Genomic DNA, 72,089 nt, shown 5'->3' on the forward strand with positions numbered 1-72,089 from the left:
GGATACACACACACACACAGGGAGACACAGACACACACACACAGGGACACACGCACACACACAGGGACACACAAACACACACACAGGGAGACACAGACACACACACACACACACACCCAGGGAGACACATACACAAAGGAAGACACACACACAGGGACTAAGGGGGTCAGAGGGTATGGAGAGAAGGCAGGTACGGGATACTGAGTTGGATGATCAGCCATGATCATATTGAATGGCGGTGCAGGCTCGAAGGGCCGAATGGCCTACTCCTGCACCTAATTTCTATGTTTCTATGTTTCTATGAGACACATGCACACAGGGAGACACACACACAGGGAGACACACATACAGGGAGACACACACACACACAGGGAGACACACACAGGGAGACACACAGACATGCACACACACACAGGGAGACACACACACACAGGGAGACATACACACACACACACACACAGGGAGACACACACACACACACACACACACACAGGGAGACACACACACACACACACACATACAGGGAGACACACACACACACAAGGAGACACACACACACACAGGGAGACACACACACACACAGGGAGACACACACACACACACACACACAGGGAGACACACACACACACACACACACACACACACACACACACAGGGAGACACACACACACACAGGGAGATACACAGACATGTACACACACACAGGGAGATACACACACACACAGGGAGACACACACACACACACACACCCAGGGAGACACATACACAAAGGAAGACACACACACAGGGAGACACATGCACACAGGGAGACACACACACAGGGAGACACACACACAGGGAGACACACACACACACACAGGGAGACACACAAGGGAGACACACAGACACGCACACACACACAGGGAGACACACACACACAGGGAGACATACACACACACACACACAGGGAGACACACACACACAGGGAGACACACACACACACACACACGCAGGGAGACACACACACACACACACACACACATACAGGGAGACACACACACACACAAGGAGACACACACACACACAGGGAGACACACACACACACAGGGAGACACACACACACACACACAGGGAGACACACACAGGGAGACACACACACACACACACACACACAGGGAGATACACAGACATGCACACACACACAGGGAGATACACACACACACAGGGAGACACACACACACACAGGGAGATACACACACACACAGGGAGACACACACACACACACACACACACAGGGAGACACACACACACACACAGGGAGACACATACACAAAGGAAGACACACACACGGAGACACACAGACACGCACACAGGGAGACACTCACACAGGGAGACACACACACAGGGAGATACACACACACACAGGGATACACACACACACCTTTCCTTCCCCCCCTCCATCCTCCCCCTCCCTCCCTCTCTTTCCTCCCCTCCCTCTTTCCTCCCTCCTCCCTCTTTCCTCCCCCTCCCTCTTTTTCCTCACGCTTCCTCTTTCTCCGCTTTCTCCTTCCCTTCCTTCATCCCCTTTCTACATTCCCTCCCCCTGTCTCTCTTTGCCGCCATCCCTCCCTTTTTCTCTCTCTCTCTCTCTCTCTTTCTCCCCTCCCTCTCTTTCCCCGGCCGCCCAATGGGGAGTCTGGCGGGCACGGTGCAGCGTGGATTGGCGACGCTGGCGCTGCCGTGTGAGTTGAAGGGCAGGAGGGAGGGAGGGAGCGTGGTTGCCGCGGTAGCCGGAAGCGCAGCGCTCGCAGACGGCTCATAAAAGAGCTGGCACCCGCTGCCCGGGACCGACGCGCTTCCCCAATCTGTGCAGATCGCTGTCATGCGGCGCAAACTTGAGACAAACTGTGCAGCAAAGATCTTTGCTGTGCAGGGACTGAAGACAGCCTGTCAGCATGAGAATTCTGTCTTCAGCGTGAGGGCGTGAGAATAGGCTGAAATGCGTGAGTGTCACGCTCAAAGCGTGAGAGTTGGCAGCCCTGCCTTCCTTAACATAAATCTATCCATAACCTTTGTAGGTTAGAACTTTATATTTACATTAGTGTTCAGAAGTGCTCCGTGATGGAACTACTAATGGCCAAACTCAAGATTTGTTAGAGTCATTGTCATACAGTGTGGAAACGGGCCCTTCAGCTCAACTTGCCCACACCGACCAACATGCTCTGTCTACACCGGCCTGTATTTGGCCCATATCCCTCTAAACCTATCCTATCCATGTACCTGTCTAAACCACCTTCTCTGGAAGCTCGTTCCATACCCCCACCACTTTTTGTGTAAAAATGTTACCCCTCAGGTTCCTATTAAATCTTTCCCTCCGTACCTTAAACCTATGTCATCTACTTCTTGATTGCACTGGACAAGAGGCTGAGTCATGATTTTGTACACCTATATAAGATCATCCCTCATCCTCCTGAGCTCCAAGGAATAGAGTCCTAACCTGCTCAACTTCTCCCTATAGCTCAGACCCTCGAGTCATGGCACTATCCTCATAAATCTCTGCATCCTTTCCAGCTTAACAACATCTTTCCTACAACATGGTGACCAAAACTGAACACAATAGTCTAAATGTGGCCTGACCTATGTCACCTATTTCTCCACCAGGATTCCACCACTGGCCACATCTTCCCATTCCTCCCCTTTCTGCTTTCCGCAGAAACTGCTCCCTCCGTAACTCCCTAATCAATTTGTCCCTTCCCACCCAAACCACCCCCTCCCCTGGTACTTTCCCTTGCAACCACAAGAAATGCTACACTTGTCGCTTTACCTCCCCTCTCGACTCCATCCAAAGACCCAAGCAGTTTATCCAGGTGAAGCAGAGGTTCACCTGCACCTCCTCCAACCTCATCTACTGCATCTGCTGTTCCATGTGTCAACTTCTTTACATCGGTGAGACCAAGAGCAGGCTTGGTGATCGCTTCGTCCAACACCTCCGCTCAGTTCTCAATAACCAACCTGATCTCCCGGTGGCTCAGCACTTCAACTCCCCCTCCCATTCCAAATCCGACCTTTCTGTCCTGGGCCTCCTCCATGGCCAGAGTGAGGCCCAGCGCAAATTGGAGGAACAGCATCTCATATTTCGCTTGGGTAGTTTACACCCCAGCGGTATGAACATTGACTTAATAAACAATAGATTCAGGAGTAGGCCATTCGGCCCTTCGAGCCAGCACCGCCATTCAATGTGATCATGGCTGGTCTGCTCCAATTTCAGGTAGTCCTTGCTTTCTCCCTCCATCCCCTCCCCTTCCCAGCTCTCCCACAGCCTACTGTCTCTGCCTCTTCCTTTCTTTCCCCCTCCAATCAGTCTGAAGAAGGGTCTCGACAGGAAACATCGCCTATTCCTTCTCTCCATAGATGCTGCCTCACCCGCTGAGTTTCTCCAGCATTTTTGTCTACCTTCACCTATGTCTTATATAATTGCAACACACATAGTCATGTAATGTATAACATAATCTCCCAACTTCTATACTCAATATGTACAGGAAGGAACTGCAGATGCTGGTTTAAACTGAAGATAGACACATAAAGCTGGAGTAACTCAGCGGGTCATGCAGCAACTATTCGGTTGGGTCCGAAGAAGGGTCTTGACAGAGAGTGGTGAGTCTGTTGAATTCTCTGCCTCAGAGGGCGGTGGAGGCCGGTTCTCTGGATGCTTTCAAGAGAGAGCTGGATAGGGCTCTTAAAAATAGCGGAGTCAGGGGATATGGGGAGAAAGCTGGAAAGGGGAACTGCTTGGGGATGATCAGCCATGATCACATTGAATGGCCGAATTGCCTCCTTCTGCACCTATTGTCTATTGTCTATTGACCCGAAACGTCACCTGTTCCCTCTTTCCAGAGATGCTGCCTGACCGGCTGAGTTACTCAAGCTTTTTGTGTCTATCTTCTATACTTAACAGAACTCTGACTGATGAAGGCCAATGTATGTGTTCTTTATATTCTTCTTAAGATGAACATTTCTCGACCTGCTAAACACCCAGATCAGAGTCAACCTTATAGGTGACTTTGAATGTAGACAAAAATGCTGGAGAAACTCAGCGGGTGCAGCAGCATCTATGGAGCGAAGGAAATTTCCTTCGCTCCATAGATGCTGCTGCACCCGCTGAGTTTCTCCAACTCCAACCCGCTGAGTTTCTCCAACCCTTAAGGGTTTCGGGCCGAAACGTTGCCTATTTCCTTCGCTCCATAGATGCTGCTGCACCCGCTGAGTTTCTCCAACTCCAACCCGCTGAGTTTCTCCAACCCTTAACGTTGCCTATTTCCTTCGCTCCATAGATGCTGCTGCACCTGCTGAGCTTCTCCAGCATTTTTGTATACCTTCGATTTTCCAGCATCTGCAGTTCCTCCTTAAACAGGTGATTTTGAATCCCGTGTCTCTCCGAGTTCGGTCCAACCTTGGAGGCAGCCGTTGCTAGGGCCGTTGCTAAGGTGCTGAGGGATCTGCACCTCCCCAAGTTAAGCCCCCGGAACTAAAGTGCGAGCCGAACGTGTCAGGGGGGTTCGGAGAGGCGGGGACACGGAGCGCGTTGGCGGGGTCCGCGGAATATTCGGTCCGCGCCGGGGGGGGCAAGGCTGGGCGGGGATTTCCGCTGGGTCTTGTTTTTTCCTGACCGGAAGCAGACGCCGCGCCGTGGCCGAGGGGGAGGGAGGTGAGCGTTTGTTGACGTCCAGGGGCCGGCGGTGGGAGGGAGGGGGAGGGGGAGGGGAGGAGTGGCCGCGGTCCGAGCGACGGAGGGAGGATGGATGGATGTCCCCGAGGCCCAGCGTGTCGCCGCCTTGAGGGCCGGGGCCTGCTTGAGGGAGAGGCCGGTGTCCTGATCCCTGATCCCGGGGCCTGGGGGTGGGGGTTGGGGACCCGCCCGGACCCCGGCGCCGCCTCTTGCCCGCCTCGGGTGGGGGGATCCCCGGCACTTCCACACACACACCCGGGGGAGGGAGAGCGGGAAAGGCGGCCTCAGGATCGGCTTCACTCGGGGCCCAGGCCTCGCTCCATGAAGCTCCTGTGCGGTTCCGACGTTTCATAGAAACATAGAAAATAGATGCATTCAGCCCTTCGAGCCAGCACCGCCATTCATTGTGATCATGGCTGATCGTCCTCTATCAATACCCCGTGCCTGCCTTCTTCCCATATCTCTTGAATCCAGGTTTCTTGGTCCTCCAAAATATTCCAGATTGGAATTTAAACTGGAGGTGATTCTCTAGCCCCTAGAGCTCTATCTAACTCTCTCATAAATCCATTGACCTGTTGTTTCTTGATCTGTTGTAACATAAGACAACTTTCGCATTAATTCAGCAAAACGAGCACAGCGGATTGGGCAGCATCTGTACTGGGAATGGTCAGACAGATTCAGATTCAGATTCAATTTGGCGGCGGCGTTTCGGTTCCAGGCCCTTCTTCAGGCGGCTGTAGAAACAGAAAATAGGTGGAGGGATATGGGCCAAATGTGGCTAGCGTAGATGGGGCATCTTGGTCAGCATGGGCAAGTTGAGTAGAAGGGCCTGTTTCCATGATGTGTGACTCTACCTCCAGCCCACATTTTCCCATTTTGTTCACTCAATCTCTGATCTACTGTCATAGAAACAGAGAAAATAGTTGCAGGAGTAGGCCATTCGGCCCTTCGAGCCTGCACCGCCATTCAATATAATCATGGCTGATCATCCAACTCAGTATCCTGTACCTGCCTTCTCTCCATACCCCACCCCCCCCCCCCCCCCCCCCCCCCCCCCCCCGATCCCTCTAGCCACAAGGGCCACATCTAACTCCCTCTTAAATATAGCCAATGAACTGGCCTCAACTACTTTCTGTGGCAGAGAATTCCACAGATTCACCACTTTCTGTATGAAAAAAAAATTCTCATCTCGATCCTAAAAGACTTATCCTTAAACTGTGACCCCATGTTCTGGACTTCCCCAACATCGGGAACAATCTTCCTGCATCTCCTCCATAGATGCTGCCCAGTCCGCTGAGCTCCTCCAGCACTTTGTGTCTTGCACAAGATTCCAACAACTGCAATTCCTTGCATCTCCATTTGTACCGTATTTATTGTCTCGACTTTAAGACTGGAGGTAAGAGACGTGAACAAGGGTGAATATCCGTTTTTTCTGATACCACAGACAAAGCAATAAAATGGGATATTCTAAATTGACCAAGATTGTTGACACACAAGGAACCGTAGATGCTGGAATATTGAGTAAAACATAAAGTGGTGGAGGAACTCAGCGGGACAGGCATTCCTAGTTTAGATTATGGAGATCTCATTCAGAACGTGGGTGGAATCAAGGTGGATACAAGGAACTGCAGATGCTGGTCTATTTAAAAATAAATACACAAATTGCTGGAACAATTTGGGGTAGCGCAGTGGTATAGTTGCTGCCTTAAAGCGCCAGGGATCCGGGTTCGATCCTGACTACAGCTGCTTTCTATGGAGTTTGTACGTTCTCCCTGTGACCACATGGGTTTTCTCCAGGTGCTCCAGTTTCCTCCCACATTCCAAAGACGTTCAGGGTTGTGGGTTAATTTGCTTCTGTAAAATTGTAAATTGTTCCTAGTGTGTAGGATGGTGTTAGTGTGCGGGGAATGCTTGTCAGTACAGACTCGGCGGGCCGATGGGCCTGTTTCCGCATTTTCTGCTAAATTATGCTCAGTGGGTCAGGTAGTAAGTCTGGAGAGCATGGATGGGTGACATTTCAGGTCAAGATCCTTCCTCAGACTGAAGAAGGATCCTGACCCGTAATATCACCCATCCTTGCTCTCCAGAGATGCTGCCTGACCCGCTGAGCTGCTCCAGCACGTTATTATTTTATAGGTGTAATCGAACAAGGTCCAAAGACCAAAATGATGAAACAGCAAATTATTTTATTTGCTGAGAGATTTTCTTAATATCACATCTTGTTAATTTTCATCTGATGATACAATCATTTATTGTTTCATCAATTTCTCCCTTATCATGAGGCCATTTTAAATAAAAATGCTAGTACATGAAAATTCAACATTTTGTTTGTTCTAAAATTTGTGCTGATTTCAATAAATAAAGATGATTACTGTTCAAATAATAATATATTTAAAATGAGTCGTACAGCACAGAAACAGTCCCTTTGGCCCAAATTCTTGCTGACCAAGATGCCCCATCTAAGCTGGTCTGATTTGCCTGCATTTGGCCCATATCCCTCAAAACTACTTATCCCATTATCTTCATCAGAAGATAGCAAATCTTTGCCAAAACAAGCAGTGAAACATTTGTTAAATCTATTCACGCTGAAGTTTACAGATATTAATGATTTAAAATGGATTTGGGATGAGTGCAGGAAAGTAATGTTAAGGTAAAATATGTCGTAATCTTACCGAATGGCAGAACAGGAATGATGTGCCGAAAGGCCTATTAGAGTTAGAGTCGTACAGCGCAGAAATGGACCCTTCAGCCCAATTTGCCCATTCCGACCAAGATGCCCATCTACGCTAGACCCACCTGCTCGTGTTAGGCCCATATCACTAAACCTTTCTTCTGCATATATGTGACAAAATGCATTAAAATGTTACAGTAGCTGCCTCAACTACTTCCTCTGGCAGATAGACACAAGATGCTGGAGTAACTCACTGGTCACAGTTGTGAGTCTGTGGAATTCTCTGCCTCAAAGGACGGTGGAAGCCGGTTCTCTGGATACTTTCAAGAGAGAGCTAGATAGGGCTCGATAGGGATGATCAGCCATGATCACATTGAATGGCGGTGCTGGCTCAAAGGGCCGAATGGCCTACTCCTGCACCTATTGTCTATTGTTTAAAGATAGTGGAGTCAGAGGATACCTGTATGTGGAGAAGGCAGAAACGAGGTACTGATTGGGGATGATCAGCCATGATTACTTCAATGGCGGTGCTGGTTCGAAGGGCCGAATGGCCTACTCCTGCACCTATGGTCTATTGGTCAGGCAGTATCTCTGGAGAAAATAAATGGGTGACCTTTTGGGTCAAGACCTTTCTTCAGACTTATGTAAACCATACCATATAACAGCATCTGCAGTTCCTTCCTACACTCTTTGTCTACTTCCTCTGGCAGCTTGTTCCATATACCCACCACCCTCTCTGAACATGTTGCTATTAAATCTTCCCCATCTGACATTAAACCTACGTCCCGTGGTTCTTGATTTCCACTACACTGAGTCAAAGATTCTGTGCATTTACTCTATTCCCATATGATCTTATACACCGCTGTAAGTTCCCCCTCCTGTGCTCCAAGGAATAAAGTCCTAGACTGCCCAGCTTCTCTCTATGGCTCAGACCCTCAAGTCCTGGCAATTTTTCCATAAATCATTTCCGCACTCTTTGGTTTAATGGCACCCTTCATATGGCAGTATGACCAGAACTGAACACAATACTCTAAATGTGGCCTTACCAATGTTTTGTACAATAGCAACATAACACTTCTATATTCAACAATATTATTATTAATAGGGGGCATGAACATTGAATTCTCCCAATTTTGTTAGTCCTTGCTGCCTCCTCCCCTTCCTATCTCTCCTTCAACCTCCGTTCGGTCCGCATTAACCAACTTGACCTCCCGGTGGCTCAGCACTTCAACTCCCCCTCCCATTCCGAATCCGACCTCTCTGTCCTGGGTCTCCTCCATGGCCAGAGTGCGCACCATCGGAAACTGGAGGAACAGCACCTCATATGGGCAGTCTGCACCCTAGTGGCATAAACATTGAATTCTCCAATTTCTGGTAGCCCTTGCTGTCTCCTCCCCTTCTCAGCTCTCCCTCAGCCCTCGGGCTCCTCCTCTTCCTTTTTCCTTTCTTCTCCCCGCTCCCCCCCACCCTCCATCTGTCTGAAGAAGGGTTTCGGCTCGAAACGTTGCCTATTTCCTTCGCTCCATAGATGCTGCTGCAACCACTGAGTTTATCCAGCACTTTTGGCTACCTTCGATTTTCCAGCATCTGCAGTTCCTTCTTAAACACTTCCACCATCTCCCTCTACTTCCTTTCATGAAGCCAATTGTTCTATCCAGTTTTCTTCTGTTAGTAGAATTTGAGAATTAGGAGAATATTCTATTCTACCCGTTGTATTTCTTCCTCTAATGTAGACTCCAAAAAATGTCCATTTTGCAGGGACATTGATCTGATAAGTTGAGATATGCGTATGATATCAATAGACAATAGGTGCAGGAGTAGACCATTCGGCCCTTCGAGCCAGCACAGCCATTCAATGTGATCATGGCTGATCATCCACAATCAGTACCCCGTTCCTGTCTTCTCCCCATATCCCATGACTCCGCTATTTTTAAGAGCCCTATCTAGCTCTCTCTTGAAAGCATCCAGAGAACCTGCCTCCACTGCCCTCTGAGGCAAAGAATTCCACAGACTCTCCACTCTCTGTGAGAAAATGTGTTTCCTCGTCTCCATTCTAAATTGCTTACTCCTTATTCTTAAACTGTGGTCCCTGGTTTTGGACTCCCCCAACATCGGGAACATGTTTCCTGCCTTTAGCGTGTCCAAACCCTTAACAATCTTGTATGTTTCAATGAGATATCCTCTCATCCTTCTAAACTCCAGAGTTTAAGCCCAGCTGCTCCATTCTCTCAGCATATGACAGTCCCGCCATCGCTGGAATTAACCTTGTAAACCTACGCTGCACTCCCTCAATAGCAAGAATGTCCTTCCTCAAATTAGGGGACCAAAACTGTACACAATACTCCAGGTGTGGTCTCACTAGGGCTCTGTACAACTGCAGAAGGACCTCTTTGCTCCTATATTCGATTCCTCTTGTTATTAAGGCCAACATGCCATTCACTTTCTTCACTGCCTGCTGTTCCTGTATCCTTGTACACTTTCCTTCCCTCCTGCTTGTTACACTGTTTCGGGGCACAACAACAAAAATAATGCTTTCTTTTTCCCAGGTTAAATATGAATTACTGATTGCAAGTGAAAGGAAAGACACCATGGAAGATCCTTCACAAATCATCCAGAAACTGCAGCTTGCAGGCCAAGGCAGGGTTGAGCGAGAGGAACATTATCAGAGTATGAAAGTCCCCATAGTTGAGGAGGTTCTTAAAAATCTTCTGGAGGACTTGTCGACCGAAAACCTAAGGAGAGACAGAGGATCAGTTGTGGATGATGTAAAGGATTTGCTTTTACATGCTGACCCTCTCTGGCTTCTCAACCACTACCGTCAAGGTGAAACTCTGAACATTGTGCACTTGTACATTGACCTGACCGTTTCTTTGACCCTGTACGCGGCACTGCCGAGGTGTGAGACTGACATTGGGGAGCTGCCCAACAGTGCTTATTCCACCATACCCAGCAGGGCGCAGAGCGTGGCCGAAACATTTCAGCTGCTCCTCACTAAACTGTCGGTAAGGCCGCTGCAAGCCTCGTCTTCCAGCCCCGCTGAACTCTCGCCCGACTCGGTTTTGAATGCCATCTCGCCGCACCTGGTCATCTTCTGTGCCACGCACTGCCAGGAGAGGCCGTGGACCAACGCGGCGTCCCGGCTGGCTGCCGACGAGCTGCTGGCTGCCACCGTGCAAGCGACCGGCTGCAAGACCGTTGTGGAGCTCCTGTGTGGATCACAGGAGGAAGGACACGGGGCTCTGGTAATCGTGCTGCATCTGATGAAACCTCAGATGAACAAGTAAGTCAATGGTAGATATTCAGGGTTAGATTTATTACTGTCACTCGCACCGAGGTACAGCGGAAAGCTTTGTTTTGTATTGCTATCCAGTCGGATCAGATATACCAAACTTATAAAAACATAAAATTATAAAAGGACTAGACAAGCTCGATGCAGGAAAAATGTTCTCAATGTTGGGTGAGTCCAGAATTAGGGGCCACAATTTTAGAATAAAGTGGAGGCCATTTAAGACTGAGGTGAGAAAAATCGTTTTCACCCAGAGAGTTGTGAATTTATGGAATTCCCTGCCACAGAGAGCAGTGGAGGCCAAGTCACTGGATGGATTTAAGAGAGAGTTAGATAGAGCTCGAGGGGCTAGTGGAGTCAAGGGATATGGGGAGAAGGCAGGCACGGGTTATTGATAGGGGACGATCAGCCATGATCACAATGAATGGCGGTGCTGGCTCGAAGGGCCGAATGGCCTCCTCCTGCACCTATTTTCTATAAATCTATAAATGTTTCTATAAATACAATCAAGTCAAACTCAAGCACAATGGGTAGAGCAAAGGGTGCAGAATATATTTCTCAGTTATAGGTCAGTATAGTTCACTATAGTTAGATATATTTCCCAGTGTTATAGCGCATCCAGAGACAAAGTCCAATTTCTGCAATGGGGTCGAGGTCAATCAGTTTATGAAGTTTATGAAGATTATGAAGTACCTTAGTTTATGAAGGACTATTTGGAGACCTGATAACAGAGGGGAAGAAGCTGTTCCTTTGGCCAACAATGCCTGTGCCAATCATGATGGCAAGCAAAATTAATCTCAACTGCCTGCACATCATCCATATTCCTCCACACTCTATTGAAAAGCTCATTAAACATCACTTCCTGTAAACACCAGTATTGTATCTGACTGCCCCAGGCAGCACGTTTCAGGCACTCGTCAATTTTTGTGTTAAAAACAAAAATTGCCCCACATATAAATTTCCTCCTCTGACCTTAAAGCTACGCCCTCTAATCTTTGACATGTCCACCCTATGGAAAAAAATTCTAACCATCTACTTATCTATGCCTCTCAATATTTGACGTACTAGGTTCAACATCAACTTCCGAAGCTCCAGAGAAAACAATCCAAGTTTGTCCAAGCTCTCCTGATAGTTAAAACCTTCCAATCTAGGCAAACTACTTGTGCACCCTTTCCAAAGCCCCCACATCCTTCCTGTAATGGAGTAACCAAAACAGCACACAATCCTCCAAATGTTGCCGAACCAAGATGTAGCATGACTTCCTGACTCGTATGCCCAGTGCCACAACCGATGAGGGCAAGCATACCACTCTATCTACTTGTGTTGCCACTTTCAGGGTGTTATGGGCTTGGACTGGAGCTAAGTCGCCTACAGATAATGAACTTAAAACTTGTGGCAATGTACGACGCTGCTGACAGGAACCGTGCACGCCCATCTTCCACAGCTCTTGGATCTCACACAAGGGCCTGCTACGTCTGCCACTCTTCCCTGCTTGTTTTCATTTACTGACCAGAGTGCTGGTAACTTCATTGTGTGTGCAAACCTCCACAGAAACACGTGGAAGTTGAACCCAGCCACGAAGCACGTGTTCCGGTGGCTGCTGCAGAGGGTGAGGAGACCCTGGCTGAGCGAGCACCTGGACACAGTGCTGCCACCATCCCTCCTCTTCTCCGACGACTACAGGACAGAGAATAAGATTCTGGGCGTGAGGTGTCTGCAGCACGTCATTGACAATGTGGTAGGTGGAGGCCAGAGAGTGGCAATTACGCCAAAGGGGGATGGGAGGGGGAATTACACCGGGACCAGTGCGGAGGGGTCTGATGTGGGTAAGGTGGCAGCATTGAGTGTGTTGCCCTGTCCTGTTGATATTCAACTGAAACTCCTGTCGGCCTGGTTTCTGGTGGATGAGAAAGAGGCCTGAAGTACAATGAATGTGAACGGGGTGATTGATGGTCAGTGTGGACAGTGGGCTGAAGGGCCTGTTTCAATGCTGTATCTCCAAACTAAGCTGAACTAATATGCAGGGTCAGGGATATGAATCACATCCAGGCAGACGTGATTAGTTTAACTTGGTTCCGGTACAGTATGAACAGCAGAGTTCCACTGAGGTTCACTCTTGCTGTTTGTGGGACCTCTGCAGATTTTCACCTGCTCTTGTCTGCAGAGCAGTAACTGTACTTGTAAACAAATTTGAAGCAGAGCATTTAGCTTGTATTAAAATGCTGTATTTATGTTTTCTTTTAATATAAACTGAAGGGTAATCTACCTTCAATAATGTGGCACAAATAGTTCAGTACAACCCAGGAACAGACCTTCAGTTTGGCTCGGCCACCAAGCATGACACCTGGAGGCTGCAGCGAATCGTCCGATCAGCAGAGAAGGTTATTGGCTGCAACCTTCCCTCCATTGATGAACTGTACACTGCAAGGGCCAGGAAGTGAGCGGGCAAGATCATCTCTGACCTCGCTCACCCTGGCCACAAACTCTTTGAATCACTTCCCTCTGGAAGGCGACTCCGGACTGTCAAAGCTGCCACAGCCAGACATAAAAACAGTTTTTATCCACGAGTAGTTGCTCTACTCAACAGCCAATAATCTGTAGCCTCCCTTTGATCTGGTATTTTGTTGGTTCACATGCTTGATCAATGGTGTTTTATCATTAATGTTTTATTATTATTAATGTTTAGTGTTTTCTAAGTCATTCGTAACTCACTGTATGTCATGTTGTTACTTGTGGGCGAGCACCAAGGCAAATTCCTTGTATGTGAATACTTGGTAATAAACTTACTTACTTACTTCAGTCCACAATTTCCAAACATGATGTCTTTAAACTAATCATATTCCTGCATAGTTTAGAGATACAGCATGGAAACAGGCCCTTCGGCCCGCTGAGTCCGCTCTGAACATCGATCGCCCATTCACGTCAATCCTATAGCATCCCACTTTCCCATACTCTAGGGACGATTTGCAGAGGGCCAATTAGCCTACAAACACAAATGTCTTTGGGATGTGGGAGGAAACCGGAGCTCCCAGAGGAAACCCATGGGGGTCACAGGGAGAACGTGCAAACTCCACACAGACAGCACCCAAAGTCAGGATCGAACCCGGGTCTCTGGTGCAGTGAGGCAGCGGTTCGCCATATTCATGTGACTATTTGAAAGCCTTTTAAATACCACTATCGTATCTGCCTCCTCCGCCACCCCTTGCAGCCCATTCTAGGCTCTCACCACTCTGTGTAAAACAAAAACGTCCCCCACATCACCTTTCATCCCCTCTCACCGTAACGCTGCCCCCTCTTTTTGCTATCTATTTACTGTAAGAAATGAGAAATATATTGTTTATACTTGGTTGGATGTTGGTGGCAATAGGCAGTAAAGATGACTACAGGGAACTGAACAGAGGGGTACTGTGGATTAAAATGTAATTGTGGATGAATTATGAGAGACCTTGTTGTGCCCAACAGTGTGGACTTTATTATATGTTGGTGTACAAGGCAGCGTGGATGTGTTTCTGTGCATCTAACAGCTCTGTGTTCTATTCCAGCCGGCTGCTGAACTCTTGCAGTTTAACCGGGCACAGGTGGTCTACCACGCTCTCTTCAATCACCTGTACACTCCTGAAGCCTCACTCGTTCAGGTGAACAATATCCTTTTGCCTCCTCTTGCAGCCGCTCGAATGTTATCCACGTTGCACTTCATCGTAATGGCATGAATAGGTCTATTCGGTCCATCCCAAGTGGCAAGTTCCTTCTTCCATTCCTGCAGCTTAATTCTTACTTCCTTCTAACCCCACCCATTCGCCCTCATATGTCCATCAATTCCCCTTAAATTATTTTCCCACGTTCCCGCACTATGGGGTCATTTACAGTGGTCAATGATCCTACCAGCATGTCTTTGATGTGGGAGGAAATGGGAGCATCTATTGACAATACACAATAGACAATAGGTGCAGGAGTAGGCCCTTTGGCCCTTCGAGCCAGCACTGCCATTCAATGAGATCATGGCTGATCATCCCCAATCAGTACCCCGTTCCTGCCTTCTCCCCATATCCCCTGACTCCGCTATTTTTAAGAGCCTTATCTAGCTCTCTCTTGAAAGCATCCAGAGAACCTGCCTCCACTGCCCTCTGAGGCAGAGAATTCCACAGACTCACCACTCTCTGTGAGAAAAAGTGTTTCCTCGTCTCCCATCTCCTTATTCTTAAACTGGCCCCTGGTTCTGGACTCCCCCAACATTGGGAACATGTTTCCTGCCTCTAGTGTGTCCAAGCCCTTAACAATCTTATATGTTTCAATGAGATTTCCTCTCATCCTTCTAAACTCCAGAGTGCACAAGCCCTTTGACACCCAGCAAGGTCACAGGAACAATGTGGAACCACCACCTAGACGGTGAACCCAGGCCCTGGAGCTGAGGCAGCACTAACGGTGGTATCGCCTTTACCTTTGCACACTTCATGATCTGCAAACTCTTCCAGCGTCCATTCATTTCTCTTTACAGACCAGAACCAAAAGTGATACATTTCTCACGACATATGTGGAGGCCCTTTGGCCCATCGAGTCTATGCTGGCTCTCAGAGCAATCCGATCCATCACATTCTCTCATATTTTACAGTCATCAACAGTGCACCATCTACAGCAGTGGGAATTTATTGCAGGCACCCTACCAACCAGCACGTCTTCGGGATGTGGGAGGAAATCCTGGGAATACTGGAATGTGCCCGCGGATCGGGGTTGAACACGTCACTGAAGCTGTGAGGCAGCAGCATTACCAGCTGTGTCACTGCCTGCTTGTCATTGTTTCTCACTGCTTTCAGCAGAGAAACACATTACAGAGTCCTATCTGCTTTCACACTCCATCACATTCATAGAAACATAGATAGAAAACATAGAAACATAGAAAATAGGTGCAGGAGGAGGCCATTCGGCCCTTCGAGCCAACACCGCCATTCATTGCGATTATGGCTGATCGTCCCCAATCAATAACCCGTGCCTGCCTTCTCCCCATATCCCTAGACTCCACTAGCCCCTAGAGCTCTATCTAACTCTCTCTTAAATCCATCCAGTGATTTGGCCTCCACTGCCCTCTGTGGCAGGGAATTCCATAAATTCACAACTTTGCGTGAAAAAGTTTTTTCTCACCTCAGTCTTAAATGACCTCTCCTTTATTCTAAGACTGTGGCCCCTGGTTCTGGAGACTGTTTTCTCAATGCAAGGAGCTTGTTTAAAGTAGTCGGTAAGCAAGCAGGTGAGGGTGATTCTGCCCCCGATTTCTCCTGCCATTGATTGTCATCGTCGACCTTGTCTTGAGCTTGGTGAAAATGCACGTGGAACATTTTCTATGGTTTTGGTCTCCTTGCTTTCAAAGGGATCTACTCTCCATTGAGGAAATGCAACAAAAAAAAGCAGCCTGGCTCCTTTGAAGACAGGCTTGACTGACAGAACTGATAACCTAGATTAGGCCTGTAGAAAATAAGTGGGGAATCTCATTGAAACCTGGGAAACTCTTGCCTTGCAAGCTGAGGAGTCTAGAACCACGGGTCACGTTCCCAGAATAAGATGTTTTTCCTTAGAGCGTGGTTAGAAAAAAATGAGGTGGAGATGAACAGGGTGACCAGACACACAGGACCACTCTTTTTGAACTAACAACGTAATCATTTATTGTGTAGGCTATGGGCTGTTAGACAACCCCTAAACTGAATCCAAAGCAGATTAGTTTCAGATCCACGTTTCAACAATGTATTCCTCGCCCCTTCACCAAGATGAGTCCTCGTAGATAAACACGCAATAACTTGGAGCCCTCATTCTATTACTCTCTCCACAGATAGGGCAGCACAGTAATGTAGCAGGTAGAGCTGCTGCCTCACAGCGCCAGAGATCCGGGTTCAATCCAGGCCTCGGGTGCTGTCTGTGTGTGGAGTTTGCACGTTATCCATGTGACCATGGGTTTCCTCCGGGTGCTTCGGTTTACTCCCACATCCCAAGGACGTGCGGGTTTGTAGGTTAGTTGGCCCTCTGTATATTGCCCCCTGGTGTGTAGGGAACAGAAGAACAAGTGGGATAACGTAGAACTGGTGTGAATGGGTGGTTGATGGTGGACGTGGACTCGGTGGGCCAGTGCTGTATTTGTAAAGTATAAGAGAAGGAATGGCCTGAGTTGCTGAGCATCAGAGGCTCAGGTTATTCTTAGAGACTATCTTTGCATCAGTTTCATAGAAACATAGAAAATAGGTGCAGGAGGAGGCCATTCGGCCCATCGAGCCAACACCACCATTCATTCTGATCGTGGCTGATTGTCCCCAATCAATAACCCCTTCTGCCTTCTCCCCATATCCCTTGATTCCACTAGCCCCTAGAGCGCTGTCTAACTCTCTCTTAAATCCATCCAGTGACTTGGCCTCCACTGCCCTCTGTGGCAGGGAATTCCATACATTCACAACTCTCTGGGTGGAAAAGTTTTTTCTCACCTCAGTCCCCTTTATTCTAAGACTGTGGCCCCTGGTTCTGGACTCGCCCAACATTGGGAACATTTTTCCTGCATCTAGCTTGTCCAGTCCTTTTATAATTTTATATATTTCTATAAGAGTCCCCCTCATCCTTCTAAACTCCAGTGAATACAAGCCTAGTCTTTTCAATCTTTCCTCATATGACAGTCCCGCCATCCCAGGGATCAATCTCGTGAACCTATGCTGCACTGCCCCAATGCCCCATTATTACTTCGACAGCTCTTGATCTACAGTGAATGGGAAAGGAACAGGTACAACAGTGAGGTGAACCGTAACTAATGCTTCTTAAAACCTTCCCCTCACCTGTATCCACCTATCACTTACCAGGCTTTGTCCCACCTCTACATCTCTTCCAGCTTCCTTCCCCCTACTCCTATCAGTGTGAAGTAGGGTCCCAACCCATAACATCGTCTGTCCATTTCATCCACAGATGCTGCCTACCCTGTCGAATTCCTCCAGCACTTTGTGCTTTGCTCATAACTAAAGCCTTCTTCGTTTCAGGTCGTGTTGTCCTGTTTACTCGACCTTCTCCCACTCATAGAGAAGCCACTCGTCACCCGAGGACAACAGAGAGCAAATCGCTACGACAAAGTATTCTGCCTAATACTTACCCACATGGAGGTTGAAGACAAGATCCCCCTTCGAAGAGTGTATGCCAAGCACCTGCCTGTCTTCATCGAAAGGTCAGAGTGCGATATTGTCAGGAGCGGGTTTTGGGTTGTGTCGACCCTGCTAACGGGAAGCAGTGCACTCCCGCCACATCTCGGTTCCATCCACATGGATCTGCAATTCCAGTCCTATTCTCACCCCGCTAGTCTGGTTCAGTAAAACACTGAGTCAAGCACTGGATCAACTCACTTTATTTTCCGAACACAAACACACGATACCAAACAAACACCGCGCGTCCGATCCTTGTCTCTACTCGTCCAAGCCCTTCAGCCTCGTGCCAATAGACACCTCCAGATAGTCAGCACCGTCCCAAGTGCTATCCCAGAAAATCGACTCATGTGCTCTCCCCTCTTTTATACTATATTGGACCCTTGGTGCAAAATACATGGAGGGGGAGAGAGGGGGGCAACCTCTACAAGCCAATCATAAATAAAGATCATGCAATACATTATTTGACAGTTCCCTAACCCAATCACAGAATATCCCATTACATTGTTTCTACAGAAAGTTCTTAATGGAAAACAGTTCCCTTAAGTAAGGAAACATTTTAGCAGGTAATGTAAACAATTTGGGCAAGGCCCCTCTCCTTGACCAATCACAAAAAGTAGTGCAAAGACCATGCAACATAGTTAACAATAGTATTATAACCCATCATTTCCAAACCAATCCTGATCATGCATTTGAAGCAGGACCCAGCTCCTTCTGCAAAACCCTCATACATATTATCAGTTAATGGACATCTGGACATCACCCTGTACTCAACTTCCTCCCAGGTCACCGACATTCTGGAGCCATGATCCTCGTGGTCTTTTATGTCAAGCAGGTTTTGCAAAGGCAGAAATCCTCCATTTTGTCACATGCCCAATATTATCAGATCTACTCCCCAACTCCTGATTCCAAGAAGCTTTATGGATGTGGACGTCAAACAGAAGTTGAATATTAAAAAAAAGACACAAAGTGCTGGAGTAACTCAACGGGTCAGGCAGCATGTCTGGGGAACATGAATAGGAGACGGTTTGGGTTACCGATCCGAAATGTCACCTATCTATGCTCTCCAGAGATGCTGCCTGACCCACTGAGTTACTCCAGCAATTTGTGTCCTTTTGTGTTGAAGCTTACAAGCAGTGATCCACTTTGAAATCAGCAGCTGTGTAAAAACAGGGTAGTGAACAGCTGGAAGCCACTTAGCACGTGGTCTGGAAACTGATCATATTTGTGCGCTGATTATTTTTTCAATGTATACTTATATGGAGGTATTTGTTGGAAAGATTTTGGGGCATCGTGGAGCCAAGCCTGTGAATACACGGATGGAGAGAGGAAATCTGTGGGCATTGAGTGTATACATGGAATGCAGACACCTCTCACTAATGCCAGGACCCATCAGATTCTGCAACACTCTGACATAATGTTTGGGACAAAGACTCATCATTTATTTATTTGCCTCTGTACTCCACAATTTGAGATTTGTAATAGAAAAAAATCACGTGTGGTTAAAGTGCACATTGTCAGATATTATTAAAGGCTATTTTTATACATTTTGGTTTCCCCATGTAGAATGTACAGCTGTGTTTATACATAGTGTCCCCCCTATTTCAGGGGACTACACCAACAGCACCAGAGGTCAGGATTGAACCTGGGTCATAGAGTCATCCAACATTCGGTCCAGCTTGCTTATGCTGACCAGTGTCCCAACCACACCACACTAGCCCCATTTGGCCCATAGCTCTTGAAACCTTTCCTATCCATGTCCAAATGTCTTTCAAATGTTATTATAGTTTCTGCCTCAACTGCCTTTTCCAGCAGCTCGTTCCATAGACCCACCATCGTCTGTTTGAAAATGTTGCCCCACAGATTCCTATTAAATCTTTTCCCTCTCACCATAAATCTATGTCCTCTGATTCTTAATTTCCCTACTCTGGGTAAAAGACTCTGTACATCTACCCTATCTAACACCCTTATGATTACCTCTGTAAGATCACCTCTCGTCCTCTTACACTCCACGTAATACACTCTGAGCCTGCCCAACATCTCCCTATAACTCATGTCCTCAAGTCCTGGCATCATTCTTGAAAAATTTCCAGCTATGTCCAGCTTAAAAACATCTTTCCCATAACAGGGTGACCAAAACTAAGCACGATACTCCAACTGTGGCCTCATCAGCACCTTGTGTAGCTGTAACATAGCATTCCAATTTCTATATCCTACCCTGAGTGATGAAGGCCAAAGTGTCGAAAGCCTTCTTGACCATCCTACCTATCTATGACGCCCCTTTCAAGGAACAATGAACCTGCACCTCTAGATCCCTCTGCTCTACAACGCTCCCGAGCCCTTTCATTTTTTCTATAAAGGAATTGTTCTGCATAGACTTCACATTTACCTGTATTAAACTCCATTAATCATTCCTCTGCCCACTTGCCCAACTGATCAAGATCCTTTGATAACCATCTTCGCCATCTACAATCCCACCCACTTTAGTGTCATCTGCAAACTTACTAATTATGCTTTGTGCGTTCTCATCCAAATCGTTGATATAAACTACGAACAGCAATGGGCCCAGGTATCTGACAACACGAGGCAATAGCTCTATCAAGCTCTGTCAATTTTTCCTCGAGGGATAAACAGCCAATGAATCACTGAACCTTCATTTGCTTCTGTTGCCAGGCTTGGTATTCTGGTTGTTCGACACTTGAAGCGGCTGCAGAGGGTGATTCTTGGATATCTGGAGGTGTACGATGGACCTGAAGAAACAGCCAGGCTCTGTGTTCTGCAGGCGTTCCAGAGCATGATCCAACAGGCCTGGCCCAGGTACCAAGTCATCAAATGTTACGGGGAGAAGGCAGGAGAATGGGGTTAATGGGAAAATGGATCAGCCGTGATCGAATGGCAGAACAGACTCGATGGGCCGAACAGCCTAATTCTGCTCCTATGTATTACGACCTTATGACCATGAAACTAAAGAGTCAGAGTACATTCTGCATCACCAACCTTTCTCTTTGTTTCTCATTATTGAACAGAATGTCCATGAGGCTGGAGATTTTGCTTAAATCCTTGCTCAGATTCATCTATGATGTGGCAACTGACCAAAGCCCAACACCACCCCGGGTGAGGGAGGAACTGTTACAGGATGCCACCCAGTGCTTGATCCTGCTCAATCGCTGTTGTGAGCGCAAAGTGACGGTGAGTTGTGTACAGTGACTACCAGCACGTTGGCATTTGTTAGTTTGTGGGAGGGGTCGGCAACCTGGTTCTCCATAGGTGCCAGGACGCATGTCTGTGAGCGGATGGCAGCCACATCTATCACGTGTACACATGGATCCCGCCCCGGATGGCAGGCAACAAATCACGTGTTCACAGAAGGTAAACAAAAATGTTGGAGAAACTCAACGGGTGAGGCAGCCTCATGCAATCCTTGCATGTCTCACCCGCTGAGTTTCTCCAGCATTTTTGTCCACCTTCGATTTATCCAGCATCTGCAGTTCTTTCTTAAACGTGTTCACAGAAGGTGCGCGGCTGTGTCAGCGGCTTTGCGCAGGATGCAGTACAGCCAGAGCTCGGCGGGCCGGATGATATCGAGTTTCGGGCCGCATTCGGCCCGGGGGCCGTAGGTTGCCGACCTCTGGTTTACAGCATGGACAAAGGCCCTTTGATCCACCGAGTCCACACCGACCATAGATCACCCGTTCACGCTAGTTTTATGTATGCCCACTCTCATTCACGCTCTACAACACATCAGAGGCAATTGTAAGAGGCCAATTAACCCACAAACCCACACATCATTTTGGGATGTGGAAAGAAACCGGAGCACCCGGATGCAACCCACAAGGTCAGAGGGAGAACGTGCAAACTCCGTACAGACAGCACCCAAGGTCAGGATTGAACCTGGGTCTCTGGCACTGTACGGTAGTAGCTCTACCAGCTGATCCACTGGGCCGCTCATTTGTCTTGATTCAGGTTTTCCACATAACCAAAGCATCAAAAACAGTAACTCATTACCTTCGTGTTCGGCTGTGCCTCAGTTAGTCATAGTCACACAGCGTGGAAACAGGCCCTTCTTGCCCACACCTACCAACATGTCCCACCTACACCATTCCCACCTGCCTGCATTTGGTCCATATCCATCTAACCCTGTCCTATCCATGTAGTTGTCTAAATGTTCCTTAAACATTGTTATAGTACCTGCCTCAATTACCTCCTCTGGCAGCCCGTTCCATACCCCCGCCACACTGTGTAGAAAAAGTTTCTCCTCAGGTTCCTATTAAATCTTTCGCCACTCAACTTAAACCCATGTCCTCTAGTTCTCGATTCTCTGGGCAAGAGACTGTGCGTCTACCCCTCATGATTTTGTGCACTAAGATTACTATTCATCCTCCTGCGCTCCAAGGAAGAGTCCTAGCCTGCTCAACCTTTCCCTATCGCTCAGGCCCTCGAGTCCTGGCAACATCCTCAGAACTCTTCTCTGCACCCTTTACAACATCTTTCCTATAACATGGTGCCCAGAACTGAACACAATACTCTAAATGCGGCCTCACCAACATCTTATACAACTGCAACGCGACCATCCAACTTCGATACTCATTGGAGCATTCTTGCCTCCGAATCAGAAAGTTGTAATTTAAGTGCATAAAGTGATAGGATAGGATGGAGGATTCTAAAACTAGAGGGCACAGGCTTAAAGTAGGTGATTTAGAAGGGACCTCAGAGGCAACGTTTTCACTCTGGCTAGTCCATATCTGGAATGAGCTATACATTTACAACTTTTAAAAGGCATTTGGACAGGTACATTGGTAGGAAAGGTATGGGCCAAATGCAGGCAGGTGGGACTGGTGTGCACAGGGCATCTTGGTCAAAGTGGGAAAGTTGGGCCAAAGGACCTGTTAACATGCTGTATGACATTGGACAGGTATATGAATAGGAAGGGTTTAGAGATATGGGTCAAATGCAGGAAAATGGTACTAGCCAATTATGCTCAGTTGGTCAGCATGGACAAGTTGGGCTAAAGGGCCTGTTTCCACACTGTGTAGCTCTCCAAGTCCAGCATCACGATTTGGGCACATAGGGGTGCTTTCAGTGGTATTCAGGGGGAGTGCTCAACATGTGCTTTATCTGGTACATATGCAACTGCACAGTGAAATTATTTTTGCATATATTACATATGGAAGCACCGCTATTACTCAAAGTCCAAAACCTGGTCGGCACACGTCCTCGATGTACTGAAGCAGTTTCTGCAAACTGATGTCCCCCTCTTCTGTCTTTCGAAAGATGGTAAAATAGTGGTACAACTGGAAGTCGTAGTTGTCAATCGTGGTTGAGGGCCCTGCCATACACTGCCACCTGCAGCGGGTTGTCAAAGGTGTTTCGAATCGAATGGATCGGAAGGTGGGGAGCAGCAAGCTCAATGTTCTGCGCCGAGGCTGGGTGGGGGGGGAGACGAGGAGCAGCTCGTAACCTTGCCCAGTGCCAGAGGTTAGGCACCCTGCCCCGCTGCACTGATGGAGGTGCTCTCTTTTAGCTGAGGCGTTAAATTGAGACCCTGTCTGCCCACTTTAGTGAATGGGAGATTAATTTGTTATTAAGAATGTAATTAAAAAAATTAACTTCAATCACAACATTCTAACAAAACCACTTTTCATAATTGAGCTTTTGCAAAATACATTTTTATTCAAAGATAATAACACATTTAAAAATACTGAAATAATCCAATCGATTTTACAGATCCAGGAGTCTTTTGCTGGTTGCGGCAGCTGCTGACAATACTTTGTGTCGGTGTTAAAATTTACCCTCCGAGGGTCAATGGAAACTGCACTAGAGCTGTCAGAATTGGACCAGAGCAGGCTTCAAGAAAGTTTGGATCTGAAACAATTATGCTTAAAAGACGTTAAGTTAGATACATGGATAGGAAAGGTTTCAAGGGATCTGGGGCAAATGCAGGCGTATGGGACTAGCTCAGATAGATATCTTGTCAATATAGGACAGTTGCTGTATAATCCTTACTCAGTTCTTGTATTGCAACACTCCAATGCCACTTGATTCCACCAAACAATCTGCAGCCAAAATAATTTGCTTTCAACTCTTTGATCTTTAGGTTCTCCTGGAAGGCGTGCGCCAGAACTGCGAGAATGCAACAGTGCTGGAGTGTCTGCTCAGGGTGCAGCAAGACGTGTAACAATTTTTGTGAGAACTGTATCTGTACAGAACTGTAATAAACATATGGCCAAAACTTTGTAGTCACGATCCATCTCACTACAAGTCCATCATAAAATACAGACATTGACTCCGCAACTCACTATGGCTGGGTCACATTTGCTTGTTCAGACTCAGTCAGTTAAGTTACAGGAAACGATTCTCACATGCTCAAATATTATTTTCACATAAAAACTCAACATATTAAATCAAATGAAGCAGGTAACAGCTGGGGGGGGGGGGAATAATTTGAAAAATTAAGAAGGCATTTGAGTGTTCGATGGAAAGAAAGAAAGCATGATTGGAGTGCAGAGATCTCAGAATGCCATGGGCTGAAATCTAAAGCTAGACAACTGAGAAAGCTCAAATATTGATGGTGCTATCGGACCGACGTACCTCCTCAGGTCTGTGTATGGAAAATCTATTTAATTCTGAGAAGAATTTTGCACTGACACTGAATACAGGAATAGTTACCCGATTGCAACATATTTGCCCAACACATAGAATTGAATTGAATTGAATACCTTTATTGTCATTTGCCCAACACATATTGCCCAAGTATGGTAATTCTGTGAGAGAAGTCTCACAGTGACAGTCCCTTCCATTGCCAAAGTCTATAGATGCTCACAAGCTACTCTGAGGGTATTAGCAGGATATTGATGGGATACACCTCAACATTGCTGACAAACACCAGGGAATTCAACTAGTCCATGAGACTTGGTGTTGCATCAGAGAGAACACTAGGGAATTATTTTTTAAAAGAATAGTAGGAATTCTTACATTTTTCTCAATTTAACTGTAGAGAACACGTTACAACCTCACCTGTCAAAGCTTTGGTCAGTGGTACAGTGTAGCATGATAAGGCAAGCTGTTCTGACCACAATATTAGAGTCACTGGAAAACCTTTCCACACCTACGTAGTTCACTTGCGTCTTTATTCATAATTTTAAACAAAGGGCAGAATCCGAGTATCGCGTTGCAAGGATGCGTTAAGTCCTTGCTTTCCCTCCTGTTGAAGCAGCAACAACGCTGCCCTGCTGAGATGACCATTCGAGATACTTTAAAATATCTGCAATGAAGATACTGTCCACATTTCAGTGTAAGCAAGACCCTGTGGTTCACAGGCGGTCGTCACGTGCTGCTGGCTTTGGCTGCTGACTCTGTCTCCTGCTCGTATTCAATCTCTACAAAGGCTCGCTTCCTTTGGACCGGGCCTTTCACCGGGGTCTTGCCCTTCGATTTGGAGGATTCGACCTCCATTTCCTGCTCGTCTTCACTCTCCAGATTATCCATGGCCTGTATGCACGAAAGATCAGTTGTATCAGCAGATAACACTACTACTGTACCTCTGTACTCACACACAACCCAGCTCCAGCCGTGGCTAAATAAAAGTGGTCCACGCTATAATTTGTTTATCCTTCAGAGAATAGAAATCAGCACAGGGACAGGGTCTTCGGCCCACAATATCTATGCAGTTCATGATGCCTACTCAACCCCATCTACCTGCATGCGATCCATATTCTCCATTCCCTACAGAAACATGTTTCAGTCTAAACACCTTGTAAATGCCACGGTTGTATTTGCCTCCACCACCACCCCTGGCAGCACGTTGCAGGCATCCACCAATCTCCGTGCAAAGAATTCACCTCAAACATCTCTAATCCTTCTCCCTCTAACCTTAAAGCAAAACCCTCTTGTCGATGACACGTCGGATCTGGGAATGGCATTGCCTCTTGACGGGATACACTTAGATGGGACTCGCTCTCATCTCATCTGAGATTGCTCCTCATGTAACCACGAAACAGGTGGCTAATGAAGCATGCAACAATGTGCCACTCAGCCTACTTGATGAACACTCATTCACTGTTCAATAGGTCCCATCAGGTGCCAATCATATGTAGGATAAGGCTAAGTTAAATATTCAGTTGGGGTCAAGGAAAGAGCGCTCACGTCGCCGCCCTGTTTTCATCAATCTTTCCACCACCACGCACAAGAAAGACACCATTGTTTGCAGATGCCGAGAAGTGTGTCCAGCTCTGGCTGAACAGCTTCTAATCGTGTGTGTGGACTCGATAAGAAGAATATTCAGTTAGCTGTGAGGGATGAGTAACAGATTATTCAGCACTGTTCTGGAATCTTCCACTGTGCAGCCTGCACATTATTACTTTATGTCAGAGTTCATTCAGCATGGAAGCAGGCCCTTCGGCCCACCAAGTCTGGGTCAACCATGGTACCCATTTACACTAATTTTACTCTCACACATGCCCCTCAATTTGTTCATATTCTTCTATTCACCTACCCACAGGGCAATTAACAGTGACCCATTGACAGCACTTTGTGTCGTCTTTCTCTGTTTAAACAGTAGTCAGCATTTACACTGCGCTACTGGGTGGAGAATTACATCAGAAAGGATGGTGTATTTTGCATTTCTCTGACAGCACCCATATCTCAAAATTTGATGAGCCCTCTCTGTCCAAAATGAAAAAGAGCAGTTTCCATTTTTATCACCAGATCATTACCTCAAAGTCACTCAGGTCACTCTCATCAATCTCGTCTCCCTCCACGTATTCCACCTGACCAACGTCCTGCACAGGAAGAGAGAAGAGACCATGTAAAACAGAAGGCTGATGTCAGTCATTCCAGCAAAACTCCCAACACTCATTCTCTAGATCATTGACCTTCTGGAGTCGTTTGATATTCACACTACTTTCTCCTAAACTAGAGAGGATAGTAGAGATATGGTGACAACAGTTACAAAATGACTCCTGGCAAATATTGCTGGTACCTGAAGAAGAGGTTTCAATCATACTGCACCTTTCAGGTCCCTTTCAGAATGGCAGGTAGTGACTAGTGGGGTGTCGCAAGGCTTTGTGCTGGGGCCGCAGCTATTTACGATATACATTTAGATGAAGGAATTAAAAGTAACATTACCAAATTTGCAGATGACACTAAACTGGGTGGCAGTATGAACTGTGAAGAAGATGCTGCTGTGAGGATGCAGGGTGACTTGGACAGGTTCATTATAATGTGGATAAATGTGAGGTTATCCACTTTGGTGGGTGGCAAGAACGAGAAGGCAGATTAATATCTGAATTTGTTAAAGGGGAAGTACAATGAGACCTGGGTATACTTGTATATCAGTCACTGAATGTAAGCATGCAGGTACAGCAGGCAGTGAAGAAAGCAAATGGCATGTGGGCCTTCATAACGAGAGTTGTGTATAGGAACAAGAGGTCCTTCTGCAGTTGTACAGGGCCCTGGTGAGACCCCACCTGGGGTATTGTGTGCAGTTTTGGTCTCCTAATTTGAGGAAGGACATTCTTGCTATTGAGGGAGTGCAGCGTAGATTCACGGTTAATTCCCGGGATGGGGGGGAGGGGGGACTGTCATATGATGAAAGAATGGGTCGAGTGGGCTTATATTCACTGGAATTTAGAAGGATGAGAGGGTATCTTATAGAAAGATATACACTTATTAAGGGATTGGACATGCCAGCTGCAGGAAACATGTTCCCAATGTTTGGGTAGTCCAGAACCAGGGGCCACAGCTTAAGAATAAGGGGTAGGTTATTTAGAACTGAGATGAGGAAAAACTTTTTCACAGAGTTGTGAATTTGTGTAATTCCCTGCCTCAGAAGGCAGTGGAGGCCGATTCACTGGATGCATTCAAAAGACAGCTAGATTGAGCTCTTAGGGATAGCGGGATCAAGGGATATAGGGAGAAGGCAGGAACGGGGTACTGATTGTGAATGATCAGCCATGATCCCATTGAATGGCGGTGCTGGCTCGAAGGGCTGGATGGCCTACTCCTGCACCTATTGTCTATGTATCTATGTAAACACGTTTTACCAGGGAAGAAATTATTAAAACGCACACCAATTGATGAAACAGGTTTAATACCTAGTTTAAGTAGTACTCAAACTATAGCCCTTGGAGTAATTACTAAGATTCCCAATGATATACGTTGGCAAACAGTCCCTGGCCAGTTATACTCGGTGACTGGATCAAGGAATTAAGACACAAGTCTGAAAAGACACCCTTTCAGCTGTCTCCAAATTCAATGTGCATCAATAGGGTCAGAGACTAGAATGGTGGGGTTTGTATTTGTTGCAGTTTCTATCCATACTTACTTCCTCGTCTTCCGAGGATTCAGACTCGCTCTCTGCTCCCTGCTTCTCCAGTGCTTTGTCGAAGGCATGAACAGGAAAGTTGTAGATATCTTCATACTGGTGGGAGAGAAAAACATTAATAGCTTGGAAGAAGACATCACTTGATGGTGAGTATGCAGCCAATCAATGTGATGACATTTCTCTCCCCTTATACATTTAAAAGCCATTTGGACAGGTGCATGGAGAGAAAATGTTTGGAGGGATATGGGCCAAATGCAGGCGGGTGGGAATTGTGTAGATGGGGTATCTTGGTCAGCATGGACACATTGGGCCGAAGGGCCTGTTTCTGTGGTGTATGACTATACAATGTGTTGAAACAACACTTTCTGCAGCACATGAAGGAAATAAGAAAGCAGCCTTCACTGAACAGATTCCCAATCAGTGAATTCCCTAATATTCCCTAGCAAGATGGAATATTCACGGGATAGTGACACAGCTGGTAGTGCTACTGCCTCACAGCGCCAGACCTCAGGCGCTGTCTGTGTGGAGTTTGCACGTTCTCCCTGTGATCGCGTGTGTCTCCTCCGGGTACTCGGGTTTCCACCCACCTCCCAAAGACATGAAGGTTTGTAGGTTAATTGACACCTGTAAATTGCCCCATTGTGTGCAGAGAGTGGATGTGAAAGTGGGATAACATAGAACTAGTGTGAACGGGTGATCGATAGTCAGTGTGGACCTGGTGGTCTGTTTCCATGCCAAATCAATCAACGATTATGAACATCTGATAACATCCCTATTCACTAGATCTTGTTGGAACTCAGATCTCAGTCTTTAAAGGCAGTTACTCACCGTCCCCTGCTTCAGTCGCTCCAGTAGTTCCTTCTCAATGGCATTGTCGAGCTGAGCTGCAATCAGAGCTTTCTCCTGCAAGAAAACACCAAGCAGACGTTGTTATATTGCCACCTCCGGCTGAGAAACCAGTCTGCCAAAACCAAGGATAAATGGGCACAACTGAGGACTTCTGTTCAGTTCAAACCACAGATGGATGCCAAGGCCTTGCAGAGGCGACAGAGATTATATCATAAACGTTACCAGTCCGTTATATTGTGGAATAGAGAATCTGGAGATTGTTCTCCTTACACAACAGGAATTACGGGGGGGGTGGGGGAGGGGGGGTGAGATGAGTTTTGATGAGGACAAACAGGCTGAGACTGAGAGATTGTTTGCAGTGATAGAAGCAGTGTTAAGATCTGATTATGGCAGAGTGGAGATGGGAATATAGTTAGTCCATATGTTATGATTTGGAAAACATGATAAGGTGGTGGAGACAGATCCCAAAATAGGTCTGCAAAATATACGTCATGCTGTACCTACCTTTGCGGGGATGTTTTCAGGACTCAAGGGCCTGAGCTATTGGGAAAGGTTGGGCAGGCTAGGACTGTATTCTTTGGAGTGCAGGAGGGTGAAGGGTATAGAGGTGTATAAAGTCATGAGGGGAATAGACAGGGTGAATGCAGTCCTTTACCTTGGGTGGGGAAATCAAGAACAAAAATCCATAGGTTTAAGGTGAAAGGGGAAAGATATAACAGGAACTTGCAGGGCAACTTTTTTCAGAGTGGTGGGTATATAAAACAAGCCTCAGAGGAAGTAGTTGGGGCAGGTACTAGAACAGCATTTAAAAGACACCTGGACAGGTATATGGACAGAAATGTTTAGAGGGATATAGGGCCAAATGTGGGCAGGTGGGACTAGCTTGGATGGGGGCATATTGGTCGGCATGAATGAGTTGGGCCAAAGGGCCTGTTTCCGTGCTGTATGACTCTATGACACTATAATGTGACAACCAACAGTTGTTGTGGTTGTGTTGCTGTGTTGTGCCAGTGGTATTTGTTTTACACCAATGACAGGATGGAGTCGGGAGACCGAGGCTATCTTGACAGGAACATGGAACAGGACATCAACATGGGCTTTGCAGCCCATGCAACAGTACATCAATATATTTACCTCCCTTCGTTTCTCTCGACGCTCAACTTTCTGACTTAAAGGCACCAGCTTCCTCCTGAAGAGAAACACGGGGGAGATAAATGTAGGGAGCAATAGTTGCTCTCCCCACCCCACATTGAGCTTCCTCGAAGCACCAGCACTACACACTGTGTAAACACTCTGGGATCAGGGAAACTGCTGCGTTTGCTCTCTTTCGTCTTACAGCAATTTTGCAAATATTCTCGGTTGTAATCACTGAATCTTAACCATTAAGCAACAGCCCCTGTAACAATGTGGTTGAGCTGAGACAATTGGCTCTCAAAAGCAGGACCCAAAGTCATCTCAATTGCTGTACATCAAGATAATCTCATCTACCCATCTGCTAGTTTAACTAACAACTTTTACCTTGTTAACGTTAGTAGGAATTATGTTCCTGTGCTGTTCTGTTCTAAGTTGCCTCCAAAAATGATAAATTCTGGGAGGTCGAATAGACAAGTGGTAGTGAGTTCAGACATCCTGACATTGTAGATTCAAAGCTTTTCATTGTACCTTAGTACGTGTAACACTAATCATCATCCTTGAAAACATTAGCGACGCAGTGGTGCTGGTTTCCGACAGGAACAGTGACGGACGCACCACACATCTCTGTCCTCCAGTTCCTGCGGACTTCCGCCGCTGGAAGTATAGGATTTTGGTGTGTGTGCATTTATCATCGTTCCTTACAATGCTGTGTATGACAGTGATCGCAACTTCTACTGAAGTGTGGATGGCCGTTGGCTCGCTCGAAGCTCATCTGCCCTTTGACAGGTCTTGTTTTTGGTCCTGCTGGGGGTCCACAGTCCCCTCCTCACCTGGCAAACCAGATGGGGGAGACGGTTTAGTCGTCAACTATCTGACCATGGAGCAGGTAGCACGGGAACCTAAAACAAAACTAAAATCTTCACTGGACTAAAATCTTCACTGGACTCCACTGGCAGCTTTCACCACCCACCACCTCCCTCCATTCTTCCCACACCCTGAGCCAGATTATTGACTTGTGTCACCCACTGATTGAACTGAAGCCAGGCCGGCAATAGAAAGGACTTACTGCCTCTTGAGGGTCAGTTTGCGGATACGGATCAGGTACTGGGTGATCTTGGTGAATCGCTGCTTGCACTTGTGTCTGATGAAGCGGGGCCAGTAGATGAGGTTCTCGTCAATCTGCTCCAGAGCTTTCTCGTAATTTTTACTCAGCTTTACCTGACAAATATCAAGGAGGAAGATGATCAAAGGTCGTTGAAAAAGGCAAACTCACTTCCCACATATATAGAAACTTGGCTTCAAATTCTAGAACTAAAACTGCAACATGCGGGAGAGGGGCTTCTTGCGCTACAAGTTCAGAAGTCAAATATCATGGCAACTGCAATCTGAGTAAATGTGGAAGATGTTCAGATGCAACATAGCACCAATGGTGAGGAAAACTGGGGTAACATTTCACTAGAAGCTGAACAGGCAAGTCTGTTCTGATGCATGGATTAAATTCCATTGATCTGAAATCTTATCCGTTTCTCTCTCCACATATGCTGTCTGACGTGCTGAGAATCTCCAGCATTTTCTGCTATATTTCCACAACTAGCATTTTGTTTTACACGGACTGTCTAGCTTGGAGTAATTGCCCCTAGTGCTCCTTGCACATGTTATTTGCACACACTTGTGCGATTTCTCACGTATGTCACGTGATATTTGCTACATGCATACACCTCATCTATTTCACACATTAATTCATTTCACCCCTTTGTAACACAGCTAAGTAATTTGTCAGTGTAATTAGGATAGCGAGCAAGACTTGTAGTGTTCTGAAACAAGAAAGGATTATATTTAGAGCACAAGAAACTACAGGTGCTGGAATCTTGAGCAATACAATGTTTTGTGACGGGACCTTACTTCAGACTTCTTCAAACTCGCACAAAAAAACTGACTGCATCCAGCTTATCCTAACAACAGCCGCAGCAGCTTCTACGTCAGGCAAGTTAGTTGTAGTTTGACACGGACTGAAGGGTCCCGACCCGAAACATGGCCTATCCAATCCATATCTAGATGCTGCCTGACCTGTTGAGTTTCTCCAGCATTTTGTTTTTTTGTTCAGGATTATATTTACATAATTTCGCACTCAGACGACCAGGTGGGCTATCAGGAACAAGCACATCACACAAGTCTACTTTGTTAATCAAAACTTTTAAGATTCATACAGTCATGGATTCAATTCTCACCCGCTCCCACAATCGAGATGGAAAGGCCGCTCGCTCTATCACCTTCATGTACAAGAAACACTGACCTAAAGGATGCAGAACAACAGGTTTAGCCAATGAACAAACTGTTGGCAGACTCATCCCACACTGATCCCAGTGAGAGGAGCCGGAGAAAGTAATTCACATCCTGAATTAAAACATGGACTGGGCAAATCCCAGTTTATTCTGGAAAAAGATGCAGAAACATATTATACATTATATATAACTGTACAAGTTTGACATCTAGCTACACTTGGATATGGTCTCCATGGACTATTTCTATATACTTTGTACTTAATCTGGGATTGTTCTTTTGTATAGTAATAATTTACTGAACTGTATGCAAATTTTTTTTTAATCTGTATCGTGGTACATGTGATAATAACCATTGGATAGTAGAACTAATAATTACATGGACATTACTAGTTCATGCTGTTATCCATCCTCCATCTCTTGACCCTATCTAATATCACAGTCCTTGACAGCAAATACACCAGTCATTGAAAGTAGGCATGCAGGTGCAGCAGGCAGTGAAGAAAACAAATGGTATGTTAGCATTCATAGCAAAAGGATTTGAGTATAAGAGCAGGGAGGTTCTACTGCAGTTGTACAGGGTCTTGGTGAGACCACACCTGGAGTATTGCGTATAGTTTTGGTCTCCTAATCTGAGGAAAGACATTCTTGCCATAGAGGGAGTACAGAGAAGGTTCACCAGACTGATTCCTGGGATGGCAGGACTTTCATATGAAGAAAGACTGGATAGACTCGGCTTGTACACGCTAGAATTTAGAAGATTGAGGGGGGGATCTTATAGATACTTACAAAATTCTTAAGGGGTTGGACAGGCTAGATGCAGGAAGATTATTCCCGATGTTGGGGAAGTCCAGAACTAGGGGTCACAGTTTAAGGATAAGAGGGAAGTCGTTTAGGACCGAGATAAGAAAATCATTTTTTACACAGAGAGTGGTGTATCTGTGGAATTCTCTGCCACAGAAGGTAGTTGAGGCCAGTTCATTGGCTATATTTAAGAGGGAGTTAGATGTGGCCCTTGTGGCTAAAGGGATCAGGGGGTATGGAGAGAAGGCAGGGATGGGATACTGAGTTGGATGATCAACCATGATCATATCGAATGGCGGTGCAGGCTCGAAGGGCCGAATGGCCTACTCCTGCACCTAGTTTCTATGTTTTCTTTACAAACTTGTGCTACCTACTCCGTGCACCCCAATCATACCCATCCGGGCACTCACATTTGATGTGAACTGATACAATAAAGTTTGCATTCCAGAACATGAAGGGACGGGCGAGAGGTCAGATGCTTACCTTTCTCTTCCCTGATAGTTGCATACTGGCTATTGGCCAGTGGACAGGAAGAACGATTGCACAGACCCGTGATATTATACTCGTTGCGGCAGAAGCTCTGAGTTTTGGTTCTACAAATAAAATGACCAACGTTAGAAGGAATTACATGGTGTTTGGCATTTGTGGGTTTTTTTCAAAGTTGTGAAATATCCTGATCATTTAAAAGAATCAGCCAGCATGACCCCATCTCTTCCCAATTCGAGCATAGCAAGTTACATGGAAAGGAAACACCAATAAATCTATTTATTAGGAGACGTCTGGATCTGAAACCTTCAAAACGTGGTGGGGTGTGTTCTGACAGGATTTGACGATAAAGAACTCACAGCATCAGAGACAAAATGTATGGATTTAGGACATGATTAATAGCTCCACCCCAGGCACAGTGAGCTGTATTGCCTCTTCCGTGCATTACAATGGTTCAATTCAACGGCTGTTTCATTGAGACGTGCCGTAGTTTAGTTTAGAGATACACCATGAAACAAGCCCTTCTCCCAGTCCATGCCAATCATCGATCACCCGTTTTACTAGTTCTATGTTATCCCAATTTCACATCCACTCCCTACAAACTAGGGGCAATTTACAGAGGCCAGTTAACCTACAAACCCGCACATCTTTAGGATGCGAGAGGAAACCAGAGCATCTGGTGAAAATCCACGGCATGACAGGGAGAACGTGTAAATTCCAGACAGACAGCTCCTGAGGTCAACCTGGGTCTCTGGCGCTGTGAAGTCGTAGCCCTACCAGCTGCGCCACTGTGACGCTCCTTCTCACATATTCAGTACATATCCATAATATCTGACCTGATCAATAGCGATGTGAATTGACAGTAGACGAGGGGTTTAAATACAGTTGCCTACAGTATAACGCACGGAAATCTTAAGTACAGACCGGCCACTGCTTCTCCTTATGCCATGGGTATACAATGCTTGCTTTGTGTTTGGCAAACTGGGAAACTGAAGTCAATTCAATATTAACTACACCTATCAAACCACATAATCAAACTTTGCTACGAATAGACATGTTCTTTAAACAGAGGGGAAAATGTCATTAAATTTCCTGGATCTCTTTACTTACTTTACTTTGTAGGAACAAAACTGTTTGTTTCCGACAATATCCCAAATCACCTGGAATAGAGAAACTTGTTTAGAAATCAATTCATTTCCAGCCTCAGATCACAAGCAAATTAAAACAAATGTGGAGGAGAACATCTAAATCACTTGAAACAAAAACTGTGGATAAAATTACACTATTAGAACAAACATTTAAGAGATACTTGAACAGGTATTTGGACAGGAAAGGTTTAGAGGCGAAGGCAGGCAGGTGGTACTAGTGTAGATAGAGCATCTCGGTATACATGGTCAAGTTGGGCCAAAAGGGCCTGTTTCAGTGCTGCATCACTTTATGATTCTCTATGAATCAAAAAAATATTCTAGTTGTGGCATGAAGTGAAATGGAAACAATCCCTTCCTATCTATGTCCAACACACCTCACACGCCCTTCGTCTCTTCAATGACTTTAATTTTCAGTTCCCCCACTCCCTCATCTTTACTGTGGATGTTCAGTCACTATACCTCCATCCGCCACCAGGAAGGTCTAAAGCCCTCCATTTTTTCCTCGACTGCAGAACCAGCCAATTTCCCTCTACCAACACTCTCCTCCGCCTGGCACAAATGGTCCTTACTCTTAGCAACTTCTCCTTTGACTCCACCCACTTTCTCCAAATCCAAAGCTTAGCCATGGGCCCTGGCTATGCCTGCCTATTTCTGGGATAGGTCAAGCAATCCCTGTTCTAGGCGTACAATGGCCCTATCCCTGAACTGGATCTCCGCTATATTGACGACTGCATCGGGGCTACCTCCTGCACCCATGCAGAACTCACGGACTTCATCAACTTTACTACTAATTTCCATCCTGCACTTAAATTCACTTGGACCATCTCTGATATCTCCCTACCGTTTCGTGGTCTCACCATCTCCATCTCAGGAGATAGACTATCGACTGACATCCATTATAAACCTACCGATAGTTATCTCAACTACACTTCTTCCCACTCAGACTCCTACAAAGACTCTATCCACTATTCCCAATTCTTCCGTCTACGCCGCATCTGCGCCCAAGTTAAGGTGTCCCATACCAGGATATCTGAGAAGTCCTCATTCTTTAGGGACGGGGGTTCCCCTCTTCTACCCTCACTAGGGTCTCCTTGATATTCCACTCTTGCTTCCCCTCCTCCCAGTCGCACCAGGGACAGAGTCCCCCTAGTCGTCACCTTTCACCTCATCAGCCGTCACATAATCCTCTGACATTTTCGCCATCTCCAGCAGGATCCCACTACTAACCACATCTTCCCATCTCCACCACTTTCCAGAGACCATTCCCTCGGCAACTTTCTGGTTAACTCGTCCCTTCCTACCCAAACCACCCCCTCCCCAGGTACTTTCCCCAGCAACCGCAGGAGATGCACTACCTGTCCCTTTACCTCCCCCCTTGACCTCGTCCAAGGACCCCGACAGTCTTTTCAGGCGAGGCAGAGGTTCACTTGCACCTCTGCCAACCTCATCAACTGTATCCGCTGTTCTAGGTGTGGACTCCTATATATCGGCGAGACCAAGCGCAGTCTCAGTCCACCTAAACTTACCTGATCTCCTGGTTGCTAAACTCTTCCTCCTATTCCCACACTGACCTTTCTGTCTTGGGCCTTCTCCATTGTCAGAGTGAGGCCCAGCGCAAATTGGGGGAACAGCACCTCATATTTCTCTTGGGCAACTGACACCCCAGCGGTATGAATATTGACTTATCTAACTTCAAGTAACCCTTGCTCTCCATCCCTCTCCCCCTTCGCAGTTCTCCGACCAGTCTGACTGCCCTCAATTACATTTTATCTGTTTGCTTTGTTGTTACCTTCTCCTAGCTAACATTGATCTATTCTACATTTTCCTTGAACTCCACCCCCTTTGATGTCCCATTCTCACACTTCCTTATCTCTATACCTCCCGCTCTCCTGGCTCTCAGTCTGAAGGGTCTCAACCCAAAACGCCACCCATTCCTTCTATCCAGAGATGCTCCCTGTTCCGCTGATTTACTCCAGCATTTTGTGTCTATCTTCGGTTTAGAAACATAGAAAAAAAGGCACAGCTGTAGGCCATTCAATATGATCATGGCTGATCAACTAAAATCAGTACTCTGTTCCTGCTTTTTCGCCATATCCCTTGATTCTTTTAGCCCTAAGAACTAACTCTAACTCTCTCTTGAAAACATCCAGAATTGGCCTCCACTGCCTTCCGTTGCAGAGAATTCCACAGATTCACAATTCTCTGGGTAAAGAATTGTTGCTTATTTCCTTCGCTCCATAGATGCTGCTGCACCCGCTGAGTTTCTCCAGCACTTTTGTCTACCAGGGGCAGATGAGATTAGTTTATGTTTGGCACGTGCCTGTTTCTGTGCTGCGATGTTTCATAGAAACATAGAAATTAGGTGCAGGAGTAGGCCATTCGGCCCTTCGAGCCTGCACCGCCATTCAATATGATCATGGCTGATCATCCAACTCAGTATCCCGTACCTGCCTTCTCTCCATACCCTCTGATCCCCTTAGCCACAAGGGCCACATCTAACTCCCTCTTAAATATAGCTTTCATGATCTGAAAGGTTCACTTATCCTGCCAATGGATTTAGTCAAGACATTCTCTCTGCCTTGAAATGTCTGGTCCCCATTTCCCATCCTCTCCTCCCTTCCTCCACGGCTCCCCCTCCCTCCTCTACCCCCTCTCCCCTCCCTCTATCCCTCCCCATCGCCTCCTCCTCCTCAGGCCGCCCGGGCCGGTGAGCTGCCGGCGTTCATCTTCCCCCCCGCCCCCCGCGAGCACGCTCTCACATCATCGTGCTGCATGGCGCCGCTGGCGGGGTCTCGGCGCCCCGGTCACCACCGCCGCCTCCTCCTCCTCCTCCACACACGGGCCGCCGCCGCCTCACACCGACACCGACACCGACACTGACACTGACGCCGCCGCTCGCGGGCTCCGCGCACAACCGGTCACTCTCCGCCACGCGCCGCCGCCATTTGCCGCGCCACTCTCGCGAGAGCTGAGCTCTCCTCCGCCCACGTGTGCAGATAGACCACTCCTGCTAAATGCAATGGGCTGACGTGTAGTACACAACGGAGCGGAACGTGGGCCTTTTTTTCCATCCATTTCAGTAACCCAACCCGACTCGCAGTGTAATCAACGTTGCGGGGGGAACAGTTTGTGTTAATAAATTATAATCCTGAAAATGGGGAGAAGATTTTTGCCAAATAACTTTTATTTTAGTGAGGATGTTTCCGTAACCAGCTTCCGTCTCCACACTAGTACACAAAAAAGCTGGAGAAACTCAGCGGGTGCAGCAGCATCTATGGAGCGAAGGAAATAGGCAACGTTTCGGGCCGAAACCCTTCTTCAGACGGGTTCCATAGTGTCCTATGGGATCTTTGGTGCGGAGACGGAAGCCGGTTATGGAAATGGGGCGGAAAATTACCCATGAATCTGTCCATGGCCGTACTACATCTTTTTCGTCGAGTGATCTATCTTGCTCGCTATAGGATCTTTGCTCGTGTGATACCTGGTGGCAGCCACTGTTATATCAGCTTCTTCACTGCTCCGCCTTCCACTATCATATCAGCATCAAAAATATTGCCCTGCACATTCCCTTTAAACTTTACCCCTTCAATGCTTCAGAGTAAATAATCCAAGTTTGTCTAATCCATGTAGCATTCTGATAAGCTTTGCTGCACCCTCGAAGGCTCTTCGACCCGAAACGTTGCCTATTTCCTTCGCTCCATGGATGCTGTCGCACCCGCTGAGTTTCTCCAGCACTTGTCTACATCCTTCCTGTAATGGGAGAACCAGAACTGTACACAATACCCCAAATGCAGCCTATCTAGAATGTTATAAAGCTGCAACATGGCTTCCTGACACTTATACCCATTGCCCCAACTTGGGCAAGACACTTCACCCACCTTTGCCTGTGTGTGAATGTGTGTGAGTGATTGGTGGTGGTCGGAGGGGCCGTAGGCGCAGATTAGCAGCCACGCTTCCGTCAGTCTGTCCCAGGGCAGCTGTGGCTACAGAAGTAGCTCACCACCACTGAGTGTGACTGAGGAGTGTATGAATAATGCGATGTAAAGCGCCTTGAGTATTCTAGAAAGGCGCGATATAAATCCCATCCATTATTATTATTATTATTACCTCACAGATAGTTGCCACTATCTAATTGCAGGGGGTTAAGGACGTGCACGCCAAGATCCCTCTGCACATCATTGCTGAATCTTACCATTAATTGTTCCCTTATATTCAACCTCACAAGGTTTTTTTCCCTTACATGCAACACCTCACAATTATTCAGATTAAACTCCATCTGCCATTTCTCCTCCCATTTCTGTAGCTGATATAAATCTCACTGTATTTTTTGATAGCCTTCCTCACTGTCCGCAACTCCACCAATTCAACCAAACCTTCCACCACACTTCACTGTCGTCTTTGGGTAAACCAGTTATGAATCCAAATTACCCAGTCACCATTGGTCCCATGCATCTTAATCTTGCACGGAGTATTTTAAAATAAGGATTTCTCTTTCCTCTGAAAGCAAAATGCAAAGTGCTGGAGGACAGCTGGCCGGGCACATGTGTTGAAGAAAATGGACAGACAACATTATGGACAGCCCTTCAGGATCGACGTTGACCTGCTGTCATTCCAGTTTCATGGATTCCGAGGTGGCTAATGAAGTCAATGTGAGGGAAAGGTGATTGCTGATGGGCCGGGTGGCCACAGGTTTGTGAGGAAGATCTCTCAATTGGTGACTTCAAAATCACGATACCATCCCAAATGGCCCTTTTTCCACTTTGAGCTATCACAGACCAGAGGTTGAAATGAGTCAATGAATTCTTCAAGACTTTGAGGACATCCTTTAATCTCTTCTGAAGAAGAGTCCTGACCCAAAACATCTGTTGTCAGGCTTTTGAACAGTCCTTCCATAAGTTAGGATACTGTCCATTTCACCTTGACCACTTTGCAGACTTCTTCTTCTTCTTGCGAATGGCATGTACAACATAAAGGTGTAAGACAACTTGTTCTGTTTGATCTTCTGTTTGTATCCGCCTGGTTGATTGCATTCGTCGAAACAGGGTGGACCACATGAAGGTTGCCATCTCCCACCCCACTTTGCAGACAATGGAATTTTTCTCTGGAACTGGTGCGCCACAATGTTGAGAACTATATTCTGCACTCTATATCTTTCCTTTCGCTCCACATATTGTACTTGAGTTTCACTTGATTGCATCGACATATAGTATTATCTGATTTTACTATACCTTGGAACACGTGACAATTAATCTAAACCTTGTGGTGATCTCTGCCCTCTCTGCTTCTCCACACCGAGTTCAGCTACAAAAATTATGTCAAGGTACGGAAACGAAAAACAGGGAATTGCAGAACTTTGGAAATAAACAAAGGGCACATATAAGAGAGACACAGAATGCTATAATTCAAAGGACAGGCAGCATCTCTGGAGAGAGGGAATGGGTGATGCCTCAGGTTGAGACCCTTCTTCAGACTGAGAGTCAGGGAGAGGGAAACTAGAGATATGGAAGGATACAAAGTGAATTTAAGTGTGAAAAGGACAGATCAAAGTAGACAATGAACAAGGAAATGTAGAATGGTTCATTGTAGGCTGAGGGGAAAGTGACAACAAGGTATACAAGCAGTAACATTAATCAGAAGGACAGTGAAACTAGTCAGAGAAATAAGGTGTGGGATGGACGGAGAGAGAGGGAAAGAAAGGGTTACTTGACGTTAGAGAAATCAACACTACCGCTGGGTTGTAACCTGCTCAAGCTAAATATGAGGTGCTCTTCCTCTGACAGTGGAGGAGGCCCAGGACAGAAAGGTAGGTATGGAAATGTGAATGTGTTTAGCAACTGGGAGATCGCGGATCCAGGTGGACTGAGTGAAGGTGTTCAGCGAAACAATAACCGAGTCTGCGCTTGGTCTTGCCAGTATATAGGAGTCAACACCTTGAACAGCGGATACAGTAGATGAGGTTGGAACAAGTGAATCCCTGCCTCGCCTGAAAGGACTGTCAAAGTCCTTGTATGGAGTTAGGGAAGGAAATTTAGGGACAGGCATTGCATTTCCTGCAGTTGCAGGGGAAACTACCCGGGGAGAGGGTAGTTTGGGTGGGAATGGATGAGTGAAGCAAGTAGTCGCAGAGGGAACGGTCTCAATAAAACATACTGTTAAATGTGAAACCAAAACAGTAAATGCTGAAAATATTCAGAACATCACCAGAATCCGAGAAAGGGGGAGATAAAAGGTCTGAAGAAGGGTCTGTACCCAAAACGTCACAATCCTTTTCTCTGTCTGACCCGCTGCAGTTACTCCAGCTTTTTGTGTCTATGCAACATCTGCAGTTCCTTCCGACACAACAAAGTGAAGTTGTAAGACAATGTAGCGAGTTAACTGTGTAGCGACACAGTTACGTTGTAAGACAATGTAACGAGTACTGAAGAAGGGTTTCGGCCCGAAACGTTGCCTATTTCCTTCGCTCCATAGATACTGCTGCACCCGCTGAGTTTCTCGTGTACGTACCGAGTATCAAAGATTATAGAGGAATCTTTGGCGAGTACTATATAGAGTGATAGACGCACTGTTTAGTAGCAGAGGGTAGCGACAAGTAACTTGCAACACTGCCCCCTCCGAGAACAAGCTGCACTACAAGGTTCGAAGTCAGATGGGTGCTGTGCCCTAGTCGTAACGAAAGAGGGCGGCACATGTCACGCATGCGCGTGAGCAAACCCATTCATCATATTTCTGAACCAGAAAGGATCAGCGAGGCTCACTGTGAGCTGGAGCTTGTTGAAGACGAACCCCTTTAGGGTCAGGGTGAAAAGAACAAAATCAATTTTAAAAAAGTGTTTATTTTCGAACATTCTTCATTTATTCGAATTACGCTGGCGATCTTCTGCCTGCTTTGTTCATTAAAAACAACTCACAAGCGAGCTGTTAGATTATGCAAATAGTTACATGACGGAATACAGTGGAGCCCAATGATAACTCGAGCGCCTGTATCCGCACAGTACTTGGTCCAACACAATGCAAGAAGCCTGAGTTTCATTTATATGGCGCCTGTAACAGGCAAAGGCAATATTAGAGGGACGAGAGCGAGGAAAAAACATTTTTTAAAAGCATTTTAAATGAGGGAATTGCAGAAGTTTGGCCGTGATGACTGAAGAGATTGAGGGCTTTAAAATATCTTAAATAAAGTTGTTTCCAATAGGGCTGATGGAAGTCTAAGATAAACACTAACCTCCCTTTGCAGGGAGGTTATTATTAGATGAGAAATTTGACTTTCTAGTAATAGTCAAAAAATTAAAAAGATAATACTTTTGGTAATATTCAGCAGATTTCAGTGCCGTTTGTGCATGGTTTAGTTTAGTTTAGTTTAGAGATACAGCTTAGTTTAGTTTAGAGAAACAGGCCCTTTGGCCCACTGAGTCCGCACCGACCAGCGATCCTCGCACATTAACACGAGCACTACGAACAATTTGCATTTTTACCAAGCCAATGAACCTACAGCACAAACCTGTACGTCTTTGGAATGTGGGAGGAAACCGAAAATCACGGAGAAAACCCACGCAGGTCACGGGGAGAAGGTACAAACTCCATACAGAGAAGCACCCGTAGCCAGGATCGAACCCAGGCCTCTGGCGCTGTCAGGCAGTAGTTCTACCACTGCGCAACCGTGCTGCACTGGTGTTTGCATGTTCTCCCTATGATTGCACTGGTTTTCTCCAGGTTTCCACTCACATGCCAAAAATGTGCAGGTTTGCACGTCAACTTGACTCTACATTACTCCTAGTTGTATATTGATTGATTGATTGATTGATTCAAAGATGCATCGTGGAAATAAGTCCTTCGGCCAGAGTCATCACATGTTCACACTGGTTCAATGTTATAGGGTCATACAGCATGGAAACAGGCCCTTCGGCCCATCTTACCCATGCCAACCATAATACCTGTTTCAATCACCTCCTCTGATAGATCGTTCCATATACCCACTACCCTTCTGTGTGAAAAGGTTGCCCCTCATGTTCCTATCAAGTCTATCCTCTCTCACCTAAAACTGGTTCTTGATTCCTCTACTAAAAAGGACTAAAGGTAAAAGAACTCTGAGCATCTACCCTATCTATTCCCCTCGTGATCTTTTAAAGCTCTATAAAATCACTCCTGCAAGGAGCAAAGTCCTGGCCTGCCCAACCTCTCCCTTTCGCTCAGGCCTTCAAGTCCTGGTAACATCCTTGTAAATCATCTCTGCAGCCTTTCCAGCCTAACAACATCCTTAAAATGAGTAAGAGAGAAGGGCATGCCAGGTACAGAATGACATGCCTATAAACAATGTTTCCTCCCACATCCCAAAGATGTGCAGGTTTGTAGGTTAATTGGCCTCTGTGTATTGCCCCGACTGTGGAGTGAATGGATGCGCAAGTGGAGTAACATCGAACTAGTGTGAACGGGTGATCGATTGTCATTGTGGACTCGTTTCCATGCTGTTTCTTTAAATTAAACTGAACTAAACTAGACTAAACAATGAGGTACCAATCTAGTCACCCTGTAACACAGGGTGATGCAAATGCTAAAGTACCAATGGCATTACGCTGGGACAACAAACCCTTACATCATTGATGCAAAGCTCCCAGAACATTGGGCCTTACAGTGAGGAAATAAAACAAACTGCCTATCTCCTTCAGCTAAGATTTAGAGAATTAAAAGTTCCACTGATAAAGGGAGTAACTGAACATGGGACCTCTGTAGACAGAGGGAGGGAAGGATTTGGAATTGGGCAGTGGCGAAGGAATTAAACAAATAGTAAAGGTGTCAAAGGCTACGGGGATAAGGCAGGAGAATACGATACGATACGATGGCATTTTATTGTGTGCCAGTGAGGGAAAAATAGATCAGCCATGATCGAATTGCGGAGCAGACTCGATGGGCTGAATGGCCTAATTCTGCTCCTATTTCTTATAGGTCTTTGTGATGGCACAGGAAAGTGGCAACACTTTGCTTGCTGCCCCAGAATGGATCTACTGACAATCCTTTCACTTGCTTATTCATGCATGATTGGAGTCATGCATGGTATGATTTGACTGCATTGTATGCATGCATGGTATGATTTGACTGAATGATATGCATGAATGTATGTTATGCAATCATGGTATGATTTGACTGCATGATATGCATGCATGCATGGTATGATTTGACTAGGTACCAGGCAGAACAAGCTTTTCACTGTATCCCAGTTCACATGACAATGATAAACTACATTAAACTAACAGAGCACTGACAAATGATCTCAGGGCCAGCAGATTACATTGACGCTCTGCATTCCTGTCACATGCAGTCATGGGAAGTGGTGGAGGATTAATCAGCTCACAAGAGCAGGAGGCTCTAGAAATATTCGCAATGATCAAGAGTTGAAGGACAACACTGAGAATTTTACAGTCAGCTTCAGCCAAAGGCAGCAAAGATCCGTTTCGACTTAGTCCTGGGGCTCCACACCAGTCAGAAGCCCGTCCTCAGCTCATTCCATCCAAAAGCCAAGAAAGCTAAGTGTTTTATTGTCATATATCCCAGATGCAACAATGAAATTCTTACTTGCAGCAGCACAACAGATATGTAAACATAGTACACAATATAATAAATGAGAAAAAAAAATCAGTGTGTGTATACACAGTATATACACATATTCACATACTCACATACTTACATATATACAGATCATATATATATTATATATATATATATAATATGCACACATACGTACACATAAAAAACAAACAAACAATAATAGTGTCACATGTCAATAGAAATCACATCTGCGCAAGGTAAGAGATTGAAAAAAAAGTTTCCCCCGACACGCCCCCACCCTCTAAATAAAACAAACCAGAGAACATGAACACATACATTTTAAAACACATTAAAAATACCAAAAATGACAAAAAGACAGACAGACTGTAGGCGAGGCTGCTATCGCCTACGGCGCCACCCGGATTGGAGTAGGTTGTTCGCAAACAGGTCTGACAAGTCGGCGGCTTTCAAACATGAGATAACGAGAGTTCAAGGTCCGCAGGTTCATGTTAGAGTGATGACAAAGGCCGGCTGGCTTAGTAAACCCTGGATGACAGGAGATATGAAGGCTCTGAGCAGTAAAAGAGACCTGGGTCAGGTATATACAGGGAGTTGGGATCAAGTGAATATCAGGAGTTGTATCAGTGATGCAGGATATACTTATGAAGGAAATCAGGAGGGAAAAATGGGCGAATGGGATAGCTTTGGCAGAGATTAGGATAATCCAAATAAATATTATAAGCATATTAAAAGAAAAAGTAACTCGGGAGAGAATAGGACCGCCTCTGAAGACCAATGTGGACACAAGTGTGTGGAGCCGCAGGAGATGGGCCGAGTCCTCAATGAATATATTTCCTCTGAGAGAGAACATGAAGACTAGGAACTCAGCAATGTCTCAGAACTCAAAATAATGGGCTTTACTTGGGGATAGTTGGCATGACAGAAGAGGAGGTGCTGGACATTTTAAAATGTGTGGAGATATATTAATCTCCACGACCTGATTAGATATATCTAAGCACACTGGAAAGCGAAAGAAGAAATTGTGAAGGGCCTGGCTGAGACAAGATGAATCATTGTAAGACACAGAGGTGCCAAAAGACTGAAGCGGTGGCTAATGTTGTGTTTCTATTTAGCAAGGGTTGCGACTAAAAACATCGTAACAATAGCAAACCGAACATCTGCGGTAGGCAGGAACTGTCGCGGATTCTGAGGGATAAGATATACAGGAAAATCTGGATTTATTAAGGATAGTCAGCATGGTTCTGTCTCTAGGAGCATATCTCACGAATTTGAGATATTTTAACCAAGAAGGTACTCAAGGGCTGTAGATGTCTACATGGATTTCAGTAACACCATTGATAAAGTTCCACATGGAAGGCTGCTCTTAAAGAATTGATCATAAGGGGTCTTGGGAGAGCCAGTTCATTGGATACAAAATTGTACACTTGGGCTCTGTCCACCAAGACTTACTGGATCTCCCAGTTGCTAAGCATTTCCGATTCCCATAGTGGAGGAACAGCACCTTATATTCAGCTTGGGTAGCTTACAAAACAACAGAAGATAGACACAAAAAGCTGGAGTAACTGAGGGGGAAAGGCAGCATCCCTGGAGAGAAGGAATGGGTGATGTTTCGGGTCGAGACCCTTCTTCAGTGTCTATCTCAGCGGCCCCGGGGCAGTTTTGAATGTGGGGGGACTGATCACCGGCCTTGGGGGTACCCGGCGAGGGAGTGGAGCGTCCGAATGGGGGGAGGGGGGTGCCCCCCTCCCACGAGAGGGACTTATTGAAATTTAATGTAATAAAATCATGTTTTAGTGCATTGTAGAAGTATGATTTCAATGTTTTTTTGTTTGAAGTATTTTTAAGAGCAGGTGATTATTATTTGTGTTATTGCTCAACCTCCAAAAACTGGGGGATAATAATACAGCCCATCCCCCACCTCACAAAGTGGGGGGATATATCCCGTACCCCCTACCCTCCCGGATCGACGCCAGTGCCTTTCACGGTACAGAAAATTTTACAAAAAAACTTGTTAAATGTGTTATATGAAATGTGTTATCATTTCAAGTGCTAGTTTTTTTTGTTTGTAGTTGGAAAAAGGGACAAGGAATAATCATAACATTTCCTGATTTTGCAAAGTCATACAAATTATGTTTTGCTCGGTATTTTGAAAGTATGCGTTCTCGTTTTGACGTTTGTTTCATTTTGATTTGAATTTAGAATCATCAAACCATGACATTAATAAAGGGGGTATATGCTTGTGGAAGCGTTACTTTCGAGAAATGTAAAACGCATTAGAAACATACATGTCAATGCACTGAGTTGCTTGCCCAGAGTAGGTGAATCAAGGACCAGAGGACAGATTTAAAGTGAAGGGGGAAAGATTTCATAGGAATCTCAGGGGTAACTTTTTCCACACAAGAGGTTTGTGGGTGTATGGAACGAGCTGCCAGAGGAGGTAGTTGAGGCAGGGACTAACCCAACATTTAAGAAACAGTTAGACTGATATATGGATAGGACAGGTTTGGAGAGATATGGACCAAAAGCAGGTAGTGCAGCTGGGACGTTGGCGGGTGTGGGCAAGTTGGGCCAAAGGGCCTGTTTTCACACTGTATCACTCTATGGCTACATTAGACCTCCACCATGAATGAATGCTTCAAAATCAAGTGGCCGAGTTTTATTGCCATATACTCAAGCATCGAAAATAGGTGCAGGAATAGACCATTTGACCCTTCGAGCCAGCACTGCCATTCAATATGATCATGGCTATCCATCTAAAATCAGTACCCCATAGGTGGAGGTGTGGAGTGGGGGATAGAGGGATAAGAGGGAAGGGAGGGAAGTTATGGAGGGAGGGAGTGACTGAGGGTAGGGGAAAGGAGAGGGAGGGAGAGGTGAGGGAGGGATTGGGGAGGGGAGGAGGAGGGGGAAAGAAGAGGGAGGGTGAAGAGGAGGGGGAGGGATTGCTGGTGGATGAGGGGAAATGAGCCGTGCCTGCGTAGTTGAGGGCTATGTGAGAGTGGTGCAATATTGCCTTGAAGTGATGGGTTGCATTGGGGGAACGAGTGAGTGGTGGAATATTGCCTTGGGGAGATGGGTTGCGTTGGGGGAAACCAGTGAGTGGTGGAATATTGCATTGGGGAACGGGTTGCGTTGGGGGAAACCAGTGAGTGGTGGAATATTGCATTGGGGAACGGGTTGCATTGGAGGAACGGGTGAGTGGTGGAATATTACATTGGGGAACGGGTTGCGTTGGGGGACCAGGCCTCGCGTGTGACAGAGACCCAACGGGTCCCACTTAGTCTAGTAGGTTTATAAACCCAATGCAAAATACACTGAGAACAGAGAGGTACACTGGAAGCAAATATTTATTAAAATTATTTTACAATGCATTTCAATCCTTCGTAAAAGGAATGGATTCAAAGTGTTTATTTAAAATATGTACAAAACAGTCGTGCCAGTAGGTAACAAAAAGACACGTAATGCACTGCATGGTTATGGAAGAGTTCACCTGAATGTGCAACACTGCAGATAACTAACTGCAGGGTGAACTATGTTCCAGGCTCCAAACGTTTTCTACTCGTGAGCTCAGGAATACACTTCCAGCCAGCTCTGTGCAACAGCATAAACCTCTTGCACAGTTGATCTCACAGTCTCTCTGACCAAGACCTTTAATTCCGTGTGTGAAGAAGATGTATCAGTCTAAATGAAACTGTCAGGGAGAGGGACATCTTTCACTGGTGTCAGGCAGTTGGTGGTGGTTCATTGTAGATATTAAGAAACTCCAAAAAAAAACCAAGTAGTGGTGGAGTAACTCAACCGATCCAGCAGCATCTCTGGAAAACATGGAGAGGCGACGTTTCGGGTCCGGCCTTTATTCATGTCCTCCAGGGATGCTGCCTGACCCACTGAGGTACTCCAGCACTTTGTGGGGGGTTTTTGGTGATAGTTAATTGTTTAATACTGTAGATGCATGCATTTTTATAACAACCATTCCAACTCATGATCTCTGGCAGGTACGAAATATAGAAAATCACATTGAACAAATGATAGTAAACAGATTTCACTATATCTAGCCCTTTATGGCCAATAGTTCTGGGCTCTGGCACTCGCTCCATTTGCACTGGGTAAGTCTGAGATGAAGGAAGCACATTGTGACCCCTGCATCATGGGAGGTGAATGAATCAGCATGAGATGCTGCACAATGTGTACAGCAAGGTGTAGGAAGTGCAGTGTAAGTACAGTGTTGTGTGCTCGCTATGCAGTGCCTGTGAAGCAGCACGTTGATCTCTGTCGGTTTATGCTTCTGCTTGTGCCTTATCCAGCCATATTATGTACGTGTGAATCTAGCCAGATATCAATATATGGAAAGCATCACCTCCAAGCCGACCCCTGTCCACATGCATGGGTGGGGATGGGGGTGGGGATGGGGACCCTCTCCGCCCTCGGTGTTGCCCAAGTGCAGCTTCTTCAACTGTTGCAACAGTGGCGATCGGCAAAGCCAGCACAGGCCGAGGACCTTTGGCTTGTGTGAACAGCAACTCACCAAGAGTCTCCCTGCCGTTCGCAATTAAGGAGCTTAGTCATGAAACTGAAAGGCTGGAAGCGTTCCGTTCCTCAGCAGATGTAAGGCAGGTCTTACTGGAGGTTCCCCCCCCCCTCCCCCCTCCCTAACTCACTCCTTCATGGGTGCTGCAGCACATGGTGTGGGGCTCAGATCTGCTCACGCTCCAAAACTTCCCATCACAAGTCTAACAACAAAATAAAATTAGCAAGCTCTCTCGATTCCTGGGTGCTCTGACTTTCCGCTCTTCCAACTTGAACACGTGTTAGACGAGCTCGTCCAGGAGAGTGCCGATTGCCTGCTGCTGCTCCGGTGCTCCTGCGATGGGTTTGTTGCACATCGGGCAGACACAGCGGATTTCCAGCCATTTCACCAGACACCTGCGGAAAACCATAGAACATCAGAAAGTGAGAGCAGGCATCAAGGCGCTGGATACAGGCAGCACGCCATTGTATAATGTGTGACACAACACTGGATACAGGCAGCACACCATTGTATAATGTGTGACACAACACTGGATACAGGCAACACACCATTGTACACTGCGCAACAAAGCGCTGGATACAGGCAGCACGCCACTGTACAACACGCAACATATAATGCGGAGGCTCTACGAGGCTGCATTTGGAATATTGTGAGCAATTTTGAGCACCATATCTGAGGAAGGATGTGCTGGCTCTGGAGAGGGTCCAGTGGAGGTTTACAAGAATGATCCCAGGAATTAGTAGGGTTAGCCTATGATGAGCGCTGGGTCAGCACTCGCTGGAGTTTAGAAGAATGAGAGGGGACCTCATTGAAACAGACAGAACAGTGAAAGGCTTGGATAGAGTGGATGTGGAGAGGATGTTTCCACTAGTGGGAGAGTCTAGGACTAGTCATAGCCTCAGAATTAAAGGACGTTCGTTTAGGAAGGAGATGAGGAGAAATTTCTTTAGTCAGAGGATGGTGAATCTGTGGAATTATTTGGCCAAGTCAGTGGATATATTTAAGGCAGAGATAGATAGATTCTTGATTAGTACAGGTGTCAGAGGTTATGGGGCGAAGGCAGGAGAATGGGGTTAGGAAGGAGAGATAGATCCGCCGTGATTGAGTGGTGGAGTAGACTTGATGGGCCGAATGGCCTAATTTTAATCTTATTCCTTATGATCTTTATGACTACGTACAGCCAGTTCAGCAGTGTACTACGTGAAACACCAACAAAAGGCCTGCACTGTACAAAATACAGTATAGGTAGTGTATCTTTGTACATGTACCCAGGCAGAGCCAGTGCATAATGCAGATCCTGGGAATAATAAAAATGTTAGAAATATTCCAAAATAATCCGTATTTCATCAGAGACAATCATAGTTAAAATTTCAAGGGGTGGCACAATGACACAAATAATGGGGCTGCTGCTCGGAGCTCCAGCAACCCTGGTTCGATTCTGACCTCCAGTGCTGTCTGCGTGGAGTTTGTACCTGTGTGGGTTTTCCCCGGATGCTCCAGTTTGTGCAGGTTGGTAGTCATGGATTCATAGTGACACAGCCCAACTCGCCCACGCTGACCAAGATACTTAGCTAAGCTAATCCTATTTGCATGGATGTGGCCTATATCTCTTTAAATCTTTCCTAATCATGTACCTGTCTAATTGTCTTTTAAACATTGTAATTCTAATTGAAGCGGGCATATGGTATGCTTGTCTTCATTAGTCAGGATATTGCATACATGAGCCAGGAAGCAATGATGCAGCTTTATAGGAGTTTGGTTAGGCCACATTTAGAGTATCGATCACAGTTCTGGTCATTCCCCGTGCAGAGGAGGTTTACCAGACTGAATTAGATTAGATTAGATTCCTTTATTTGTCATTCAGACCTTTCGGTCTGAACAAAATTTCGTTGCCTGCAGTCATACATATAATAATAAATAACAAAACACACAATAAATACAAATTAACATCCACCACAGTGAGTTCACCAGGCTCCTCCTCACTGTGATGGAGGCAAAAGTCTTAAAGTCACTGTCTCTTCCCTCCTTATTCTCCCTCTGCGTTGAGGTGATATGTTGTTATCCCACCGGGCGATGGTAGTCAGTCCCGCGGCGCAACCAAGCTCCGCGAACGGGCCGGTTCAAGCTCCGCGGCCCGGGGTGGTCGAAGCCGGGATTAGCGGATATCAGCTACAGGGAGAGGTCAGACTGACTTGAATTGTTTTCTCTTGTACAAAAGAGGTTGAGGAGAAATCTGATAGAAGAATTTAAAATTATGAAAGGCATAGATAGGGTAGAAAGTCATAACTATTTCCCAGTGTGAAAATATCAAAGGCAAGAGGGTAGCATTAGGGTGAAAGGGGCATGTGTGGGGAGATGTGTGGAACAAGTTTTTTTTACACATAGGGTGATGAGTGCCTTGAATGTGCTCCCGGGGATTGTGATGGAGACAGAAATGATATATTGTGTGGGGTTAAAAGACTTTTGATAGGCACATGAATTTGCAGGAAATGATGAGATGTGAATTATGTGGAGGCGGATAAGAATTTGTTTTGGCATCGTGTTCAGCGACCGACACTCTGGGCACGAGGGCTTGTTCCTGTGTTGCACCCGTTTCGATGTTCTATGTACCTGCCTATACCACTTCATATGGAAGCTCGTTCCATATACCCACAGCCTCCCAAGTGAAAACTTGCCCCTCAGGTCCCCTCAATATCTTTCCCCTCTCACCTTAAATCTATGCTCTCTAGTTTTGGACTCACCTCCCCCTGGGTAAAAAAGATCATCCATCTTATTTATGCCGCTCATGATTTAAAAAATAACCTCCGTAAGGCCACTCCTCTGCCTTACTCGCTCCAGGGAGAGTCCCATCTATCCGGTCTCTCCTTGTAACTCTAGCACCCCAGTCCAGGCAACATCCTGTCCTGCACAATCTTCAGCTTAATCACATCCACCCTGTAACACAGTGACCACAACATTCCAGTTTCACCACCATATGTGTAATGACAGCTGTGTAATGACAACCCGACTCATGTACTTAATGTCTGGGCGATGAACGCAAGTGAGTCATTCACTTTCTTCACTATTCTTTCTATCTCTGTCACCACTTTCAGGGAACAACGTGCATAGTTCTCTGTTCTACAACACTCCTCAGGGCCATGTCATTCATTGTGTATGTCTAACTATCTATGGTTTCACATCCCAAAATGTAGCACTTCCCATTTGTCCATTAACTTCCCTGCTGTTCCTCCACACACTTCCCAGAAGACTGGAGGATTACAAACACGGCATGGAAACAGACAAAACTTGCCCACACCGGCCAACATGTCCCATCTGCACTAGTCCCACCTACCTGCGTTTGGCCCATATCCACCTACACCTGGCATATCCATGTACCTGTCTAATGTTTCTTGAACGTTGCAATAATACCTGCCTCAATGGAGTCAGGGGATATGGGGAGAAGGCAGGCACGGGTTATTGATAGGGGCCGATCAGCCATGATCACAATGAATGGCGGTGCTGGCTCGAAGGGCCGAATGGCCTCCTCCTGCACCTATTTTCTATGTTTCTATGTTTCTAACTACCTCCTCTGGCGGCTCATTCCATTTGCCCACCACCTTTTGCATGATAAAGTCATCCCTCAGATTCCTACTAATTTTTCTCCTTCACCTTAAACCTATGTCTTCTGGTTCTCGATTTCCCTACTCTGGGCAAGAGACACTGTGCATCTACCTGTACTATACCTCTCATGATTTTATACACCTCTATAAGATTCCCCCTCATCCTCCTGCGCTCCAAGAAATAGAGTCTTAGCCTGGTCAACCTCTCCCTTTAGGTCAGGTCCTCAAGTCCTGGCAACATCCTCGTAAATCTTCTCTGCATCAATAGACAATAGACAATAAATAGATGCAGGAGTAGGCCATTCGGCCCTTCGAGCCAGCACCACCATTCAATGTGATCATGGTTGATCATCCCCAATCAGTACCCCGTTCCTGCCTTCTCCCCATATCCCCTGACTCCGCTATCTTTAAGAGCTCTATCTCGCTCTCTCTTTCCAGCTTCACATCTTTCCTCTAACATGGTGCTCAAAACTGAACACAATACTCAAAATGCGGCCTCACCAACATCTTATACAACTGCAACATGGCCTCCCACTTCTATACGCAATGCTACACAAATTGCTGGGGAAACTCAGCGGTGCAGCAGCATCTATGGAGCGAAGGAAATAGGCGACGTTTCGGGCCGAAACCCTTCTTCAGACTGATGGGGGGTGGGGGAAAGAAAGAAGGAAAAGGGGAGGAGGAGGAGGAGCCCGAGGGTGGGCGGATGGGAGGGTTTGGAGGAGACAGCTAGAGGGATAAGGAAGGGGAGGAGACAGCAAGGGCTAGCCAAATTGGGAGAATTCTATGTTAATGCCATAAGGAGCAAGGTCCCCAGACGGAATATGAGGTGCTGTTCCTCCAATTCCGCTGTTGCTCACTCTGGCAATGGAGGAGACCCAGGACAGAGAGGTCGGATTGGGAATGGGAGGGGGAGTTGAAGTGCTGAGCCACCGGGAGGTCAGGTAGGTTATTGCGGACTGAGCGGAGGTGTTCGGTGAAACGATCGCCCAACCTACGCTTGGTCTCACCGATGTAAATCAGCTGACATCTAGAGCAGCGGATGCAGTAGATGAGGTGGAGGAGATACAGGTGAACCTTTGTCGCACCTGGAACGACTGCTTGGGACCTTGAATGGAGTCGAGGGGGGAGGTGAAGGGACAGGTGTTTGCATTTCTTGCGGTGCATTTCTATACGCAATGCTCTGATGGATGAAGGCCAATGTTCCATAATGCCTTTTGACCACCCTGTCTGCCTGTGATGCCACTTTCAACGAAATATCTACCTGTACTCCAACACTCTGCTCTACAACACTCTCCAGAGCCCTACCATTCATTCTCTAGGTTCTGCCCATGTTAGTGCGCCAAAATGCGGCACTGCACCTTTCACTGTATTAAATTCCATCAACCATTTCCTTTGCCCATCTGCCCAACTGATTAAGATCCTGCTGCAATTTTGACAACCATCTTCACTATCAACCACCCACTTTTGTGTCATCTGCAAACTTGCTACCCATGCCATGTACGTTCTCATCCAACGTTTTTCCCTGATTTGAGAATGGCTGCAAGGCTACAATGGCTAAATCCTGCTGCAGTTCTTATATAACATTCTTCGCTCTCCACCACACCACCAATTTCCGTGCCATCTATATTCTCATCCAAATTATTAATCAATATGGCAAGCAGCAGGAGGCTGGGTACTAGTTTCTGCAACACACCATTGGTCACAGGCCTCCAAATGGAAAGACAACCCTCCACCACCACCACCCTCTGACACCTTCCACCGAGCCAATTTTCCATCCACTTAGCTATCTCTCCCTCAACCCCACCTTCCGGATCAGCTGACCTTGCGAGACGTTGTCTGAGGCCTTGATGAAGGCCATGAGCCCTCTTTGTCATCTCTTCAAAACATTCAAATTTGTGAGACACAATTTCCCACGTACAAAGCCATGCTGATTATCCCTGATCGGTCATTACCTTTCCAAAGGCAGACAGATACTGTCTTTCAGAAACCCCTTGAGGGACTAATGTTCGGCTCACCTTGCAGCCCTTCTTAAATCAAGGTATATCATTTGTCATCCTGCATTCTTCACAAATCTCACTTGTGACTAACAAAGATCCAAAATTCCCTGCCCCAAACCCTGCGATTTCTTCCCTTGCTTCCCACAATGACCTAGGAAATACCTGGTCATCCCCCAGTGACTTGTCTGTCTTAATGAAGTTCAAAATTATTTTTATGCTCTTAATATGCTTATCGAATCCCTTAGGATTCACCTTTACATATCTCGTCCCCTTTTTGCCCACCTGTCTTAAGTACGACCCTGTCAAACCCCCTGCCCTCTGGTGGGCGGTACAGGTGCGTCAAAAGCCAGACAAAACAAACAGTCCCCCTATCAGTCTGAAGAAGGGTTTCGGCCCGAAACGTTGCCTATCTCCTTCGCTCCATAAATGCTGCTGCACCTGCTGAGCTTCTCTAGCATTTTTGTGTCCGAACAGTTTCTTTCCCTGGTAGACAAAAGTGCTGGAGAAACTCAGCGGGTGCAGCAGCATCTTTGGAGCGAAGGAAATAGGCAACGTTTCGGGCCGAAACCCTTCTTCAATCCTGGGTTTCAGATGCTGCTGCACCCGCTAAGTTTCTCCAGCACTTTTGTCTACGTTCGATTTTCCAGCATCTGCAGTTCCTTCTTAAACAGTTTCTTTCCCTGGGCCATCAGAACTCATCGAATTCCTCAAATATCCACACGACATGAAGAGATGCTGTCATCCATTCCACTATAAAACAGATCACTCAGCTAATATTTCTTCTTTTTTAAATAATATTCTCCCAGTGCAATGTTCTACCTAGGTGTGATAAATATAATTTATCTACTATTTCAAGCAGTTAAATAACGTATTCGATATAATTGGATGTGTTTTTGTCTTGTTTTAACTTGTTTTGGTTGCACTGATCAGGAGCAGCTCTCCTAATTTCATTGTATTTCTAAGTACAATGACAATAAGGCTTATTATTATTATTAATTATTATTATTATTATTATTATTGTTATTATTATTATTATTATTATTATTATTATATTATTATTATTATTATTATTATTATTATTATTATTATTATTATTATTATTATTATCTCTTCCTCACATGATTTGCTTGATCCCAGATGTCTGTACCTGACATACGCCTCTTTCGTTTTCCTGACCAGAACCTCAATGGCTTCCACTCTAATAACAACATGCTGGCCCTGAACTCTCCCAATCTCGTTTTTAAATTCCTCCCACTTGTTTGCGCCCCTTTACCTGAAAACAACCTTTCCCAATTAACCTCTGCACGTTCCTGTAGAATGCCAACAAAATTAGCCTTGCCCCAATTTAGGACTTTAACATGTGGACCAGTACAATCTTTTTCCTTAACTACTTTAAAACTAATAGAACTGTGATCACTGATCCCAAAGTCCTCCCCCATTGACACATCAGTCACTTACCAAGCCTCATTTCCCAAGAAAAGGTTCAGAGTTGCTCCCTTTCTAGTAGATCCATCTGCATGTTGCTTCAGAAAACTATCCTGGACACACTTAACACATTGTGCCCCATCTAATCCATTCGCATTACGACTCACCAACCACTACAACCCTATTAAACCTGCAATTGTATTTGATTTCAGGTAATTACGGTTAGGTTTATAATTATCACATGTGTTGGGGTACAGTAAAATGTTTGATTTGCATGCTATCCCTATACCTTACATAGATGACTTGGTTCAAATTCAAGTAGAATAGGTAGAGTAAAGGGGGAAGATACTGAGTGCAGAATATAGTTCTCAGCGTTGACGGGCGTCAGTTTCTTAGACAAAGTCCAATGTCCTCATTGAGGTAGAGGTGAACTGGACAGTACCCTAGCTTATGGAAGGACCATTCAGAAGCTTGACAACAGAGGGGAAGAAGCTGTTCCTGAGTCTGGTGGTGTGCGCTTTCAAGCCGTGTCTCCTCAGCCGGACGGAAGCTGGGAGAAGGAGGTTTGACTGGGGTGGGATAGGTCTTTGCTTACGTCGGCTGCTTTTCTTAGCAGCGTGAAGTGCAGATGGAATCAATGGTGGGAAGATTGTTAGAAAACAAGTAATGGCAGGTTGACACAGTACAGCTGAAACCATATAGACAGTAGGCCATTGTATAGAGTGAAATATTTCAGTAATCTCCTGTGTCGTATACTGAGTGAAACACGAGTGCGGGCATGTAGTGTGGTACAGGGAATACAAGTTGAAACCACTACAGCAGCCTGCAGCATGAGAGAATGAAGTTAGTTCCAGCTGCATGAAGAGTTACATTAACTAAGTTGCATTTTTATACTGCTTTTCCAAAGCACTTACAACAATGATGTACCTTGCATCAACGTACTTTGAAGCACAGTCATACGGGGTGTAACACTGTACAAAACAGGTATCTGGGTACAAGGAATATACTGAACAAAAAAACACGTGTAGAAGTGGCAGACAGAGCAAATCACTGGGCACAGAAGTGAGAGACTACAGATATAAAAAACAGTGCAGAGAATAGGCAGGGTAGCGATGTACGAGGAGGTTAAATCACCTTGTTTCGCAGTCAGACTGAGGACAGGTACCGTGACACTGTGTGAGTGATGCAGTGGATAAATGTAGTGTCCCAGCCTCCTCTCCATTCCCTACTGACCCTCTCTCCCCGGGGCCTCCTCCACTGCCAGAGTGAGGCCTCCCGCAAACTGGGGAAACGCACCTTATATTCCATTGGACGCTTACAGCCCATTGAACATTAAATTCTCCAATTTCAACAATAACTAACCTACAATCAACCCTACATTCATGTACAAAACCCTACATCAGTCTGAAGAAGGGTTTCGGCCCGAAACGTTGCCTATTCCCTTCGCTCCATAGATGCTGCCGCACCCGCTGAGTTTCCCAGCAATGTTGTCTACCTTCGATTCTCCAGCATCTGCAGTTCCTTATTGAACAAAATAAACCTCATCTGTATCCACCTATCACTCGCCAAGCTGTGTCCTGCCCCTCCCTCTCTTCCAGCTTTCTCCCCCCCCCCCCCTCCACAATCAGTCTGAAGAAGGGTCCCGACCTGAGTTGTCATCTATCCATGTAGTCCAGCGATACTGCCTGACCCACTGAGATGTTCAGCAATCTGTATCTTTTTTTTTTTTAAAGGTCATGCAACATTGCAGAGACAGGAAGCATGTAATTATTGACCACTGCGGAGTAAGGTACGGGGTATTTCCATATCTCAGCATTCAGCTTCAGTACAAGCTAATGCTCACAATTACTGAACTAATTAAATGTGAATCATGAGGTTTACTGTTGAAGACAATGTTTTGGAGAAAACCGACGTCATATTCCACATCACTACTCACTTGCTGTGATCTTCAGTTTCCGGTAGTAACTGACTGCACAACCACAGTGATTTAAAGGTCACCACAAACACGGTCCTGGGGCAAATGCTACAATAGCTTGACTGAAGGATTACTCACTTCCTGTGGAAAGCATGTTGACATGGTAGCACTCCCAATTCTTCTTTAATCTTGAAATCCTCTAAGCAAACAGCGCACCGTGTGCTGCGGAAGAAACAAAATAGAAACACTGATACAATTTCATTTCACCTGTGCAACCTATAACCCATTCTTACATTCAATGAGGGCACTGTCTAAGCGTCAGGCAGGCAAACATGACTGAATACAGAAGGTAGACAGAAATGCTGGAGAAACTCAGCGGGTGAGGCCGCATCTATGGAGCGAAGGAAATAGGCGCTGTTTCGGGTCGAGACCCCTCATCAGTCTGAAGAAGGGTCTCGACCCGAAACGTCGCCTATTTCCTTCGCTCCATAGATGCTGCCTCACCGCTGAGTTTCTCCAGCATTTTTATCTACCTTCGATTTACCAGCATCTGCAGTTCCTTCTTAAACATGTCTGAATACAGAGTAATCTTTGTGATTCAAATAAAACACTGTTTACTCACATAAACAAATGGACATATTACCTTGTAATAACATTTAAATTGAAAATAAAACACACAAAATGTAGAATAACGCAGAATAAAACCCCTGTCCCACGGTACGAGTTCATTCCAAGAGCTCTCCGAGTTTGCCCTGATTCGTACTCGGAGATTTATGGTAATGGCCACTCGTCAGTACTCGGGGCTCTCGTGGACATTTTTCATCGTGTTGAAAAATCTTCACAAGTCTTCCCGTGTTTACCTGCTGTTAGCGTGTCTTCCCGTGTTTACCTGCCGTTAGCGCTAAGAGACGTCCCCCGAGCTCTGACGTAACCCGCTACGCTCATTCTCCGTGCTTACCATGAGTTCGATTTTTTTTAACTCGGGAGAGCTCTTGGAATGAACTCTCACCGTGGGATAGGGCTATACCTCTGCGGGACAGGCAGCATCACTAGAGGACATGGATAGGCGACATTTCAAATACGAGTTTCAACTTCAGTCTGAAGAAGGGTCCCAGCCTGAAACATCACCTGTCCGTGTCTTCCAGAGATTGCTGCCCGACCGGCTGAGATATTGCTGCACTATGCGTAAACCAACAAATGTACCAACATTGGTAATGACTTACCCCATGTAAATTTAGCTTCTTTGCATCTCCCCTTGTTATAACCTAAACAGAGAAAGGAACATGTTTACTGGTCAGTTGGGTAATGGTATTGCAAGTAGTAGGTTAGAGATATCCCCACCTACCGAGATACCAGGCGACAGACAATACACATTGTTACCAGACTACTTTATCAGCACAGCTATCAGGTTACATGTAACCGCACATTCTGAGATTCGAGTCTATGGAAAGCCCCACATTCCCAGTTACAAGGCCATAAAGTAATGTCGCAAAAAAAACAAACAGCAAAGTATCTAATCTGCAGTGTCTAAACATAGTATTAACATTGTATTCAAAATAGCATTTCCATATAAGGGAGAGGCTTATAAAATTTTAAGAGGCTGGAAATAGCAGTTGTTCTGAGGATTGAGAGCATTTTAGACCTGAGCAACGGCAGATTAAGAAAAGCAAGAGCAGGTTGGTGAAAAGCGGAAAAAAACCAGACCAGAAGTGCATTTAGGAGTGAAAAAAAGAACAAGACTAGCCAACAGCCAAAATCAGGAGAATTTATATGAGTGATAAACTGACTGCAAAATTAAACAAGTGCTGTGTCTCTTTGGGATGTCAGGACTTCATATGAAGAATGACTGGATATACTCGCTAGAATTTAGAAGATTGACGGGGGATCTTATAGAAACTTACAAAATTCTTAAGGGGTTGGACAGGCTAGATGCAGGAAGATTGTTCCCGATGTTGGGGAAGTCCAGAACAAGGGGTCACAGTTTAAGGATAAGGGGGAAATCTTTTAGGACCGAGATGAGAAAAACATTTTTCACACAGAGAGTGGTGAATCTCTGGAATTCTCTGCCACAGAATGTAGTTGAGGCCAGTTCATTGGCTATATTTAAGAGGGAGTTAGATGTGGCCCTTGTGGCTAAAGGGATCAGGGGGTATGGAGAGAAGAAGGCAGGTACAGGATACTGAGTTGGATGATCAGCCATGATCATATTGAATGATGGTGCAGGCTCGAAGGGCTGAATGGCCTACTCCTGCACCTATTTTTTATGTTTCTATGTTTCTCTTCATCTAAATCACAAAATATTTGCCATATATTAAAGAAGCAACAGTCAAGAAAGTCTGCAGAACTGAGTCAAGTATTGTTAAAAAAAATAACAAGTTAGACAAATTGGTCATCTTGAAAGCTGATAAATCCCACCGATCTACATCCCAGAGTTCTGAAAGAGGTGATGGAGATAGTGGATGCTCTATCATTTTTCAAAGATCCTATGAAGCCCCTTCAGTGCTTTAAGGGATTACAAATTAGTGGTAATTTAGGTAGTTCAGGTAGTAATTTACATGGAAAGACGCAAAGTGCTGGTGTCAGTGGGTCAGTCAGCATCTCTAGAGAATATGAACAGGTGATTTTTTTTTAGACGGGTCTTTTCTCCGACTGAACTGAAACATCAGCTATCCATCTTCTCCATGGATGCTGCCAAACCTGTTAAGCTACTCCAGCACCTTGTGACTTTCTTGTAAACTAGCATCTGCAAATCCTTGTTTCTGTTCGTAATATACATGGAGCATCTAAATGGGATCTGAGGCTTGGGCACAAAAGCTGCAATTTAATTAGCATAAGTCAACCTGCTGGAAGAGCTCTGCTGGTCAGGCAGCTTTTGCAGAGAGAACTGGACTGCCAACATTTTGGGCCAGGATTCTTCTTCAGTCCCGACTCAAAACATCATCTGTCCATTTCCCCCCTCAGATACTGAGTTTCTCCAGCACCTAGTGATTTTATCCAACAGCCCAGAAAGGTTGAAGAACGGAGGAGCCAAATATGGCTCAACAAAATCAAACAAATTCGGGAAGTTGATAAATCTTGAAAGCCGATATATCCCATGCATCTACATTTCTTCCCTTGTGCCTCCAGTGTAATCAGTAAATGTGGTTGCAGCTTCGAGCAGTATCGTAAGGCGAGTTCTCATTGTTATTACCCTCTTTGTATCCATATCTCTCATTCTGTGCTTGGTGGCGGAGTTTGCTGAAAGGAAACAACCAGATGGTTAAACACCAAGAAGCTGAAATCATCAATTTTGAAACCATTACACTTATACAGTTTGCAGGAATTTGCAAGAAGCAAGAATTTCATTGTCCTATCTGGGACACAATACTATAAACTCTCTTGACTTGACTTGACTTGTGTCGAAGCATTTATGTGCATATGAAATAGTATATATAACATTTGAAGCAGGTTAGTGTACATCGGGGTTGGAGAGATATCTCACGAGAGAGCAGATGTCGGATTATGTGACATTCAGGATCACAGAATTCTGCAACCTCCACAGCACACGTTGCAGTTTTGGCTGAATGACAAAGCACCCGGCAGCAGTTAATCAGATTGCTGCAGCCAAATTACGTCATGGAAGAAAATAGCTTAAAGGCACACACAGCAGTTTAAAAGGCTATCCTTTGACAGGGGATCTGTGCAGGTCCTGATGTGTAAATCGTTCTCTGGGAGGTGAGGGACACTGTTTGGGGTACAGCAGAAGAGAGCCTCAAAGAATAGCAATGAGGGCTCATTGTAGGTGGTGCCAATGCAGTGATCTTGTTTCCTGCTTTAATTACGGTGCCACATTTAAGGCTGCCAAGGAAGATGAGAGCCCTTGGTATCAAAGGGCCAATACTAGCAGGTTGGCTGGATGGTAACAGGCAAAGAGTGGCAATAAAGAGGACCTTTTCCAGTTGGGCTGCCAGTGACTAGTGGAGTTCTGCAGGAGTCAGTGCTGGGGCACCTACTCTTCACAGTGTATATTAATGATTTGGATGAGGGGATCGATGGCTTTGTGGCCAAGGTTGCGGATGATACAAAATAGGTAGAAGGGCAGAGAAGGCCTTGGACAGGTTTGGAGAGTGGGCGAGAGAAGTGGCAGATGGAATATAGTGTAGCAAAGTGTGAGTCATTCATTTGGTAGAAGGAATAAGGCGTAGACTATTTTCTAAATGGGAAGAGAATCCAGAAATCAGAGGTTCAAAGGTGCAGGATTCCCAAAAAGTTAATCTGCCAGCATTTATTTCAAGAGGGCTAGAATACAAAAACAGGGATATAATGCTGAGGCTCTAAAAGGCCGCATTTAGAGCATTGTGAGCAATTTGTGGGCACCCATACCTGAGGAAGGATGTGCTGGGGCCTGGAGAGGCGACCAAAGGGGGTTTCCAAGAATTATCCCAGGAATGAGTGGGTTAACTTGTGATGAGCGTTTGACAGCACTGACCCTGCACTCACTGGAGTTTAGAAGAAGGAGGTGGGATCTCATTGAAACTTACAGAATAGTGAAAGGCTTGGATAGAGTGGATGTGGAGAGGATGTTTCCACTAGTGGGAGAATCTAGGACTAGACGTCATAGCCTCAGAATTAAAGGATGTTCCTTTCGGAATGAGATGAGAAGGAATTTCTTTAGTCAGAGGGTGGTGAATCTGTGTAATTCTTTGCCACAGAAAGGTGTGGAGGCCAAGTCAATGGATATTTTTAAAGCAGGGATAGATAGATTTTGATTACTATGGGTGTCAGGGGGTTATGGGGAGAATGGGGTTAGGAGGGAGAGATATATCAGCCATGATTGAATGGCGGAGTAGACTTGATGGGCCGAATGGCCTAATTCTGTCCCTATTACTTGTGACCTTATGACCTTATTTACAGTGAGAAGGCTAATGACTTTCACAGAGCAAGGAGCTGAGAGGATTGAGGAACTCACGACTGTACTGCACGTTGCACATTGATCACCACCTCCCTTTGCACTGAATTGCTTCAATGACTCTGCATCTAAACTGAGAAAGTAACACAGTACTTTTATCCTGTCGCTTTACCTCCCCCCTCGACTCCATTCAAGGAACCAAGCAGTCGTTCCAGGTGCGACAGAGGTTCACCTGCACCTCCTCCAACCTCATCTATTGCATCCGCTGCTCGAGGTGTCAGCTGATCTACATCGGTGAGACCAAGCGTAGGCTTGGCGATCGTTTCGCCGAACACCTCCGCTCGGTTCGCAATAACCAACCTGATCTCCCGGTGGCTCAGCACTTCAACTACCCTTCCCATTCCGAATCCACCTTTCTGTCCTGGGCCTCCTCCATGGCCAGAGTGAGCACCACCGGAAATTGGAGGAGCAGCACCTCATATTTCACTTGGGCAGTTTATGTCCCAGCGGCATGAACATTGACTTCTCCAATTTCCGGTAGCCCTTATTGTCTCCTCCCCTTCTCAGCTCTCCCTCAGCCCTCTGGCTCCTCTTCCTTTCTTCTTCCCGCCCCACACCCCACACTACATCTGTCTGAAGAAGAGTTTTGTCCCGAAACGTGCCTATTTCCTTCGCTCCAACCGATGCTGCCCGCACCCGCTGAGTTTCTCCAGCAGTTTTGTCTACTTTCATCTAGGAATTTTCTTTCAATTACCTAACATGCATTCATCCTTTTGAAAACAGCAGTGAATCTAATTGCTCGTGCAGTCAGTCCTCATCTCAGTATTATAATTGACCTTTCAAGTTATTGAATTTCATGGTACTCTATGCTAATTCTCATACTTTGGTCTACCTGTCAAAAGATAACATGGCCCACAACAGCTTGTGGAGATGAGCAATAGATGAAACACATATTCATAGAATGTCTTTAACACAGGTAATATGAAGGAGATGTCACAGAACATAAAACCATGCAGCAGAGGAACAGGATCTTCGCCCCATAATGTCTATGCTGAACATGCGTCAAAGTTAAATTAATCTCCTCTGCCTGTATGTGTTCCATATCCCTCATTCCCTGCAAATCCTAAAACCTCTTAGACATCACTATAATTTCTGCTTCCACCTTCACCTCCACACCAGCACGTTCCAAGCACCTGCCAATCTCTGTGTAAAAAATCTTGCTCCACACATCTCTTTTAAACTTTTCCCCTCTCATGACCTCTGGTCTTTGACATTTTCCACCCTGGGAGGAAGGTTCTGTCTCTTCCCTCAGCCTCCAACGCTCCATTTTGTCCAGCCTTTTAGCTGATAGACTCTAACCAGGCAGCATTTTGGTGACCTCTTCTACACCCTCTTCAAAACCTCCACATCCTTCTTGTAATGGGGCGACCAGAACTGCAATCAATGCTTCAATGCGGCTTAACCAAAGTCTTATAGAACTTAAACGTGACCTCCTGAATGCCCTGATCAATGAAGGCAGGCATACTATATGCCTTCTTTACCACTCCATCCTACTTGTGTTGCAACTTTCAGGGAGATTTGGACTTGTGCTCCAAGATCATAAAATTAGAATAAGTGGCCAGTTGGCTTGGTCAAACAGGTGAGGGTAAAATGGAGAGAGGGGCATGGGAAAGTAAAATGAAGAGATTAGTTGCAGAATATGTAACTGGGATGCTGGAAGCGTGATAGGGCAAAAAGGTGCGGATGATGAACAAGATGCCAGAGGTCTCAAAGTGGAATGTTTGAGGTGAAGTTACAAAAGGGCAAAAGTAATAACCAGGGAGGAGCTAGACCATTATAGCTTTGAACAAGGGGGTGAGCTGTCACATTTCAGGTATAAGCGGTAGATACAAAATGCTGGAGTAACCAGTGGGTCAGGCAGCATCTCTGGAGAAGTGGAATAGGTGACGTTTCTGATCAAGTCCCTTCTTCGGACTGAGAGACAGGGGGCAGGTATTGGGAGGTCAATTAGGTTAGTGAGCATGGGGTCTAACAGGACCTAGGAATATTGGCAGAAGGATTTGGATGGAGAGGGTAAAGAGCAAAATTGGAATAGAATTTTGTGTTGTAGTTTAAAAGACAAATAATAATCAAGGATAATCCTTGATTATGCCATGAGACAGGCGCTCAAGGAACATGAGGACCTCGGCTTCACAATCACCCCAAGGCGTTCGAGAAGAATCGGGCCAGTCAACTTGTCAGACATCGATGACATTGCTTGATGACATCGTGCTGCTGTCAGACCAGATTATAGAGGCACAGGAGCTGCTGGGCAGGGTCAAGACGGAGTGCGGGAAAGTGGGCTCCACCTCAATGCCAAGAAGACGGAGTACAGTGCCGTTCAACGTTGGTGACTATGAGCCTCTCAAGACCAGTGACAGTGCATCTGTCAAAAAAGTGGAGGACTTCAAATACCTGGGAGCGATGATGCAGAGCTCGGAGATGACATCAAGAAAGCGCTCGCATGGAAACCCTGAATACATGGGGAAAATCTGGACAGCTCAGATGTCTAAGGGTCAAACTGCGATTGTTCCATGCAACCGTAGAGACCACATTATTGTACGGGTGTGAGGCATGGACTCGCATTCGAGCACTGTCCAGGTCTCTCGATGGTCCCGAATGTCCCGAAAAGGTCAAAATGTCAATTGGAGGGACCACATCACCAACGCCCAGCTCTCTGGGGAGATTCCACCACTGATGGAGAAGATCAGGTGGAGAAGGATGAGGCTCGCTGGTCACTGCCAGCGCCACCCAGAAATGCCAGCGAACAAGGTTGTGATGTGGGAACCCACCCATGGAAGACATGACCCGGGACGGCCAACACTGAAGACGGTGATGGAAGACGCATGTGTAGAGACAAAAGAAGAGCTTGCCAGCTGCATGGTGGACAGAGATGTGTGAGTGCGTCTGTCACAGTGCCCATCGCAAACCAGCACCACTTGCGTCGCTAAAGGGCCTGTCCCACTGCGGCGACCTAAGTTGCGAGTCTAGAAGAGTTTGCGCTCGATCTCAAACTCAGCAGCATGGCCGACACGTGGTCCTAGGAGGTCACTGGAACTTTCCTTCATGCTCGAGAGAAGCTCCCGCATACTCGGGACCTCAGTTTGGTCGAGGAAAATTTCAGCATGCTGAAAAATATGCCGCCAGAAAAAATTGGTCGGCAATGGTTCTTTTGAACTCGTAGTGCAGTGGAGTGGAGTCGCTAGGCAGTCGAGGGCAGCAGTAGGCAATCTCCTTTGCTGACCGGGCATTTAAATTGGCTCATTGGAGTTTTCAGAACAAGGAAAACCGAACGATAAGGTTAAATGCCCGCTAAACGTTATGATAAGTTGTCTGGCTTCTTAGAAGTGTATCCACTCCTTCTCTCCCCTTCTCTCCCCTTCTCTTCCCCCTCTCTCACCCCTCACCCCCCCTAAATGTCTTACCGTACATTGTGCCAGCCCTCTTTTACCTTGTCTGTTTATCGCGGGTGTGAATTTCAGACAGCGCTCCCCCGCTTTCCCTGGCCCCCGCCTTTGCGATGTGTTTGGTGTGTGTTGTGTGTGTGTGTGTGTGTGTGTGTTGTGTTGACGGACGATCCAGCTCGTGGTTTCATCGCTGACGGTCGATCCAACTCGCGTCTTTTTAGGCGAGTGCCCTCGAGCATGAAGTTCGAGAACATTCCGCTGAAAAGTCATTTTAGTTGGACAGGTCCTTAATGTTTTCACGATAATTATTAAAAAAAAAATAAAAAAATTTAAAAACTGGGGATTTCAGCATAAGTCTGAGGCAGAGTAACAGTTTGAAGTCACTTTCATAGAATGAAGGGTGGTGAATGGGAAAGTGAGTCTGTCTCAATAGTGCCGTGGAGATTGTCAAGAGCTTCAAGTCCCCAGGTGTAAATCTCGTCAACAATTTGTTTTGGCCCAACCATATGAACTCGATGGCCAAGAACGCACATCAACCCTCTACGTTTCCAGAAGGCATTGGTGCGCTTTTTTCACATTCAGAATGTCTTCATAAATCTTCCCAATTTCTATCACAGCTTGTTATGGTACTGCTCTGGCCCAAGACCACAGAAATTGCAGAGTTGTGAATACAACCCAGTCCATCAAGCAGCAGCCTCCGCCTATACACTCCTCACGGCCTGCCACGGGAAAATGGCCAACATATTCAAGGACCATTTACACCCCAGTCAGTCTCCTCCTCAAGCAATGATACAAAAGTTTTGGTCCCCTAATCAGTTTTGGTCCCCTAATTTGAGGAAGGACATTCTTGCTATTGAGGGAGTGCAGCTGTAGTTGACAAGTTAATTCCCGGGATGACGGGACTGTCATATGCTGAGAGAAGGGAGCGGCTGGGCTTTACACTCTGGAGTTTGGAAGGATGAGAGGGAATCGTATTGAAAGATATAAGAATGTTAAGGGTTTGGACATGCTAGAGGCAGAAACGGTTCCCCATGTTGGGGGAGTCCAGAACCAGGGGCCACAGTTTAAGAATAAGGGGTTAGCCATTTAGAACGGAGACGAGGAAACAGCTTTTCTCACAGAGAGTTTATGAGTCTGTGGAATTCTCTGCCTCAGAGGGCGGCAGAGCAGGTTCTCTGGATACTTGCAAGAGAGAGCTAGATAGGGCTCTTAAAGATAGCGGAGTCAGGGGATATCGGGAGAAGGCAGGAACGGGGGGTACTGATTGGGGATGATCAGCCATGATCACATTGAATGGCGCTGCTGGCTCGAAGGCCAAATGGCCTGGTCCTGCACCTATTGTCTATTGTCTATTGTCTAAAAGCTTGAAAGCACATACCACTAAATTCAAGCACAGTTTAATCCACACTCTTATCAGACTCTTGAACTGACCTCTTATATGCACTATGGATTCCAGATCTTCCTATTCTATCTGGTTATGATCCTTCTACTCTTCTTTCATTTGTAATTTGTGTGTATCTGTACACTATATTTTGCACTCTGTATTTTTGTGTGTTTTGTATTATCTAATGCCTCAAGTATAATATAATTCTAATACACTGTAAACAGCTCGATTGTAATCAGGTATTGTCTTTCCGCTGACTGGATAGCACGCAACAAAGCTTTTCACTGCCGTTGGTGCATGTGACAATAAACTAAACTAACTTGCCTGGCTAGTTCGCATTACAATATTTGGCACTGTATTTTGATATACGTGACAATGAGCCAATACCAACAGAACAAAATTGAGCCTCTAACCACTTTGAAGAAGAAACTTTGAAGAAGAACAAAAGGTTTAAATGGTCAGCTCGACATACAAGACCTACAAGACCTACACCAAACCCAAACCAATTAGGAGCAGACGAGGGCATTCGATCCAATTTGTGATCCAGCTACAAAGACAGATGTGTACAGCATTCGTTCTTCCCCCGCACAATTAAAGCATGGAATAATCTCCACCCAACTATAGTTACCCAACCAGATGCAACTAAATTTAAAGTAGCTCTTTCTTCCCAATAACCCTTCTGGCTTAAGCCCTCCCTCCACCACCTCCAGTTTAAATTCCATTTGGAATATTTTAGGGGACCAAGAAACTAAGAACCAATAACTTTACTGATCCAGGGGAGAGAACTGATAATAGGGCCTTAAGAGGTACATGTTGGTTGAATAAACACTGTGACATTCTGTTTCCCATTCTTGCTGATAGGCGAGTTATCATCGATGGACGCACCTGACATGCTAGGTACAGAACAATCCCGTGAAGTGGTGTTCCTAAACTTTCTTCAACACTGGATTGTCAAATACTAATCTTTGCAACATTAATATAATACTAATATAATACTATATAATATAATATAATACTAATTTTGGCGAGACCAAGGGCAGACTCGGCGACCATTTTGCTGTACACTTACATTCGGTCCACAAAGGCCTACTGTTGCGAACCACTCTCTTTCCCATTCCCACACTGACCTTTATGCCCTGGGCCACCATTGACACAGTGAGGCCACATGCAACTTGGAAAAACAGGACCTCATATTTCAACACACAACTTACAACACAACCACATGAATGCTGAACTCCCAAATTTTAGGTAACTTCTACAAGCACTCCCCACCCCCCACCCCCCAATCCCTCTGCCATCTTCCCCCCACTAAAGCTCGGTTACGCAGTTCCACAGGTTACAACAATGTGTCCCAGTTGGGATCCCATCGTCCCAAGCCACCAAGCAGCCTATCATGGAACCTCCCTATAAGGTCATCCCTTGCTAGGCCTAGTTTGTCTCCTCTTTTCTTGCATCCATGTCCCTTCGTCTCAATCAGTCTGAAGAAGGGGCCCCCACCAAAACGTCACCTATCCATTTTCTCCAGAGGTGCTGCCTGACCCACTGAATTACTCCCACATGTTGGGTCTATTTTTTGTATAAACCAGCACCTGCAGTTCCCTGCTATTACTAATTGATGCATTGACACGTTCTCCCCAAACACATGGTGCTCCCAATGTTAAATAAACTCAAATAGTGCCACTTCATAGCATCATAAAGCACTGTGGAGGCTGCCTGTCTCACTGCGTCTTATCTCTAAAAGAGCTTCAGATTAGTTTCACGTCTCTGCTTTTGATGCTTACACCCACAAATATTTCCCTTTTCAGTTATTCCCTTGCCTGATGTTATACAAAATACTTTACCCACCTCCTTATAAACCAGAAAGTGGTGGTCTCCATTTCCAGCACCCCACACTGTTAGGCTATGATATGAATAGTTTCACATGAAGCCATGCAGTCATAAGCAAGTTTCCTAGTCAGTCAATGGGGAGAACTTCAGCACTATTAACACTAGATTGTGGCACAGAATGCACTTTAGATCTCAGAGTGTACATTTGGGGGAAGTTCAATAAAATATATACAACCTCAAGCCCCCATCTTCAGTCATAGAATCATACAGCACTGATGTGATTGCCATGTCGACCAAGTTGCCCATCTAGGCTAGTCCCACCTGCCTGCATTTGGCCCATATCCCTCTAAACCTTTCCTTTCCATGTACCTGTTCAGTTATATTTTAAATGTGTTTTATAGTTTTATACACTGTTATACACTGTTTTATACACTGTTCTTCCTGAGGACATTAAAAAGACTGGTCTGCCCCACAGCTGCTGACAACCTTCTACCCCGCTGCACCACAGAGAGCATATTAACGTATGGCATCTCTGTGTGGTATCTCAGCTGCACGGAGGCGGAGACGAGAGCTCTTCAGCGCGTCGTCCACAGAGCGCAGAGGATTATGGGACACAGCTACCAGCCTTGGAGGGCATCTACCACACACGGTGCCTCAGGAAGGCCGTCAGCATCCATAAAGACTCCTCACACCCTTGTAATGGACTGTTCGAACTACTTCCCTCCGGCAGACGTTACAAGGCCTTCTACGCCCGAACCTCCAGACTCAGGAACAGCTTCATTCCCAGAGCTGTAGCGGCTCTGACCGGCCCTGCTGAGTGCCCCCCCCCCCCCCCTGGACTGTCTCCCTCGGATGGCCTCGTCGCGCAGACACATCTGCACTTTAGTCTGTTAAACTGTTTTGACTGTTTTACTGTTCTTTTTACAATCCATGTTCTCGGGATATCTAAATCCAAATTTATATTAGTTTTTATGTTATCACATCGGTTGGAAGCTGCATACCAAATCTCGTTGCCCTTATGACAATAAAAGATATTATTATTATTAGTAAACTGACAGTTTGACATCGTTTACTCATTGTAGACACAGAGATAACATATATTTACAAACTCTTTTAATTTATTTTACAGGCATTTATTTATTTTAACGTGAAAAAACTGCTTTAAGTGCAAAACTGACCCTTTGCAACCTTCTGCCAAAGGAGCCCAAAATAGCCCAGAATATGTGATCGCAGTCGGCTGCCTTTAGCCCAATTGTGTATCTCAGGAAGTTGACTTCCTTGACAAGCCTGTACATCACGTTCCCATGCTAGACACAGGAAGTACAATGGTTCAAGATGAAACAGATTGAGAAACAACTCTTCATGGGGAAGGTCGTGGTGGCATTATAGTTATAAGACCATCGTGTAAAACTGAAGTGCTGAGAAATTCTTTCTTTCTGAGGGTAGTGAGCTGCAGGGATTCTCTGACCCTAAGGCTGGTGGTGAAGGCCGGTTCACTAGACATATTTGAATGGGAATAGGTAAATATTTGAAAGATTGAACAATTGAGGCTTCTGAAGAACTGACACGGGGTTTAAGCTGGACACCATTGTATTAAATGGTAGGGCAGGCTTGGAGGGATCTGCTGGTCCACTCAGAGTCAAGCAGTAGGAAAACGGGCCCTCAGCCTAACTAGCTCATGCTGACCAGGATACCCCCAACTAAACCAGTCCCACCTGGCTGCGTTTGGCCCATATCACTCTAAACCTTCCCTATCCATGTACCTGCCCACATCCTGCTCCGATTTGTGTTCTTGTGCATTTGGTCAACAAACGAACGTAACGCCACAGGTACATAGAAACATAGAAACATAGAAATAGGTGCAGGAGTAGGCCATTCGGCCCTTCGAGCCTGCACCGCCATTCAATATGATCATGGCTGATCATCCACTCAGTATTCCCGTACCTGCCTTCTCTCCATAACCCTCTGATCCCCTTAGCCACAAGGGCCACATCTAACTCCCTCTTAAATATAGCCAATGAACTGGCCTCGACTACCCTCTGTGGCAGGGGTTCCAGAGATTCACCACTCTCTGTGTGAAAAAAGTTCTTCTCATCTCGGTTTAAAGGATTTCCCCCCTTATCCTTAAGCTGTGACCCCTTGTCCTGGACTTCCCCAACATCGGGAGCAATCTTCCTGCATCTAGCCTGTCCAACCCCTTAAGAATTTTGTAAGTTTTCTATAAGATCCCCTCTCAATCTCCTAAATTCGAGAGAGTATAAACCAGAGTCTATCCATTCTTTCTTCATAGACAGTCCTGACATCCCAGGAATCAGTCTGGTGAACCTTCTCTGAACTCCCATCTATGGCTAATGTCCTTCCTCAGATTTGGAGACCAAAACTGTACGCAATACTCCAGGTGTGGTCTCACCAAGACCCTGTACAACTGCAGTAGAACCTCCCTGCTCCTACACTCAAATCCTTTTGCTATGAAAGCTAACATACCATTCGCTTTCTTCACTGCCTGCTGCACCTGCATGCCCACTTTCAATGACTGTGTACATGACACCCAGGTCTCACTGCATCTCCCCTTTTTGTCCTAGTCTGCCACCATTTAGATATATCTGCTTTCCTTTTTTTGCCACCAAAATGGATAACTCACATTTATCACATTATACTGCCTCTGCCAAACATTTG

At 45.9% G+C, this 72,089-nt stretch overlaps 3 protein-coding genes and 1 non-coding gene across 4 annotated transcripts in view; 1 reads left to right on the plus strand and 3 right to left on the minus strand.

Annotated features, from left to right (window-relative positions):
• The first annotated feature begins 4,604 nt into the window (after window positions 1-4,604).
• Window positions 4,605-24,048, plus strand: tti2 (TELO2 interacting protein 2). The gene is made up of 8 exons (XM_033014011.1): window positions 4,605-4,684; window positions 9,923-10,656; window positions 12,214-12,400; window positions 14,205-14,297; window positions 17,664-17,845; window positions 20,493-20,636; window positions 20,846-21,008; window positions 23,914-24,048. The coding sequence occupies exons 2-8, from the start codon at window positions 9,965-9,967 to the stop codon at window positions 23,992-23,994; spliced, it is 1,542 nt and encodes a 513-aa protein (XP_032869902.1). The 5' UTR covers window positions 4,605-4,684; window positions 9,923-9,964; the 3' UTR covers window positions 23,995-24,048.
• Window positions 24,049-24,770: 722 nt separating this feature from the next.
• Window positions 24,771-37,799, minus strand: mak16 (MAK16 homolog). The gene is made up of 10 exons (XM_033014012.1): window positions 37,600-37,799; window positions 34,803-34,852; window positions 33,690-33,799; window positions 32,352-32,416; window positions 31,190-31,341; window positions 30,124-30,178; window positions 28,969-29,043; window positions 28,141-28,236; window positions 26,531-26,596; window positions 24,771-25,307 (listed from the first exon to the last, which is right to left on the minus strand). The coding sequence occupies exons 1-10, from the start codon at window positions 37,612-37,614 to the stop codon at window positions 25,143-25,145; spliced, it is 849 nt and encodes a 282-aa protein (XP_032869903.1). The 5' UTR covers window positions 37,615-37,799; the 3' UTR covers window positions 24,771-25,142.
• Window positions 37,800-41,480: 3,681 nt separating this feature from the next.
• LOC116967526 lies at window positions 41,481-41,582 on the minus strand. Its single transcript, XR_004410244.1, has one exon. It is a non-coding gene; the product is annotated as a small nucleolar RNA U13 (small nucleolar RNA).
• Window positions 41,583-47,730: 6,148 nt separating this feature from the next.
• Window positions 47,731-72,089, minus strand: part of rnf122 (ring finger protein 122) — a 44,398-nt gene continuing 20,039 nt past the window's right edge. The window contains exons 3-7 of the mRNA XM_033013744.1: window positions 61,059-61,105; window positions 59,699-59,714; window positions 59,072-59,122; window positions 58,007-58,090; window positions 47,731-49,324 (exon numbers count right to left, since the gene is read on the minus strand). Of these exons, the coding sequence (XP_032869635.1) occupies window positions 49,210-49,324; window positions 58,007-58,090; window positions 59,072-59,122; window positions 59,699-59,714; window positions 61,059-61,105 (313 nt within the window). The 3' untranslated portion in view covers window positions 47,731-49,209. The remainder of the gene's footprint in view (window positions 49,325-58,006; window positions 58,091-59,071; window positions 59,123-59,698; window positions 59,715-61,058; window positions 61,106-72,089) is intronic.

This window comes from Amblyraja radiata, chromosome 39 (assembly GCF_010909765.2).
Source record: "Amblyraja radiata isolate CabotCenter1 chromosome 39, sAmbRad1.1.pri, whole genome shotgun sequence".
Classification (NCBI taxonomy): Eukaryota; Metazoa; Chordata; class Chondrichthyes; order Rajiformes; family Rajidae; genus Amblyraja; species Amblyraja radiata.

Coding starts and splice junctions, on each gene's coding strand:
- mak16 (XM_033014012.1), bottom strand. Junction 28,237..28,968: donor AGCGACTGAAGCAGGGGACG/GTGAGTAACTGC, acceptor CTCTCCCACCAG/TATGAAGATATCTACAACTT. Junction 26,597..28,140: donor AATCCTCGGAAGACGAGGAA/GTAAGTATGGAT, acceptor CTTCCTGTGCAG/GACGTTGGTCAGGTGGAATA.
- tti2 (XM_033014011.1), top strand. CDS start 9,965: ATGGAAGATCCTTCACAAATCATCCAGAAACTGCAGCTTGCAGGCCAA. Junction 14,298..17,663: donor CTGAAGCCTCACTCGTTCAG/GTGAACAATATC, acceptor TCTTCGTTTCAG/GTCGTGTTGTCCTGTTTACT. Junction 17,846..20,492: donor CTGCCTGTCTTCATCGAAAG/GTCAGAGTGCGA, acceptor TTCTGTTGCCAG/GCTTGGTATTCTGGTTGTTC.